At 43.7% G+C, this 56119-nt stretch overlaps 1 protein-coding gene across 8 annotated transcripts; it reads right to left on the bottom strand.

Moving 5' to 3' along the window:
- Positions 1-7152: 7152 nt before the first annotated feature.
- LOC140721833 (uncharacterized) lies at positions 7153-46761 on the bottom strand. 8 transcript variants are annotated; one of them, XM_073036645.1, is made up of 5 exons: positions 46626-46761; positions 40288-40454; positions 15165-18013; positions 8913-9036; positions 7153-7736 (listed from the first exon to the last, which is right to left on the bottom strand). In XM_073036645.1, the coding sequence occupies exon 3, from the start codon at positions 17688-17690 to the stop codon at positions 16095-16097; it is 1596 nt and encodes a 531-aa protein (XP_072892746.1). In that variant the 5' UTR covers positions 17691-18013; positions 40288-40454; positions 46626-46761; the 3' UTR covers positions 7153-7736; positions 8913-9036; positions 15165-16094. The 8 variants fall into 8 exon arrangements, 7 of the variants coding, with proteins under 7 accessions (XP_072892746.1, XP_072892745.1, XP_072892744.1 ...); XM_073036644.1 differs by lacking the exon at positions 7153-7736 and adding an exon at positions 7874-8567; XM_073036643.1 differs by lacking the exon at positions 7153-7736 and having other exon boundaries at positions 7874-9036; positions 15155-18013.
- Positions 46762-56119: the final 9358 nt, after the last annotated feature.

Raw genomic sequence — 56119 nt, 5'->3', positions numbered from 1 at the left:
CGAACGGTCCTTGCACATGAGGCAACTCTTCAACATCGTGCCTGTTGGGGTCATCCACTGTTTCCAGTTTTCCAGTTGTGGCCTCCTCGACATCAGTGAGACCCGATGTAGTCTCTGCATTCTGCACTCTGTCCCGATGAGATTCTGCAGGTGTTGGAGATGCAGAGTAACATACACAAAATGTTGGAGGAAGTCAGGAGGTCAGGTAGCTTCTATAGAGGGGATAAAGCAAAACTGAGATTTCCTGCCGAGACCCTTCATTGGGACTGGAAGTGGGGAGAAGCCGGAATAAGATGGTGCAGGGAGTGGAAAGAGTCCAAGCTGGTAGACGATCGGTGAAGGCAGATAAGAGTGAAGGTGAGTGGGTGGGGGGAGATGGGAGATGAAGTGAAACGTTGAGAGGTGGGAGGTGGAAAATCAAAGGGCTGAAAAGAAGGAATCTGATGGGATAGGAGAGCGGACCATGGGAAAAAAATTGAAGTAAAAGAGGAACCAGAGGGAGACGATCCGCAGTGGAGAAGAGGGAACTGGGGAGACAGAATGGAGGAGACGGGCGTGTGGGCTGATGAAAAGAAAAGGTGGAGGTAGAAGTTAAAGATATCGATGTTCATGCCATCGGGTGTAAACTACCCGGATGTAATATGAGGTGTTGCTTCTCCAACCTGAGGGTGCACACATCGAGTTAGTTAAAAGATGAACCGGAAGAGAGAGTGGATTAATAATTTCCCCTGGGATCCCTATTAAATCAACATTCTCTCACCTTAAACCGGTGTCCTCTGGTTGTTGATTCCAGAAAAGTGGGGAAAAGGACTGCGCACATTCCCCATTTCTGTACACTCATATTTTGGAACACCTGAATAATGTCAGCCTCAATCTCCTGCACTTGAAGGTGTTGATGGACCATCAATAACTCTCGGAGACGTGAGGCGAGATATAGGCTTATATTAGCTGGAACAAGCAACAAATGACCACCACACTACATCCTGGAGACTGAGGCCGGGGCTGTGTCTCCAATCGCCTTTAGACCGGGGTCCGTGGGAGGAGCCCCAGGAGCAGTCAGCAGTGGGGGCGTGTCCAGACAGGTATATGTAGTTCACCACAGGTGTGAAATTCCAACTGCCCAACCTCTCTCCAGAACTCAGCCCCTCGAGTAAATCGACACTGTACTCACTGCTTGACGTCCTCTCTCCGAAAGCAGCACGACCAACAATAACCTTACCCTAATGCAACCTTACTAGCCTCTTCTCTTCTTCAGACCATGAGATATGAGACAGAGGCTGCTCAGCCATTCCTTTGGGTCCAATTGATCATCTCTCTCAATCCCAATCTCCCGTCTTCTCCACATAATCTTTGCACATCCATTTAAAATACACTCAATGACTTGGCCTCTACTCCGTCCGTGGCAATGAATTCCAAATATTTACCAGTCCCTAACTGAAGAAATTCCTCCTCATCTCTGCTCTCAGTGGATGCCCTGTATATTGAGGCCGTGGCCTCTGGCCCCAGACTCACACAGTATAGGAAACATCTTCTTCATAGCCACTCTGTCGAGGCCTTTGAATATTAAATAGGTTTCAATGAGATCCCCTCTCTTTCTTCTAGACCAGAGAGTACAGGGTCAAAGCCATCTAACGCTGCTCTTACGTTAACCCTTTCATTCCTGGAATCATTCTCGTGAACTTTCTCTGGACCCGCTCCAATGCAAGCACATCTTTTTCTCAGATAGAAGGTCGGAAACTGCTCACAATACACTAAGAGCGATCTGACCAATACGTTATAAAGCTACAGTATCACATTCTTGCTCTTACATGCTGATATTACAGTTGTCATCCTTAATCGACTCAATCTTCAAGCAAACCTTTAGGAACTCCTGCTCAAGGACTCCGAAGTCTCTATACACGTCTGATTTTTGAATTTTCTCAATTTTCTTTCCCTACGCCCTTATTCCTTCTACCAGATGTACATGACCGTACACTTGCATACACTGTATGTCATCTGCTACTTCGTTGCCTGTTCTCCAAACCTATCGAAGACCTGCTGCAGACACTCACTTTGCTCTAAACTACCTGTCCCGTACTTAACTTTGCATCAACTGCCAAGTTCGTCACCAAGGTATCAATTCCGTCATAAATATCATTCATAATTAGCATGAAAAGATGCGGTCTCAATACTGACCCCTACGGAACATCATTAGTTACCAGCAGCAAAACAGAATTCTCCACATTATTCTGACTCTTTCTCCCTTGTCAGTCAGCCGACGTTCGATCCATACAAGTATCTTCCCCGTAATTCCATGAGCTGTGATCTTGTTAAGCAGTCTCACGTGCAGCACCTTAGAAACATAGAAAACCTGCAAAAAAATGCAGGCCCTTCGGCCCACAAAGCTGTGCTGAACATGTCCTTACCCTAGAACTAGCTAGGCTTACCTATAGTCCTCTATTTTTTTTTTTAGCTTCATGTGCATATCCGGGAGACACTTAAAAGACCCTATCGTTTCTACCTCAACCACCGTCGCTGGCAGCCCATTCCACTCACTCACTACTCTCTGCATAAAAAACTTACCCCTGATATCTCCTCTGTACCTACTTCCAAGCACTTTAAAACTGTGCCCTCTTGTGTTAACCAATTCAGCCCTGGGACAAACCCTCTTTCTGTCCACACGATCAATGCCTCTCATCATCTTATACAACTCTATCAGGTCACTTCTCATCCTCCGTCACTCCAAGGAGAAAAGGCCGACTCTACTCAAACTATTCTCATAAGGCATGCTCCCCAATCCGGGCAACACGACTTGTATATCCCCTCTGCACCCTTTCTATGGTTTCCATATCCTTCTTGTAATGAAGCGACCGGAATTTAGCAAATAACTCCAAGTGGGGTCTGACCAGAGTCCTGTATACCTGCAGCATTACCAATCTGCTCTTAAACTCAATCCCACGGAAGGCCAATGCACCGTATGCCTTCTTAACCACAGGGTCAACCTGCGTAACAGCTTTGAGTGTCCTATAGACTCGGACCCCAAGATCCCTCTGATCCTCCACCCTGCCATTAATGCTATATTCTGCCATCATATTTGACCTAATAAAATGAATAACCTCACACTTATCTGGGTTGAACTCTATTTGCCACTTCTCAGCACAGTTTGGCATCCTCGCAAAAACCCGCTGTAACCTCTGACAGCCCCCCACACTATCCACAACACCCCGAACTTTGCATCATCAGCAAAATTACTGTCCCATCCCTCCACTTCCTCATCCAGGTCATTTATAAAAACCACAAAGCGTAGGGGTCTGAGAGCAGATCCCTGAGGCACACCACAGCTCGCCGACCTCCATGCAGAATATGACCCGTCTACAATCACTCTTTGCCTTCTGTGGCCAAGCCAGTTCTGGATGCACAAAGCAATGCCCCCTTGGATCCCATGCCTCCTTACATTCTCAATAAGCCTTGCATAGGGTATCTTGTTAAAGATGATCTGAAAATCGGAGCAAACAACAGCCTCTGCCTCTGCTTTATCTATCCCGCCTGTTATTTCCTCAAAGTATTCCAAGAGATTTGTCCGACACGATTTCCTGTAAAAGCATCGTGCTGACTTTGTCCTACTTCAACATGCATCTGCAATTACAGTTTCCAAAAAACTCACCCTTAATACACTCGAACATATTCCTGACCACTGAGGTCAGACTAACTGTCCTATAATTTTCATTCTTCTGCCTCCCTCTCTTCTTAAAGAGTGGAGTGATATTTGCAACTTCTTAGTCCGCCAGAACCGTTCCAAAACCTAGCGATTCTTCATAGATCATTACTCACTACTTTAAGAGAAAACTTAGTGATGTCCAGTAGGAAGTTGTTGGAACTCGGCAGATTAATGCTTTGGCACTGACTAGATTGGCCAAGTGGCGTTTCCCTGTGTTGTAGTGTTCTATGACTCTAATGCCTTCACAACCTCTTCAGCTACCTCTTTCTGAACCCTGGGGTGTTCACCTTCTGGTCCAGGAGTCTTATCTGCCTTCAGGCCTTTCAGCTTCAAAACATGTAAAAGCATGTATCCTCACTTCTGCCCCAGATACTCCTAAATGTTTGGCATGTATGTAATAAATTCAATGACACAATTGTAGTAAGTGATTTCAATCTGCAGGAGAATAGGGAAAGTCAGATCTCAAGAGAGGGAATGTATTGAATGCTTTAAAAATGGCTTTTTAGAGCAGCTGATGGTTGAGGCTATTCGAGGAACTGCTATCTTACATAGGGTTTTGTGTAATAACACAGATATTATTAGGGAGGTTAATGTAAAGGAAACTAGAAGGCAGTGATCATAATATGGTTGAATTCCTACTGCAATTTGTGAGGGAGAAGCATAGGTCACTTGTGTTGTATCGCAATGGAATAAAGGGAATTATAGAGGCATGAGAGAGGTGATTCCCCAAGTGGATTGGAGAAGGATACTGGTGGGGATGATACCAAAGCAGAAATGGCTGACATTACTGGGAATAGTTCATAATGTACCTGATAGATATGTCCCGCAGAAGTAGTTCTCAAACAGTGGGGCTAGGCTACGGTGGCTGACAATATAAGTTAAGGACTGTATAAGACCCAAGGAAAGTGCATATAAGGTAGCAAAAGTGAATAGGAAGTTCGATATTTGGATAGCTTTTAAAATCCAACAACAAGCAACTAAAGGAAAAACTATATGAAGGGAAAAGGTGAAATTATGACAGAAACTAGACAATAATATAAACTATTATAAAAATACAAAAGTGAGGCGAGAGTTGATATTGGACCACTGGAAAATGATGCTCATGGGGTACAAATGGGAAAGAGATGGTAGATGAACTTGACAGGTACTTTGCATCCGACTTCTCTGTGGAAGACACCGCCAGTGTGCCAGAGATCCGTGAGTGTCAGGGAGGAAGAGTGAGTGCCATTGCGATTACAAAGGAAAACGTGCTAGGCAAACTCAGGTTCTTAAAGTGGATAAGTCACCTGGACCAGACGAACTACATCCCAGAGTCCTGAGACAGGTTGCTGAAGAGCTAACAGATTCATTGGTCATGACCTGTCAAGAATCATTTGTTTCTGGTGAGGTCCCGGAGGAAAGGAAGATTGCAAATGTCAATCCTCTCTTTGAGAAGGGATGAAGGCAAAAGAAAGCTAGTTATCGTCCAGTTAGCCTAACTTCAGTGGCTGGGAAAGCGTTTGAGTCTATTACAACAGATGATGTTTCGGGGTACTCGGAGACTAATGATAAAATAAGTCAAAGCCAGCACAGCTTCTGTACAGGGAAATCTTGCTGAAAAATCTGTTAGAGTTCTTGGAGGAAGTCATAATCAGGATGGACAAACAAGAGGCAGTGGATGTAATTTACTTGGATTTTCAGAAGGCATCTGATAATGTGTCACATATGAGACTGCTTAAAGGATAAAAATCAGAAGAAATGCTGGTGTGGATAGAGGAATGGTTGACAGCCAAGAGGTGGCAAGTCGGAAGAAAAGTTGCCTTTTCTGGATGGCTAACAGTGACTAGCGGTCTTTAGGGGTCTGTAATCGGTCAGCTACTTTTCCCATTGTTTGTCAGTGATTTGGATAATGGAACTGATGGCTTTGTGGCAAGGTTTGCGGATGATACAGAGATAGGTGGAGGTGTTGGTAGTGCTGGGGAAGCAATTCGATTTGCGCAGGACACAGACAAATTTGAAGAATGGGCAAAAAAGTGGAAGATGGAATACAATTTTGGGAAAAGTACGATAATGCATTTTGGCAAAAGGAACAATAGTGAACTATTATCTGATCAGGGAGAAGGTTCAAACTACAGAAGTACAGCGGGAAATATGAGTCCTCGGGCGAGACTCCCAGAAGGTTAATTCACAGGTTGAGCCTGTGGTAAAGAAGGCAAATGCAATGCTGGCATTTATTTAAGGTGAAGTAGAATCTATAAGCAAGAAGATAATGCTGGTATTTTATAAGACACTACTTAGGCTGCACTGAGAGAATTTGGGACCCATATCTCAGAAAATGCGTGTTGTTATTGGAGAGAGTCCAGAGGATGCTCAAGAAGATGATTCCGGGAATGAAGGGGTTAAGATATCAGGAGCGTTTGCCAGCCTTGGGCCTGTACTCCTGCACTGACCTATGTTTAATAAATGCGGGTGGTGGGGAGAGGGGTGTTAAATCTCACAGAAATTCACCGAATTTGGAAAGGTGTAGATAGTGTGGTTGAGGAGAGGACTTCTCGTATGGTGGGGGTAGCCATAACAGAAGGCACAGCCTCAAAACTCAGGAGCAACCTTTTCGAGTAGTTAAGGAGGGTTTTATTTAGTCAGAGAGTAGTGAATCTGTGGAATTCTCTGAAATAGACAGCGGCGGGAGCCAAACTGTGGGTACATTTAAGGCAGAAGCTAATAGTTTGCTGATCAGTCAGGGCATTACAGGACATGCCGAGGAGGAAGGTGCATGGGGTTGAGTGAGAACCGGGATCAGCCATGATAGAATGATGGAGCAGACTCGATGGGGCTGAATGGCCTAATTCTGCTCCAATGTCTTATGGTCTTATACTGCTAGTGTCTTACACAGTGAAGATTGACACAAAATACCTGTTACGTTTGGCCGCTATTTCTTTGCTCTATTACTAAATCACCAGCATCACCTTCCAGCGGTACAATATCAACTCTTGCCTCTCTTTCACTCTTTTTATATCTGAACAACTTTTGATACTTGATATTATGGTTCACTTACCTTAATTTTTCATCTTGTCTCTCCCGTGTGTGTTTTTTTTAAGTTGTCTCCTGTTGGTTATGTAAAAGCTTTAAAATCGTCGAACTTCCCACTATTTTCTTGCAGTATTATACGACCCCACTTTTTCTTTTATTTCTTTCAAATTCTGTGGATGCTGGAAATTCAAGCGACACATACACAAAATGCTGCAGGAACCTCGGAGGCCAGGCAGAATTTATGGGAAATGGTAAACAGTCGATGTTTCGCACCGAGACCCTTCATCAGGTCGGGGGGGGGGGGGGTGTGGGGAGATGAGACGTCAGAGGAAGCAGAGTGGGGGGAGAAAGGGGTGGAAGAAGTAGTAGGCGATGAAACTGGGAGAGGAGGATTAGTGAAGTAAAAAAAAACTTCTTAGGATATAATTTCCTTAACGATTCTCGAAAGTTCATTGCTAATGCCTCCATATCTCTTCAGCCACAACTTTCAGTTCTCTGGGGTGTACATCATCCAGTCCAGTGACCTATTTACCTTCAGACAATCTCTGTTTCCCAAGAACCTTCTCCCGAGAACTTTACAATTCTGACTACTGACAACTGTGACTTCCATATTCCTGCCAGTGTCTTCGATAGGAGTGATTTATAATACTTATTCGGTTCACCTGCCATCACTTTGTACCCCCACCCCATTACTACCTCTCCAGCATTATTTTTCAGAGGTCTGATATCCACTTCCGCCTTTCTTTTACACTATATGTACCTGAAGAAAAATGTGGAAACCTTTTTCTATATTACTGGCTAGCTCACCTATGTATTCCATCTTTTCCTTCTTTAATTATTTTAGTTGCATTCTGTTTGTTTTTAAAAGCTTCCCAATCCTCTAACTGCCAAGTAATTTTTGCTCTAAGCCCTCTGGTTGGGTTTTATGTTGTCTTTGACATCTGTTATGAGCCATGGTTTTCACACCTTACCTTTAGAATACCACTTCTTTTACCAAGATCCTTCTTTGGGACCGTTGATACCCACATATCTGGAGAATTAACAAGCAAAGACAATAGAAAGTAGTGCAAAATCGGGAAAACCTTTGCCAAAATTTAGTTCAAGGCTGAAACCTGTCAAACAGAGCTCAATAATTAACAAATACAACAAAGGCAATAAACACTTCCATCAATACCAACATTGACTTTTTTAATGAAAATATCGGTCCCATTTCATCAGTAAAATTTACAAAGATAAATAAGAAATGACAACATTAGAGAACTCTATTTACACTCAGACCCACATAAGATTAAACTACCTTGGACAAAAGGAGGAAGAGGAAAAACAAACGGAAAAAAAATCACACAACAGTCAGATAAAACTTCTGTAGCCTTCTGGTAAGCCTCAGGCTCGCTCAGCTCACTTTCTTCTAGGGGGAGCAGTCTTTGCCACTGCCAAGGTGTGTAATCGAGTGTGTGTGGATGCTGTGTGATGTACCCCACACTGCAAAATAACAGACAGTACACCATATGCAATTAAATAATTACACTTTATAAGTACTTCTTGGTGATGGGTTAGTAGAAATAAATGCAATAAAGGCACCAAGACAGTAACTCTATCAGTTCTGTGCACAAATAATTCGTTGCTCATGAATCAGGTATCTTTTCCTCCAGACGATGTCGTCCAAACTCCACCGACCCTCGAATGGGACCACCCTCGGATGTCGACCAAAATGCTCCACACAAGTCTGTCCTTGTCCCCTCTCCTCACTAAAGACCCTGGGCCTCGGACTGCCACTTGGGGTGGGTTCAGTCAGCCAGCTTACAGAATTTCTCGGGTCGTGTCTCCTCCCTCTGTCCCCTCTGTGCCTTCTGACCAAAGCCTGCGAAAAACAATAGCTTTCACACGCAAGAAAGAATTACATCTATTCAGTTGCTTAGGAATGGCAATCCAAAGTCAAGTAATCTATGGTTAAAACCCAAATATGCTGCTATAGAGAACCCTTTACATCAGCACTTAATATTACAAAGAAGCCATTTTATTAGCCATAGCAGTTAACATGAAAAAGAAACCCCTTACACTTCTAACTATATACTTTCATCAGAAATGAACAGGATTCAACGCTCCATGTGTGTATATGCAATCGCAATCAGAAATACAGACCAGAAAACTTAAATGAGAGTCTGACTCAGAAAAATAAATTATCAATATGGAAGAAAACATTAACCAGTGGAATGAGTTTGACCCTCCATGGGAGACATCTCAACGATCTGAGCAGATGAGGTGGTGACAAGGAAGCATCAAGCACCTGACTGAGATTTGGAGACCTCTTCCCAGAAACAGAGGGATTCCTTGCAGAAATACAGGACAAGGTGGTTAACAAAAAGAATTTAAAAAAATTAGAAATACATACAATACAAACAAACAGTAAGTGCAGAAAATGCCAAGAGAAACCAGACACAATCCAACACATTCCAGGATCCTGCAGCAGTTTAACTCAATCTGATTTCTTATGCAGGTACAATGAAGTTCTAAATATCATTCACCAAAACCTTGCTTTAAAATACAAACTCATGAATGACAATCATAACTTCATTAAGGCACCATAAATTCAAGCCTGATCCAGTTAGGGACAGAATCTCACAATTTATATAATCATCAATAAATTATTACAGATAGGATAATCTACAATAACCACCCGGATATAAAATTAAAGGATAAACAAGCAGGAACAACTCCCTCAATGGATATAACCATTCTGAATACATACATCTGCCTCGACCAATGGGGCATCTCACCACAGACATTGTTTGTGTCGTTAGTCTGACAACTGAATTATTTTCCCTGTCAATCAGCTTCCAAATGTTGCTACTCTGTTACTTGTTGCCACACCCCGCTGCTGAATCCCTTCTGCTCATCATACGTTCTTACCCCGACCATCATCCAGAGCCCCAAACTCAGCCCTGAGTGGACCCGCCTGTGGTTTCTCATCCAGCTCAATTGAACATCCAACTAATGGTTTCCTATTCTGCTTTCAGTCTCTAGAGGACAGTGGTGTTTTCTAACAACCCTTTAGAAGCAGGGAAAATGACCCATAATGTTGAAATGAACCCTGATTAAGGAGGTTAACTCCCAATGTCATTTTTCCTCAGCCCAGAGATTTGAGGAGCAAAGAACATCTCAGACAGAACTGCAGTCAGCTCGACCTCTTCAGTCTGCAGGAAATTCAAGGGAAACCTCTTCACCCACAGAGTGGTGACTGTTTGGAACCCATCACCACAGGGAGAGCAAGAGGGGAACAACAGGGGAGTATTTAAGAGGACTGTCATGGAACAGAATCACTGGCTGGGTCCAGCAGGCCTGAGTGCACTAGTTGTGCTATAAATTCACTAAGTACCAAAGACAGAGTTTAAAATAGAACTGATTTATTTGTCACAGATACAGAACCATAGAACACTACCTCACAGTACAGGCCCTTCAGCCCTGCGATGTTGTACCCACCCATATAATCCCCTAAAAAAAGTACTAAACCCACACTACCCGGTAACCCTCTATTTTTCTTTCATCCATGTGGCTGTCCAAGAGGCTCTGAAAAACCCCTAATATTTTATCCTCCACCAGCATCCCCGGCAAGTCATTCCTAGCACCCACAACCCTCTGTGTAAAAAAACTTACCCCTGATGTCTCCCCTAAGCTTCCCTCCCTTAACTTTGTACATATGCCCTCTGGTGTTTGCTATTCAGATCCTGGCTATCCACCGTATCTATGCCTCTTATAATCTTGTAGACCTCTATCAAGTCCCCTCTCATTCTTCTACGCTTCAAAGAGAAAAGTCCCAGCTCTGATAATCTCACCTCATAAAACTTGTTTTCCAATCCAGGCAACATCCTGGTAAATCTCCTCTGCACCCTCTGCATAGCTTCCACATTCTTCCTATAATAAGGTTACCAGAATTGATCACAACACTCTAAGTGTGGTCTCACCAGAGATTTGTAGAGTTGCAACATGACCTCTCTACTCTTGAACTCAATCCCGTTATTAATGAAGCCTAGCATCCCATAGGCCTTTGTAATCTCCATATCAACCTGTGCAGCGACCTTGAGGGATGTATGGATTTGAAACCCAAGGCCCCTTTTTCCATCCACACTCTTAAGTAACCGACCACTAACCCTGTACTCAGCCTTCTAGTTTGTCCTTCCAAAATGCATCATCTCACACTGATCCGGATTGAAGTCCATCTGCCACTTTTCTGCCCACCTCTATATCCTGCCTATATCCTCTTGTAACCTTCAACAACCTACAGCTCCATACACAACTCCTCCAATCTTAATGTCATCTGCAAACTTGCTCACCCATCCTTCCACCTCTTCATCCATGTCATTTATAAAAATCACAAAAGCAAGGGTCCCAGGACAGATAACTGCAGTACTCCACTAGTCACCAACCTCCAGGCAGAATACTTTCCTTTTACTACTACCCTCTACTTTCTCCCTTTAAGCCAATTTTTATTCAAACAAATAAGTTTCCATTGATCCCATGCCTCTTGACTTTCTGGATGAGTCTCTTGTGAGGCTCCTGTCAAATGCCTTACTAAAATCCATGTAGACCACAACTTCCATGCTACTCTCATCAATTTCTTTTGTTCCCCCTTCAAAAAACTCAATTAGGCTCATGGGGCAAGATCTTCCCTTCACAAAGCCATGTTGACTATCCTTGAGTAGACTGTACTTCTCCAAATACTCGTAGATCCTACCCTTAAGAATCCTTTCCAATAGTTTGCAGACCACCAACATAAGATTCACTGATCTATAGTTCCAGGATTCTCCCTATTACCTTTTTCAAACAAGGGTACTACATTTGCCATTCTCCAATCCTCCAGCACCTCCCCTGCAGCCAAAGAGGATTCAAAGAGCAAAGCTACTGCTCCAGCAATCTCTTCTCTCACTTCCCACAGCAACCTGGGGTATATCATGTCCGCAGCCCTGGGGATTTATCAATCTTGATGTTCTTAAGAAGATCCAACACTTCTTCTTCCTTAATGTCCACATTGTCCAGCACACAGGCTTGTTCTATTTCAACCTCAGCCTGACCAACATCATTTTCACTTGTGAATACTGAAGCAAAGTATTCACTTAGGACCTCCCCAACCTCCTCCGCCTCCAGGCACATGTTGACATCTTTATCCTTTATTGACCCCACCTTCATTCTTGTCATCTTTCTGTTCTTGATATATGGATAGAACACATTGGGGTTCTCCTTAATCCTACATGTCAAGGTCTTCTCATGCCCCCTTTGAGCTCTCCTAAGTCCTTTCTTACTCTCCTTCCTGGCTACCCTAAATTTCTCATGAGCCCCTCCTGCTTCCTGCTCCATATTTCTAACATATGCTTAAGGCACAAACTAACGGAGATGGGAGTAGACTCTCACATGGTGGATTGGATAGTGGACTACTTGACAGATAGACCTCAGTATGTGCAGTTGGGAGACTGTAGGTCTGACACGGTGGTCAGCAGCACAGGAGCACCGCAGGGGACCGTGCTCTCTCCGATGCTGTTCACCCTGTACACATCAGACTTCCAATACAACTCGGAGTCCTGCCATGTGCAGAAGTTCGCTGATGACACGGCCATAGTGGGGTGTGTCAGGAATGGTCAGGAGGAAGAGTATAGGAAACTGATACAGGACTTTGTGATATGGTGCAACTCATAATATCTGCGTCTCACTATCACCAAGACCAAGGAGATGGTGGAGGACTTTAGGAGATCTAGGCCTCATATGGAGCCAGTGATCATTAATGGAGAATGTGTGGAGCAGGTTAAGACCTACAAGTATCTGGGAGTACAGTTAGACGAGAAGCTAGACTGGACTGCCAACACAGATGCCTTGTGCAGGAAGGCACAGAGTCGACTGTACTTCCTAAGAAGGTTGGCGTCATTCAATGTTTGTAGTGAGATGCTGAAGATGTTCTATAGGTCAGTTGTGGAGAGCGCCCTCTTCTTTGTGGTGGCGTGTTGGGGAGGCAGCATTAAGAAGAGGGACGCCTCACGTCTTAATAAGCTGGTAAGGAAGGCGGGCTCTGTCGTGGGCAAAGTACTGGAGAGTATAACATCGGTAGCAGAGCGAAGGGCGCTGAGTAGGCTACGGTCAATTATGGAAAACCCTGAACATCTTCTACATAGCACCATCCAGAGACAGAGAAGCAGTTTCAGCGACAGGTTGCTATCGATGCAATGCTCCTCAGACAGGATGAAGAGATCAATACTCCCCAATGCCATTCGGCTTTACAATTCAACCGCCAGGAGTAAGATATGTTAAAGTGCCGGGGTTAGGACTCAATGTATTAAGTAAACTACTTAAGAACTTTTTAAAAGCTATTATTAATGCTTTTTGAGAGAGTGATTTAGATGCATATCATATTTTTACTGAGTTAAGTATTGTATGTAATTAGTTTTGCTATAACAAGTGTATGGGACATTGGAAAAAATGTTGAATTTCCCCATGGGGATGAATAAAGTATCTATCTATCTATCTATCTATCTTCCTCGATGTGTTGCCTCATGTGTTTCATCATCCACAGTTCCCCTTTCCTACCATTTTTTCTTACCTCAGTGGGACATACCTATCCTGACCCAGCACAAGTGTTCCCTAAACTTCCTTCACATTACTTCTGTGTTTTCACCTTTGAACATCTGTTTCCAATTTACTCTCGCTAGTTCCTGCTTCATCCCTTCATAGTTAGCCCTTCCCCAGTTAAGCACTTTCCCATTTTGTCTGTTTTCACCCTTTTCCATACCTATGCTAAAGCTAAGGGAGTTGCAGTCACTCTCATCAAAATATTTCCCCACCAAGAGGTCTGTCACCTGACCAGGTTCATTACCCAGAACTAGATCCAGTATAGCCTCTCCTCTCATCGGCCAGTCCACATACTGTGTCAGGAATCCTTCTTGATCACACCTGACAAATTCAGCCCCATCTATCCCCCTTGCATTCAGGAGGTGCCAGTCAATATGAGGGAAGTTGAAATCACCCATAACTACCACCCTGTCTTTCCTGTACCATTCTAAAATCTGCCTTCTTATCTGCTCCTCGCTGTCCCAAGGGCAATTTGGGAGCCTACAGACTGCTCCCAGCACACGTGATTGATCCTTTCCTATTTCTGACTTCCACCCAGACCGACACAGTGGATACTTCCTCTCCATTTCTATAGCCATGATACTATCCCTGACCCCTGATAGTAGCCATGATACCAGCAATGCTACTCACCTCCCCCTTTGCTACCTCCTATCCTATTCCTTTTAAAACACCTAAACCCCGGTACCTGCATCAGCCAAGTTTCAGCAACAGCCACAACGTCGTAGATCCACGTACTGATCCATGCTCTAAGTTCATTCCATTTATTCCTAATACTCCTAGCATTGAAATACACAAATTTCAACCCCTCTGTGGCTACATTTATGTTTTATCGCCTGCCTGTCCTTCCTCACCAACTCAGAACACACAGCATCATGCCCTTGTCCTTCTACTCTAAACTCTACACTCACATTCTGATCCCCCCCCCCCCCCCGCCAAACTAGTTTAAACCCTCCCCAACAGCTCTAACAAACTTGGCCGCCAGGTCCCTTTCCAGTTCATGTGCAGCCCGTCCTTTTTGTACAGGTCAGACCTTTCCCAGAAGAGATCCCAAAGTTCCAGAAATCTGAACTCCTGCCTAAAGCATCTACTCTTCAGTCACACATTCATCTGCCGTGACTTCCTGTTCCTACCCTCTCTGTCTCATGGCACAAGTAGCAATCCTGAGATTACCACCCCTGAGGTCCTGCTTTGTAACTTTTTTCCTAACTCCTAAATATGTCATTGGTCCCCACATGGACCACGACATCTGGCTGCTCACCCCCTTTCCTGAGAATGCTGAGAACTCGATCCAAGATATCGCAGACCCTGCCACCAAGGAGGCAACAGACCATCCGGGATTCTCAATCTTTCCCACAGGACCTCTTATCTGTCCCGCAAACTATCGAATCCCCGATCACTACTGCTCTCCACTTTTCACTCCTTCCTTTCTGAGCTGAGGGTCCAGTTGCGGTGCCAGAGACGCGACCACTACAACTTGTCCCTGGTAGGTCACTCCCAACTGTATCCAAAATGGTATACTTATTATTGATGGGTACGGCCACAGGGGTGCTCTGCTCTTTCTGTCTATCCTCCTTCCCTCTCCTGACAGTTAACCAGTTACCTGCCTCCTGACTTTTAGGGATGATTGCCTCCCTGAAACTCTGATCTGCTCCAGCTCCAGTTCCCTAACTCGGTTTGACAAGAGCCACAGCTGGATGCACTTCTCTCAGGTGTAGTCATCAGAGACAATTGTACTGTCCCTGACTTCCCACATTCTACAATCGGAGCACTGGACTGCCTTATCTACTGCCTCCATTACCAACTCCAAAGATAATGAAATTAATTAAAGAAACCTACCCGGCCTTACCTTACTGGGAGCAAACTCGTCCTCCCCCTCTGCTCGCCAAAACCTCTCGAGCCAAAGCCTCATAGCTCCACTCCTTCACTGGCCGCTCTCCACTCCAGTCCATATTAAACTCAAGTCCCATTAAAGGTGAATATGCAGCAGAAATTCCTCCCATGCACAGTGACCAGGGTGATAACTGGGTGTGGTGAGCAGCAGCAATAATTACAGAGTTCAGCACCGACAGTTACTCTCAAAATAGTGTTCAGCAACAGTGATGGATAAATATCCAGCGAACAGCTTATTGAAATCTTCTCCATGGTATTGTGTCACAAGTGTAACATGTTGCAAGGTTTCACTGCTCTTGTAATGGCCTCTCTGCAATGTTTCACTGCTGAGGTAATGATTTCTCTGCAGCAGCAATGTTAAGGTTATGACCAGAGATAACAGGGTTTTGGAGTTCGGGGCTATCTGATGAGAGAAATGTTGTTCTTTCTTGTCAGTCTGGAAGATAGGTTTCCGTGCTCTTTTGCCAGGGAGAGATGAGAAGACACGAATGGAGAGAATGGGCCCTTTTTCTTTTTTTTTAGTTTACTTCACTAACCATATAGTCAAAGTAAGAATTATAAAACTTAATCATTTAATCACATTTTGTGTACTGTTTGTAATTTCATGTTACTGATTTGTAAAATCAAGCAGCATCCACCCAAATGAGATTTCTTAAGTTTGGGCGGGCTGGGAGGCTATCACCCCCTATATTAAGCTGCTAGCTGAAGCAAGAGTTACACAGGGGTTCGATGACTGAGTGAATCCCTTCCACAATCACAGCAGGTGAACGGCCTCTCCCCACTGTGAACACAATGATGCACATTTGGTTGAATTGGCTGAGAGAATCTCTTCCCGCAGTCGGAGCACGTGAATGGCTGCTCCCCACAGTACCTCGCTGGTGTGCCATTAGGGTGGATGTCTGAGTAAATCACTTCCCGCAGTCTGATCAGTGAATGGCCTCACTCCAGTGTGAAATTTCTGATGTACCTTCAGTTGGGATGACTGAGTGAATCCCTTCCCGCAGTTTGAGCAGGTGAACGGCCGCTCCCCAGTGTGAACTCGTCTATGTACCTTCAGTTTGGATGACTGAGTGAATCCCTTCCCACAGTCTGGGCAGGTGAATGGCCTCTCCCCAGTGTGAATTCGCTGGTGTACCTTCAGTTCGGATGACTGAGTGTATCGCTTCCCACAGTTTGAGCATGTGAACGGCCTTTCTCCAGTGTGAACACGCTGATGTAGCTTCAGTTCGGATGAGCAAGTGAATCCCTTCCCACAGTCTGAGCAGGTGAATGGCCGCTCGCCAGTGTGAACTGACTGGTGTCTCAGTAGGTGAGATGATTTAGTGAAACCCTTCCCACAGTCCGAGCAGGTGAACGGCCTCTCTCCAGTGTGAACTCGCTGATGTACCTTCAGTTCAGATGACTGAGTGAATCCCTTCCCACAGTCTGAGCAGGTGAACGGCCGCTCCCCAGTGTGAACTCGCCTATGTATCTTCAATTTGGATGAGCAAGTGAATCCCTTCCCACAGTCTGAGCAGGTGAAAGGCCTCTCCCCAGTATGAACTCGCTGGTGTACCTTCAGTTCTGATGACTGAGTGAATCCCATCCCGCAGTTTGAGCAGGTGAACGGCCTTTCTCCAGTGTGAACTCGCTGATGAACTTTCAGTTCAGATGAGCAAGTGAATCCCTTCCCACAGTCTGAGCAGGTGAACGGCCTCTCCCCAGTGTGAACTCGCTGGTGTACTTTCAGTCTAGAAGAGCAAGTGAATCCCTTCCCACAGTCTGAGCAGGTGAATGGCCTCTCCCCAGTGTGAACTGACTGGTGTCTCAGTAGGTAAGATGATTTGGTGAATCCCTTCCCACAATCTGAGCAGACGAACGGCCTCTCTCCAGTGTGAACTCGCTGGTGCACTTTCAGTTTAGATGAGCAAGTGAATCCCTTCCCACAGTCTGAGCAGGTGAACGGCCGCTCACCAGTGTGAACTAACTGGTGTCTCAGTAGGTGAAATGATTTGATGAATCCCTTCCCACAGTCTGAGCAGATGAACGGCCTCTCTCCAGTGTGAACTCGCTGGTGCACTTTCAGTTTCGATGAGCAAGTGAATCCCTTCCCACAGTCTGAGCAGGTGAACGGCCTCTCTCCAGTGTGAATTCGCTGGTGCACCTTCAGTTTAGATGAGCAAATGAATCTCTTCCCACACACTGAGCAGGTGAATGGCCTCTCTCCAGTGTGAACTCGCTGATGTACCTTCAGTGTGGATGACTGAGTGAATCCCTTTCCACAGTCTGTGCAGTTGAATGGCCTCTCCCCAGTGTGAACTCGCTGGTGTACCTTCAGTTCAGATGACTGAGTAAATCCCATCCCACATTTTGAGCAGGTGAACGGCCTCTCTCCAGTGTGAACCCGCTGATGGACCTTCAGGTTAGATGAGCAGGTGAATCCCTTCCCACATTCTGAGCAGGTGAATGGCCGTTCCCCAATGAGAACTCGCTGGTGAGCCATTAGGCCAAGTAACCGAGTGAATCCTTCCCCACAAGTTCAGCAGATGAGCAGGCTCTGCCCAGTGTGAACTGACTGGTGTGTCCACAGGTGGGATGACCAACTGAATGCCTTCTCAGCCACAGAACAGATGAATGGCCTTGCCCAGCGTGAACTTTCTGATGTAAATTCAGTTGAAATGACAGAGTGAATCCCTCCCCACAGTCTGAGCAGGAAGGTTGATCCAGTGAATCCCTTCCTCCTCTTCTTAAGTATCTGGACAGAGACCGCAAAACTGGCATGCTAGGTTCAAACTTCCCATAGACAAATTCCTTGTCATTTTTAACCTGTAATCATATTTACAAAATCCATCAGTGGGTGTAGGACAACATTTCAGATGAGATCACTAGAGTTGTGAAGGTGTGATCTTGCATCACACTGTTAACAGTGAAGTTCAATCCAAATTGGAGAGAGAAATCATTTTTAACTCGGCACAGTGCTGGTATCTGGAACGACCAACAAATTCTCTGATGCTCTTCCTGTCTCTATAAGAATGGGGCATTTCTGTCATCTCCAATCTGTGACCTGGCTCAGTTTGACTCTCTCTATTTGTATTATTCCTTGTTCCCACTGAGCTGCCTGGGTGCCTGGCCCCACAATAACTGAAACACTCTCACACAAATAGCCGGTAGTGCATTTCACGCACCCACCACTCTCTCAGTAAAAAACTTGCCCTTGACATCCCTTCGGTATCTATTTCCAAGCACCTTAAAACTATGGTCCCTTGAGTTCGCCATTTCAGTGCTGGGAAGAAACCTCTGGCTATCCACATGATCAATGCCCCTCATCATATACATCTAAAAAAAAAGGCTCTAAACATAAATAAGGAAATTATACATTGCTTTGAGGATTTGTTTGAAGTCTACAAAATTATGGGCGTATAGATAGGGTAAATGCAAGCAGCTTTTTCCACTGAGGTTGGGTGGCATGACAACCAGAGGTCATGGGTAAATGGGGAAGGTGAAAATTTAAAGGGAACATGTGGAAAAGCTCTTCACTGAAATGGTTGTGAGAGTGTGGAATGAGATGCCAGCACAAGTGGTGAATATGAGCTCAATTTCACCATTTAAAAGACGTTTGGATGGGAGCCTGGATGGTAGGGGTATGGAGGGCAATGGTCCCGGTGCAGGCAGTTGCATTAGACAGATTATATATTTGTTCCGCATTGCAAGATGGGCTAAATCGCCTATTTCTGTACTGAATTTCTCCATGTTTCTATGACAGAGAATCTGGACAAACTTGTTTGGAAAGCTGTTTTGAAGGGAAAATTGGTAGGAGTGACAATGCAGCAGCAGTGGCTGGAGTTCTGGTAGCAATTCGGGAGATGAGTGATCGATACATCCCAAAGAAATGGAAGCATTGGAGAGGCCGGAGGACACAACCGTGGCTGAAATGAGAAGTCAAAGCAACATAAAGGCCAAAGAGAGGGCAAATAAAAGAGCAAAAACTATTGGGAAGCTTTTAGAAACCAACAGAAGTCGCCTAAATAGAAAGTCAGATGAACTGAGGGCTTGGAATTATGATATTGTAGTCATTAATGAGTCTTGGTAGCACCCAGCAGTCTGAGGCATTTAGAGGAACAAAATATCCGGGGCCTCAATATCTCTTGAAAACCCAGGTTCCCTGCACCAGATACCTTTCAACTTCTATTTTGGCAGGCACATACAAACTCCACACACTCAAAATTTCCACTTCTGAAGGCCTCCCACTTACAAGTACTCCTTTGCCAGGAAACAGCCTGTCCCAAACCACACTTGTCAGATTCTTTCTGTTACCATCAAAATTGTCCTTTCTCCAATTTAGAATCTCAACCTGTGCTCCAGACCTCTCTTTTTCCATAGTTACTTTGAATCTCATGGCAATATGATCACTAATTGCTGTCACCAGCCCTGGATCATTTCCTAACAGCTTATTGCACACTTCTATGTCGGGAAATCAACATACTGGCTAAGGGCACATTTGACAAACTCTACCCCATCGAGTCCTTTTACAGTGTGGGAGTCCCAGTCAATATATGGAAAGTTAAAATCACTTACTGAATCAACCTTTGTTTTTTGGCATGGTCTGCAATCTCTCTAGAAATTTGTTCATCTAAATCCCTCAGACTGTTGGGTGCAACCAAGTCCCAATAATGGCTACAATATAATAATTCCCTGTCCTGAGCTCATCCGGCTTTCCTACGATGCTTCTTGCATTGTGATATACACAGCTCAGCACATTCATCGCACCATGCTCAGCCACTTGATTGCTGACTCTGTCTGAGGTCTGAACAACATCTGACTGGTGTCAAGAAAACAAACTCTCCATCATTGTCACAAAAACAAAGCAGCTGATTGTGGATGACAGGAGGAATGGAGACAGGTTAACCCCTATTGACATCAATTGATCTGGGATTGAGAGGGTGAACAGCTTTAAGTTCCTCGGCATAAACATCACCAAGGATCTCACATTGTCTGTACATACCGACTGTGTTGTGAAAAGAGCACAACAGACCTCTTTCACCTCAGATGGTTGAAGAACTTTGGGATGGGGCCTCAAATCCTAAGAACTATCTACAGGAACAGAATTGAGAGCATCCTGACTGGCTGCATCACTGCCTGGTATGGGAACTGTACTTCTTTTAATCTCAGGACCCTGCAGAGAGTGGTGCAAACAGCCCAGTGCATCTGTAGATGTGAGCTTGCCACTATTCAGGAAATTTACAGAGACAGGTGTGTAAAAGGGGCCCAAAGGATACTGGGGACCCAATTCATCACAACCACAAACTGTTCCTGCTGCAACCATCCAGGAAATGGTACCACAGCAAAAGGATCTACAGGCTCTGGGACATCATCTTCAACCAGGCGATCAGACTGATTAATTCATGCTGATGCGATTGCATTTCTGTGTTATGTTGACTATCCTATGTACAAACTATTTATTATAAATTACTATAAATTATACATTCCACATTTAGAAGGAGATGTAAAGTATCATAAAGATTTCTACTCCTCATGTATATGAAGGATGTATGTGAGAAAGTCAATTCAATTCAATTCAATTCACCCACTCCACTATCTGTTCTGTCATTCTGGCTCCCATTCCCCCTACAACTTATTTTAACCACATCACCCTCCTCCCCTACACTAGCACTAGCAACCTTACCACTGGGATATTAGTCCCCTCTTGTTCTGTTCCTGTAACTAACAAATCCTATATCAACCCTTTGACTTTCCTCTGTCAAGTTATTCCCCTGCAACAGTTTCTAATGTGGTCCACCTGCTGTTGTGTGGGACAGCAACAAGAGTTTTCTGCAATGGCTATTTAACATAATTCGTCTTCCTAACTCTCACCCAGTTTCTTGTGTCCTGCAACTTGGGTGCAACTCACCTCTCTTCCCGTCATATCTGTCATCCCCTCCATCTCCTGGATGATCTGGAATTCATCCATTTCAAGTTCCTACTCCTTAAAGTGCAGGGCTACAAGCTGCAGCTGGATGCACACCTTGTAGGTGAGGGCATCAGGGACACTAGAGATCTCCCACCTTTTCACCAATGACCACACTAATTTTTAATGACCAGTGTGCACATAATTCTTGTACTGTGCATTTTCAACCCAGTGACAACATGTGCACAGTGAATTTTATATAGAGACGTATTCATTTTAACAACTAGCACATAACTGTCGACAAGAACTTTGATCTCCTCTTGGTATGATCAAGTTCATCTGCACTCTCACGAAACCTATGTAGCAGGCCTGTAACAGGTAATGAAGGATTTTCTCACCAGAGCTTCCGCACACTGTCCATATGTGGTTGTCTTGCTAAATAATGCTTTAAAAAGTCAAATTTCCAAATATCACTCCACTTCTTCCCGTTTGTAAAGTTTCCAGCAACCTTTGCATCACCACAATACGCACAAGTAGTACAAGTTTCTATATTGGACATAAGTATTTCTCCTGAAACCTCCTAAGGAATTCAGGATATATTAAAAAAAATCATTTTGAACCTATGTAACCTCTGGCTAAAAGAATAATTGGGACTGAATAGGATTTTTTCAACTGAAATAAACTCCCGACTTCTCTGGCTAGCTAATGCAGGCTCATTACCAGTTCTCTGCGGCTTTCAGAGAGACACACTGAGAGATGATAACATTATACATTGTACCCTCATTTGAGTAAAGGGAGGAGGACAGGAATGAACATCAGTCTGTAATTATGTCAGGGCCTTGCAAAGGTAATAACTGATAAGGACTGGAAAGTACATCCATCTGTAATTAAAACCTTGATTTAGCGAACTCTCTTATCTCAGCAAACATGAGGAAATCTGCAGATGCTGGAATTTCAAGCAACACACACAAAATGCTGGTGGAACGCAACAGGCCAGGCAGCATCTATAGGAAGAAGCAATGTTGATGTTTCCAGCCGAGACCCTTCGTCAGGACTAACTGAAAGAAAAGATAGTAACAGATTTGAAAGTAGTGGGGGGAGGGGGAAATGTGAAATGATGAGAGAAGACTGGACGGGGTGGGATTAAGTTAAGAGCTGGAAACGTGATTGGCGAAAGGGATACAGAGCTGGAGCAGGGAAAGGATCATGGGACAGGAGGCCTCGGGAGAACAAAAGCAGGAAGGGACATGGAGAACAGGCAGAGTGATGGGAAGAGAGAGGAAAAAAAGGGAGGGGGGAAATAAATAAATCAGGGATAAGGTGGAGAGGCATTAACAGAAGTTAGAGGTCAATGTTCATGCCATCAGGTTGGAGGCTACCCAGACGGTATATAAGGTGTTGTTCCTCCAACCTGACTGTGGCTTCATTTTTACAGTAGAGGCCATGGAAATGGGAATATCAGAATGGGAATGGGACAGGGAATTAAAATGTGTGGCCATTGGGAGATCCTGCTTTCTCTGGCTGACAAAGTGTAGGTATTCAGCGAAACTGTCTCCCAGTCTGCGTCGGGTCTCACCAATATATAAAAGGCCGCACCTGGAACACCAGAAGCAATATACCACTCCAGCCGACCCACAGGTGAAGTGTTGCCTCAGCTGGAAGGACTGCTTGTGACCCTGAATGGTGGTGAGGGAGGAAGTATAAGGGCAGGTACAGCACTTGTACCACTTACAAGGATAAGTTCCAGGAGAGAGATTGGTGGGAAGGGTTTGGGGGTGGGGGAACAAGTGGACAAGGGAGTCTCATTGGCAGTGATCCCTGTGGAAAGCAAAAAGAGGCAGAGGGAATGATGTGCTTGATAGTGGGATTCCGTTGGAGGTAGCGGAAGTTACGGAGAATTATACAGTGGGAATTTCCATTTTGTAGCATATGAAGTAAGTCGCCTTCCTAGCAGCTCTCTCTTTTAATATATTTTATATCCCACTAACAGATCCCTTTTAGCTTTGATAATTTATTACTTCTACTGAAGGATCTATTACTTCTATTGAAGGATTTACGACTGAATTACAATGGCCGAAAAAAATTGTTCTGGTATTGAACTGAGATGCGGCAAAACTTCTCCTGAAATGGAGCAAACGGAACAAACCAAGAAAACGGAGGAATCTGTTACATTAGCAGGAATATTTTCTTCAATACAAGACATGAAATCATAATTCAGATTGCTTAATATTAAAATTGATCATCTGGCCAGTTCAAATGAGAAGCTTGAAAAAGCTATTTCTACGATTCAAGAATCTGAAAAATTTGGACTCTCAGCTTCTAACACTTCAGCAGACTACAACACGAATTGAGAACGAGCATGATTTATTTAAGCAAACTATTAAAGAACAAGGAGTGGTGATATCTTCGATGGAAAAGAAAATCAATGAAGTTACCTCTGAACTATCCAAAACAAAGAAAAGAATGGTTGATTTAGATAGTAGAGGGCATCAAGGTAATTTGCAAATTCTGGGACTGCCTGAAAATACTGAAGCAGGTGATCTGTTAAAATTTTTCTCAGATATGTTGTACTCACTTTTTAATGTGATCCTCAAAGCTAGCCCCTTAATAGACATCCCCTTAATGGTGGATATGTTGTATGCTCTGCCCCAGAAGGCAGTGGAGGCTAAGTCTCTGGATGCATTCAAGTTAGAGTTAGATAGAGCTCCTATAGATAGAGGGGTCAAGGGATATGGGGAGACAGCAGGAATGGGGTACTGATTGTGCATGATCAGCCATGATCACAGTGAATGGGGGTGCTAGCTAGAAGGGCCGAATGGCCTACTCCTGCACCTACTCTCTATTGTCTATTGACAGAGCCCACAGATTTCCATTTTCTCGGCGTTCATCCAAATTACGTCCTCAACCAGTTGTACTTTCTTTGCATTATTATACGACTAAAGAAGCTATTCTTCAAGAAGCCAGAAAGAAGCAGAAATTAATCTTTAATTCAACACAGATTCATATAGTCGAAGTCTATCCTCCTGAAATCTTTGCTGAAAGAAGGAAATATCGAGAAGTTATGAGTGAAATGTATAGATTTATACCGATCCCTTCGCTTTCCAGCAAAGCTGCTAATTTTTCCTGAAAAATCTCAGTCACTGAGAATCTACTCTCCTCAGGAGGGATGGGAGTACATTAAAAATCTTAAAGTTAAGCCTACTGAATAAAATATTAAAGTCATTCCAATTATTCAATATGCAATTTTGAAGTATTTGCTGTATGTTGTTTATGGATCTTCTGAGTTAAGTACATTCTATACCTTTTCAGTCTTTGGTATGGGACATGGCTGATCTACTTTTTTTTACCTTATTAGTAATTAGTACATATGTAACTGTTTTGTAGGGTACCTTTATAGTATTGTACACTAATGGTTTCTGTAGGACCTGTTGTGTATTATTTTTTTAATTTATTTTATTTGTGTCAATACTTATAGCTTTAGGTCTGTTATATATATACTCATTTACTTTACTTTTTCGAAAGAAAGAATAATGTTTGTAATATTATTTGATCAAATTTATTCTCTTTTTTTGAATATGTGTTTAAGCTACTTTAGCTGATTCTAAGATGGCCGTTGTTGATTATGTTTTTATTACTATTAGACATAACATTATAGTAGTTGAATTCTGCTTGTGCCTTTTATTATGACTATTTCCTGTGGGATCCTTGCTTTATTTTAATATACAGAGCTGCAAGATGGAGAACAGGGTCAAGGGTTATTAGTTAGCAGGGGACCAACCTGTCGGTCTCTTAGTTCTTATCTTTTGGAAGGCGGGTGTGGGCGGGGTCTATTAGAGTAGGATTTTTTTCCTTAATTGGGCAGTTCTTTTGATGGATTTCTCTTTTGAAAATGCATCATTCCTTCTGGTTATACCCGCGCATTCTGGTTTAATCTGCACTTGTGTAACATTTCTTTTATATATTAAATTCAATTTTAAACATGGATGTTAATAAAATCAATATAATATCTTGGAATTGGAACGGTGTCAATCACCCCATTAAGCGTAAAAAGAATAAGAAATTAAAAACTCTTAATGCAGATATTATTTTTGCGCAAGAAAATCATATACGAAAACAGGATGAGGACAGCTTTTTCCGCTTTTGGAAAGCGCCTTTGTTCGACTCGCTATCTAATTGTAAAATAACAGGCGTTTCTATATTTCTTAGCCCCAAAATCCCTTTTGTACACCTCAATACTACTACTGATTTGATTGCAAGATATTTAATTGTTACTGGTTTATTATGCGAGCAAAAGGTAGCTCTGGTGCGTGTATATGCACCTAATGTACAAAGTGTAGATAATTCTGATTTTTTAAAGAAACTTTTTTCTGAGTTACCGAATCTCAATGAATATAAATAGATCATGGGTGGTGACTTTAATTGTTGTTTAAATCCAGCGACTGACAGGTCATCAACCAATCCGTTGCTTCCTAATAAAGCGGCAGCTTGTATTAACTCTTTTTTATTAGAATATGCCCTCGTCGATATTTGGAGATATAAACACCCCAATGATAAAGATTTCTCTATTTCTCACACATTCGGATAGATAGATAGATAGATAGATAGATAGATAGATAGATAGATAGATAGATAGATAGATAGATAGATAGATAGATAGATACTTTATTCATCCCCATGGGGAAATTCAACTTTTTTTCCAATGTCCCATACACTTGTTGTAGCAAAACTAATTACATACAATACTTAACTCAGTAAAAAATATGATATGCATCTAAATCACTATCTCAAAAAGCATTAATAATAGCTTTTAAAAAGTTCTTAAGTCCTGGCGGTAGAATTGTAAAGCCTAATGGCATTGGGGAGTATTGACCTCTTCATCCTGTCTGAGGAGCATTGCATCGATAGTAACCTGTCGCTGAAACTGCTTCTCTGTCTCTGGATGGTGCTATGTAGAGGATGTTCAGAGTTATCCATAATTGACCGTAGCCTACTCAGCGCCCTTCGCTCAGCTACCGATGTTAAACCCTCCAGTACTTTGCCCACGACAGAGCCCGCCTTCCTTACCAGCTTATTAAGACGTGAGGCGTCCCTCTTCTTAATGCTTCCTCCCCAACACGCCACCACAAAGAAGAGGGCGCTCTCCACAACTGACCTATAGAACATCTTCAGCATCTCACTACAGACATTGAATGACGCCAACCTTCTTAGGAAGTACAGTTGACTCTGTGCCTTCCTGCACAAGGCATCTGTGTTGGCAGTCCAGTCTAGCTTCTCGTCTAACTGTACTCCCAGGTACTTGTAGGTCTTAACCTGCTCCACACATTCTCCATTAATGATCACTGGCTCCATATGAGGTATTCATCACAAGTATTCTTGAATTCATTACTTTTTCTTCGCTACAAGTCTGTTAAATTCCGTTGTTGAATGTGCGTATGACATCATTGTGCTCTCAGATCATGCGCCTTTAATGTTAACCCTTAAGCTTTCCGATAGATTCTTGAAAATCTCACAGTGGAGATTGAATCCCGAATTGGTTCAGGATCCAGCTTTTGTTAATTTTATTAAGGAGCAAATTTCAATATTTTCTGAATTTAATACAACTGAAGGAATGTCAACTCTGGTTCTATGGGACATGCTGAAATCTTTTCCTAGGGGACAGATAATCTCATATTCAGCAGCCTTGAGAAAGAAAACCAAAGCGGAATTGTCAGAGTTTGTTAATAAAATTAAACAGACAGATAAAGCGTGTTCAGTTAAACCTACTGAAGACCTATATAAAGAAAGGGTCGAACTTCAATCACAGTATGATTTGCTTCTGACTTTTTACATTGAACAGCAAATTTTTAAATCTAAAAATTTATTTCATATACATGGGGAAAAATCTGTTTTAGCGGGTCAGTTAAAGGCCGAGATGGTCAGAAGACAGATTCTAAAAATTCATCGTCCAGATAGAACAGAAACTTTAGATCCTTATGAAATTAACAAGTTATTTATGGACTTCTATTCTAATCTTTATAAATCTGAATTCTCCGATAGCACTATTATTATGAATAGATTGTTGCAAAGGTTAAACATACCTCAAATTTTGATTCAAGATGTTGATATGTTAGATGCACCTTTTTAACAAGAGGAGATAGCCAAGGCTATATCCTTTATGCAATTAGATAAAGCTCTGGGACAAGATGGTTATACGGTAGAATTTTAAAAGACTTTTCATGAAATGCTCATACCACATCTTCATCAAACGTTTACTGATTCTACATCCTCTGGGAACCTTCCTAAAGCTTTCTATGATTTCATTGATTCCAAAAAAAGGAAAAGTCCCAGTGGATTGTGCATCCTATAGACCTATTTTTTTTACTGAATGCAGATTTTAAACTTTTCTCTAAGATTCTAACAAATAGGCTTGAGAATATCCTGCCTAATGTTATCTCAAATGATCAAACAGGATTTATAAAAAATAGGTACTCACATTTTAATATTCGAAGATTGTTCAATATCATTTATTCTCCCTCAGCCAAAGAATCTGAATGTATTGTATCTTTGGATGCAGAGAAAGCCTTTGATAGGGTGGAGTGGCCTTCTCTATTTCATGTTTTGAAGAGGTTTAATTTTGGTCCAGGATTTATTTCCAGAATTAAATTGATTTGACAGGCCCCGGTAGTTGCGGTTATAACTAATAATCAAAAGTCTCCTTATTATAGATTATATAGAGGTACCCGTCAGGGTTATCCCCTCAGTCCTTTATTATTTAATTTGGGTTTAGAACCACTTGCTATTGCTCTTGGGGATTCTAATTCTGTGCAGGGTATTAGGAGAGGGGATAAATTACATAGGGTTTTGTTATACACAGATTATTTATTAGTTTACATTTGAAATCCTAGGAAATCTATTCCTTTTATGTTATCTATATTTACGGAATTTGGTATCTTTTCTGGATATAAACTTAATTTACATAAAAGTGAATTATTTCCCATTAAAAATTATTCTGATTATTATGATCAAATACCTTTAATATTGCCAAAAACCATTTCACTTACCTTGGTATCAAAATTACTAAAAATTTTAAAGACCTATATAAGTATAATTTCTCCCTTTTAGTGGAATATACGCAACAGGTGCTTTCTAAATGGTCGCCTATGTCGATGTCATTGATAAGTTGGATAAATGTTATAAAAATGGTTATTCTACCAACATTTTAATATATATTTCAAGCAGTTCCGTCCTTCATTCCAAAAAACATTTTTTGATAAAATAGATTCTCTGATTTCTTCTTATGTTTGGAATAATAAAAGCTCTAGAGTGAGTAAACTTTTATTGCAAAAACCAAGAAGAGATGGAGGACTGGCCTTAACAAACTTTAGATTTTACAATTGGGCAATTAATATTCATTATATTACTTTTTGGATTTATGATATAGATGACCAAGTTCGCCCTTCATGGTTGCAGTTGGAGGAAAAGTCAGTAACGGGGTTTTCGTTAGCTTGTTTATTAGGAGCTCCCCTTCCGTTTTTGTTCTCCAGAATAGGTAGACAAGCTCTCAACGCTATTGTTAAACATACTCTAAAATTTGGTTTCAGTTTCTTAGATTTTTTGAATTAAATTATTTTATACTTTCTAGTAATATTTATTCTAATTTCTTTTTTAAACCATCAACTTTGGATAAGGATTTTTTAACGGAAAGTTAAGGGAATAAAAACTATTTTAGATTGTTTTTTACAGGACTGTTTAATCTCCTTTTCACAGTTAATGGATAAAGATGATATGTCTAATACACATTTTTTCAGATACTTACAGGTTAGGAATTTTTTACGTGATTTCTTACCGAATTACCCTCTGGCCTGCTCATTAAATTTGGCATGCTATTTTTCAGCTTAAACCTTTTCAAAAACGATTAATAGCTATCATTTATAAACAGTTAATGAGTGCTCGCGTGTCACCTAATGATAGGGTTCAACACATCTGGGAAGTAGAACTTCAACATTCACTTTCAATCAATGGAGTAAAATTTATTATCTATTCAATAATTCATCTATCTGTGCAAGCCGCAGCTTAATTCAGTTTAAGATAGTACACAGGGCCTATTTATGCAAAGGCAAATTGGCGCATATTTTTCCTAATATAAGCCCTATTTGTGACAGATGTAACACAGAAGTGGCTACTCTAACTCGTATGTTTTGGTCATGTGTAAGCTTCAACAATTTTTGGAGGGATGTGTTTGGAATATTATCTAAAGTTATAGATGTGGATGTTCAACCTAATCCACTTACTGTAATTTTTGGGATTATTCCAGAGGAAGCAAGCAAAGTGTTAAAGCCTTTTCAACTTTACTGGCTAGGAGAGCTATCTTGCTATATTGGAAAGAATCTAATCCACCTACTGTTTTTTATTGGCTCTCCTCCATTATGTTGTGCCTAAGCTTGGAGAAAATTAGAAGCCAGACATTTGAAATATCCTTTAATTTTGAACAAGTCTGGCAACCCTTTATTCAATACTTCCACATGATTGATTGTTCGATTTATTTATTTATTTATCTATCTATCTATCTTTGTTCTCTTTTAGGAAAATCCTTATCCTCGAAGCATCGGAGGATGTTTTTTTTCGTTTTCTTTTTTAATTTTTTTTTATCCTCAATTGGACTGCTCAATGTTCCTTTTTCTTTCTCATTTTTTTTGTTTGTTTAGTTAGTGTTTTTTTTCATTTTATTAAATAAAATTTCCAATCTTTTTTTATGATTGCTATGAGGAGTTGTAGTTTTTTTTGGACTATGTTGTTGTTGTTGTTGTTCGACCTTCGGAGTCGAAGAAGACCACGACTTCTGTCAGGTGGAGGGTTTGTGACTGTGGATCCGGAGGTGACTGATGAGGCCAATCCGGGCCCTGAAAGCTCACCCACATGTGGGACACATGAGGGTAGGTGCTGCAGTGGAAGCGGAGGTAGCTCGAGCCTTGCGCGCGGCGCGTTTCCTCTGAGCCTCTGCGGTGCGTCTGATTTCTGCTGCATACACACTTTTAGTGGTCCTGCTCCACCAGGTTGGGCGGTCCACAGCCAGCGATTTCCAGCTACCGAGATTGATTTTGAGGTCTTTGAGCGAGACTTTGTCTTTGAAACGTTTCTTCTGCCTTCCACCTGAGCGCTTGCCCTGGCTTAGCTCACCATACAGCAGCTGTTTTGGTAGCCGACTGTCAGAAATCCTGACGACATGGCCAGCCCATCTGGCTTGGGCTTTCTGTAGGAGGGTGTAGACACTGTGGGTGCTAGCCCGCTCAAGGACCTCCGCGTCTGGGACTTTGTCCTGCGATCGTACGTGGAGAAGTGGTTCTCACCACCCTCCTCTATGCCAGCGAGACCTGGACTATCTACAGCACACAGTTCAACCACTTCCACTTGAGCTGCCTCCGCAGACTTCTCCACGTACGATGGCAGGACAAAAGTTTTTTGACTATATTTTATATCTAAGAGCATAACATTTTACCTATCTGATTTTGACATTATATACTTCCTGGTTTTTTTTATTGTTGTTTATATGTCATTTATATTATCTGTTTGTGAAACTCCTCCTCTGATTTGTATATTCTTTATTTGAAAATCAATAAAAAGATTGAAAATTGAAATGAATTATATGTTGGACCCAGAGGCTGGTGGGGTGGTAGGTGAGGACAAGAGGAACCCTATCTGGAGTGGGGTGGCAGGAGGATGGGTTAAGGGCAGATGTGTGGGAAGCGAGAGAGATGTGTTTGAGAGCAGAGTTGAAGGTGGAAGAAGGGACGCCCCAATGTTTAAAAAAGGAAGACATCTCCTTTGACCTCGAATGAAAAGCCTCATCGGGAGAGCAGATGTGGTGGAGATGGAGGAATTGCAAGAAGGGGATGGCATTTTTGAAAGAGACAGGGTGGGAAGAGGAATAGTCCAGGTAACTGTGAGAGTCAGTGGACTTACTTATATCTTACTTATATCAGTAGATAAGCCGTCTCCAGAGATGGAGACAGAAAGATCAAGAAAGGGTAGGGAGGTGTCGGAAATGGACCAGGTAAATTTGAGGGCAGGGTGAAAGTTGGAGGCAAAGTTAATGAGGTCAATGAGCTCAGCATGCGTGTAGGAGGCAGCACCAATGCAGTCGTCCATGTAGCGAAGGAAAAGAGGGGGATGGATACCCGTATAGACTTGGAACATGGACTGCCTCACAAAGCCAACAAAAAGGCAGGCATAACTGGGACCCATATGGGTGCCCATGGCTACACCCTTGGTTTGGAAGAAGTGGGAGGAGCCAAAGGAGAAATTATTAAGAATAAGAACTAATTCCTCTAGATGGAGGAGAGTGGTGGTAGAGGGTAATTAGCTAGGTCTGGAATCCGAAAAGAAGCGGAGAGCTTTGAGACCTTCCTGGTGGGGGATGGGGGTATATAGGGACTGGACGTCCAGGGTGAAAATAAGGTGGTGGGGGCCAGGGAACATAAAATCATTGAAAAAATTCAAAGTGTTGAGAAGTGTCACGAACATAGGTTGGAAGGGATTGAACAAAGAGGGATAAAACAGTGTCAAGGTATGCAGAACTGTGTTTAGTGGGGCAGGAGCAAGCTGAGACAATGGGTCTACCTGGACAGGTAGGTTTGTGGATCTTGGGTATGAGGTAGAAACGGAAAGTTCGGGGTGTGTGAACTATGAGGTTGGTGGCAGTGAATGGGAGATCCCCAGAGCTGATAATGTTGGTGATTGTGTGGGAGACAGTGGACTGGTGCTCTTTCATAGGGTCATGATTGAGGGGTAAATAAGAGGAGGTATAAGTTTTATTAAGTCGGCAGGAGGCCGTATCGGGCAAATTTATTAATTGAGTAGGTGGTGCCGGCTGAGTAAATTTATTAAGTGGGCAGGAGGTGCCAGCTGGGTGAATTACTTAGAGAACTTGGGTCAATTGCAGTCGATTGATACAAGTGGGCTGGGAGCAGCTCTACACAATATGAGTGAGAGTTTTCCAGACAAGGAAAAAGATTTGCGAATGTTGAGTGCAGCGCTGAATAAGAAATTGGGGAACGAAATGTGGCCACTGGGGGTGGGGGTGGGGGAACCTGGGATATTATCTCCTGAGAACAAGCAGTAAATTTGATAAGGCAAAAGAACTGTGGAAAGAAGTGGAAATTGTTGAAAAGGGAATGGAAGGAAAAGACAGACGTAAAGTGGAACAGTATATTATTAGCAAGTTGGAGGAATAATGCATGTGAAAAAGGGATATAAGTATGTACTGCAGATGAAACACCAAAAGGCTGGGAGGTGGTAAAGGTGGAACGCGAATGGATGGATGGGCGCCGAAAACGAGAGCAGGAAAAACAACATAAGCAATCCAAGGCTGGCCTAGATAGGAGAGAAGTGCAGGAATGTCAGCATAATAAGCTGGTAAGGAAGGCGGGCTCTGTCGTGGGCAAAGTACTGGAGAGTATAACATCGGTAGCTGAGCGAAGGGCGCTGAGTAGGCTACGGTCAATTATGGAAAACCCTGAACATCCTCTACATAGCACCATACAGAGACAGAGAAGCAGTTTCAGCGACAGGTTGCTATCGATGCAATGCTCCTCAGACAGGATGAAGAGGTCAATACTCCCCAATGCCATTAGGCTTTACAATTCAACCGCCAGGAGTAAGATATGTTAAGTGCCGGGGTTGATTGTATTTAATGTATTTAAGTAAACTACTTAAGAACTTTTTAAAAGCTATTATTAATGCTTTTTGAGAGAGTGATTTAGATGCATATCATATTTTTACTGAGTTAAGTATTGTATGTAATTAGTTTTGCTACAACAAGTGTATGGGACATTGGAAAAAATGTTGAATTTCCCCATGGGGATGAATAAAGTATCTATCTATCTATCTATCTATCTATCTATCTATCTAAAGTTCAAAGTGATAGGGAAACAAGGGATCCCGAACCCATGTCTGGCATACCAACCCTGTTTGAGGACAGTGTCAATGATGAGGAGTGGGCACCTACCGTACCCCACCCCCCACCTTACCAGAGGCCAAGTGCACCCAGTGCTCCTGAACCCCAATCCTCCCAATACTCCGATACGGTGGGTGCTCGGGTAAAACACTAGCGGCAGGGAAGGAGAGATCTCGATACTCTGAGATCCAGACAGGGAACACTGAGGATTATTCTGAGACAGGGAGGGAAGAATCCAATAAAACCCCAGATTAATGGCTCCACAAAGACATTTGCCCATCCAAATGCTGCCCAATCCATGAGCAGGAGGAGGGACAGCCCTCAGTGATTCCTGTGTATGCACCCTGGAATCCTCAAGAAATGATAATGATCATGAACCAGGCCCCATAAAGAAAAGAAAAACCAGCACAGTTTGCTCAGTGTGTTCACAGCACTATACAAATGTTTAACACAACCACACAAGATTTATTCGGTCTCTGCTGCATGATTCTCTCAGCTGTTGAGGGGCGGAAATGGAAGGCTGAATTCAGATACCAAACCTATCAGGAGTTACAGGCGGGAAACCATAATGAGAATGAACAGACAGACCAGATCATTCAAGCCTTGGAAAGGGCTTTCTAGCAACCTGGAAACATCACTCAAGTACTTGAATGCAAACCTAAGCATGGGGAATCAGGACCAGACTATTGGGAGAGATTTGTGGCCTGCTAGGGCCCTTTCACAGGAGACCAAGCCTTAAAAAATGGGAATCTGTCCCCCCAGTTTAATGTCTTACTGTTCCAATACTTACCAACTAAGTTAGCCAACATGATTAAAACAAATAATATGGATTGGCCTGACAAAGACTGAAATAGAATGCGACGAGCTTTGACATATTATTGAGACTCGGCTTTCGAAACCTGATCAACCCTGAAGGGAACTAATATTAAAGGTGAATATGTTCAGCGGGAAGAAGGACGCGAGTGGGCTATATCTGGGGATCAGAAATGGGAACAAAAACCTATCAAGGAACAGGTGGGGACAACAACCCGTTTAGAAATTGACAAACAAAAGATGCTTCCTACCTTGAGTACCACCCCTCAGGAGGAGCCCAATGTAATATTGCAAGTTACTGGAATTCCTGTTCCATTTATGATTGATATGCGGGCAACCACAACCACTCTCGATCAGGAAATAGTACTGGAAAAGGGATTTCAGCTATCAGACGCCACAATCACTCTGTTTGGGTTTGAATGAATGGAATGTACGTATTCATGTATCCAGCCACTGCAGGTGGAATTCCAAGGGGAACCAGTGTGAGGTTTCATTTACAGTTACCACCAGTCGGGAGTGTAATCTAACAGGGAGAGGCTTACACTGTCCGTTGGAAGTCGAGATTCTATGCACAGATGAGGGTATCACCCTGGGACTAGTGAACAACCAACAGCTTCCCCTGTTTCCGAGCCCCCCCCCGCCCCCCCCAGTGGTGGGCACTTAATCTGAATTCCACTGTATTTGAACCACTCCTGCCAGCGGCCAACTCTGATGTGACTCTGTGCCATGACACTACGGGGTGCTCCACTGAGGAAAGCCAGTATTATGCACCCCTCGAGGGACAGAAATTCCCAGTCACGGTGATTGGTGAGGTTAAAAGAAGAAAGGGCAGTGCATTACTGGCTGAAGTTCCGGATTTCCTTTGGCGACAGATAGGACCGGTCATTCCCCATACTCCTGTTAGGGTTTGCCCTGGGTTCAAGCCAAAGAGCCTACAGTTCCTTGCCTACACCCTGATGAATCAAGCCTCCAGTACCAAGGGAGACTGGCAACACTCGGCCATGGGCCAACTCTGATACTGAGGTGAAGACGGGACATCTGGCAAGACATTATTTTAATATTGACCGAATCTAGGACGTTGTACCCCATCTCTGGGGAATTTCAGGCCATGAAGTTGGCCGCACCAACTGACCCACTGTCCGGATCACCGTGAAAGAAGGACAGACTCTCCCATCCATTCCACAATACACCCTCAAGCCCGAGGCGACATTTTATGAGGATGGAAGCTCGAAAATAATATTTTGGCTATGCAATAGTGACGAGCAGTGAGATAGTTGAGCCGGTCTCTTTTGAAGCAGCTGTCTCCGCCCAGAAGGCTGAGCTGTTTGCTCTGACTCGTGCCTGTATCCCGGCAACAGACAAAAGTGCCAACATTTACACAGACTCCCGTTATGCATTTGAAGTTTTACATGACTACGGGGCTCTCTGGGAACATGGGTATTCCTGTCTTCCTCTGGCCACCCCATTAGTAATGCCACCTTTGAAACAACTTTCTCACCGCTCTAGGGCTACCTCAAGTTCTGACTATTATTAAATGTGCAGCCCATACCCGCAAGTCCGACCGGGTCAACAAAGGCAATGCTTTAGCAGATAAGACAGCGAAAATTGCAGCACAATCAAGTGAAGTCAAGTCAAGTCACTTTATTGTCATTTTGCCCATAATTGCTGGTACAGTACATAGTAAAAATGAGACAACGTTTTTCATGACTATTGTGTTGCATGACATAGTACAAAAACTAGACTGAACTAAGTAAAAAACAACACAGAGAGAAAAAAAAAACAACTACACTAGACTACAGACTTACCCAGGACTGCATAAAGTGCACAAAACAGAGCAGGCATTACAATAAATATTAAACAGGACAAGGGCAGTAAGGTGTCAGTCCAGGCTCTGGGTATCGAGGAGTCTGATAGCTTGGGGGAAGAAACTATTACATAGTCTAGTCGTGAGAGTCCAAATGCTTCGCTGCCTTTTCCCAGATGGCAGGAGGGAAAAGAGTTCATATGAGGGGTGTGTGGGGTCCTTCATAATGCTGTTTGCTTTGCATTAGAGAGACCCCGATGATCCTCTCAGCTGACCTCACTATCCGCTGCAGGGTCTTGCTATCCGAGATGGTGCAACTTCTGAACCAGGCAGTGATGCAGTTTCTCGGGATGCTCTCCATACAACCCCGGAGAATGTGATGAGGATGAGGGGTGGGAGATGGACTTTCCTCAGCCTTCGCAGAAAGTAGAGACGTTGCTGTGCTTTCTTTGCTATGGAGCTGGTTTTGAGAGACCAGGTGAGATTCTCCTTCAGGTGAACACCAAGAAATTTTGTGCTCTTAACAATCTTTACCGAGGAGCCGTCGATGTTCAGTGGGGAGTGGTCACTCTGTGCTCTCCTGCAGTCAACAACCATCTCTTTTGTTTTGTTCACATTAGGAGACAGGTTGTTGGCTCTGCACCAGTCCGTTAGCTGCTGCACCTCCTCAATGTAAGCTGACTCATCGTTCTTGTTAGTCGTAGTCCCCTCGGGTTCTAGTCAAGAAACCCTCTGTGACTTAAGCAGAATGGGTTTGCCAGACATGCAGGAGGTACGTACTTTTCAGGGGAACGCCTCTGAGGAGCAGCGCAAACTGTGGTCCCAGGCGGGGTGCCAGAAAGACCCTGACCTAGGTTTTTGGATCGCCCCAGCGGTACAGGTTTGTGTTCCAACATAGTTCTTACCAATATTGTTTGATTATATACGTAACTGTATGCATCTGGGAAAGGAGGGACTGAGTGGTAACCTGTACCCTGCACACCGGGTACGATTCCTTTGACAGGTGGACCTTCTTCAGGACTACAACTTGATTTTGTTGTATTGCCTAGACTACATTGCTATAGATACTGCTTAGTTATTATAGATCTGTTCAGTAGATGGATTGAAGCTATTCCAACTCCCAATAATACTGCTATGACTGTTGTGAAGGTATTATTACATGAGATAATTCCCAGGTATGGCCAGCCAGAGATGCTGAGCTCTGACAATGGCCCACACTTTGTGTTGAAAGTGAACAAAGAGGTATGTAAGAAACTAGCTATCAAGCAACAATTCTACTGTGTACACCACCCACGGGCTGCTGGCATAGTGGAAAGAGCCAATGGCACTCTGAAGACCCAACTGGCCAAACTAATGCTGGAGACTGGAGCAACACACACAAAATGCTGGTGGAACACAGCAGTCCAGGCAGCATCTATAAGGAGAAGGACTGTCGATGTTACGGGCCAAGACCCTTCGTCAGGACTTGCAGAGACTGGACGCACTTGGTTGAAGGTCCTACCGTTAGCCCTATTCTACATGAGGGTTACCCCATTGGGGAAAACAGGGATGGCACTAGCTGAAATCATTTATAGACGGCCCATGAGGTCAACCTGGGGACCAAGACCTTGTGTACCATTGCTCCTAGAAAGTCTACCAGTAAAATTGGATATGCAAACGCTAAGGGAAGAGATGGGGAAATATATATGCCAATTAACCAAAATTTTCCAAGCATTACATTCACAGGTACAACAGGCGTATAAGGAAGAGAACTACCCCGCAGAGAGGAGTGACTGTCCCACGACAGAACCTGGGATTTTTGTCCTAATTAAGAAATGGGATTGAGGGAAACTCGGACCTCAGTGAAGAGGACCATCTCAGGTGTTACTGACCACTCCCACGGCTGTGAAATTGAAGGGCAATCTCGGTCGATACAGCAAACAGACTGCAAACGTGTTTCTGAAGGAACTGAGTAGTTGGACTCTCTCGAACTAAAGTAAAATCTATTGGTTGCTAGTGGAGAGTGATGAACCCCTAGTTTACTTGCCGTGGACTGTTACTTTAAGAGAGAGTGCCTGAGTGACGTCAGTCACCGGCTTTCTCGGCTCCTGTTTGATTCTTACAGAGAGAGGGAGGGGCGGAACTATTTGACTATGCAGCGTGTTTACACTTGCTCTACACAGCTCACAGTTTGTTTTATTTAAGCAAACACGGTCATAGACCCACAGTCGGATGGAGAGAAAGATGATAGAAGGTTCGAAACAAAGAACCTAGTGGCCAAAGGTCACTGTTTGGACTCTCCTGTGCCCACAAGGGTCGGTTGATTATTGATCCAGCATATACCGAATGTGTGATTGTCACTTTGTTTGATCCACTGGAGTGGATCTTTAGGTTTGGCAGTGTCCTGTGAAGACCACTTGTGCTAACCCGTGCCTGGGGGTGGTAATTCACTTGAAGAGGGTACTCCTGTGACAAATCACTGTTGGTGATAATTCGTATAATCCATATGCAGATTTTGATGGAGTATCCCGTGGCAACCACTTTTGTTAACCCTTAGCTGGATTCGGGAGTGTTATGTGGTAACCACTTGTGAGAAAGGTATTCTGTGGAAATCACTGTCGGTAATACTTTGTGTGTTGGATCTGGATTGGGAGAACCTTGTGGAATCTCGCTGTATGTTCACCCTTGCCTGGGTGGTAGTTCCCTTTGAAGACGGTACCCCTGTGATAAGCTACTTTTGATGATAATTCATATGTGGATATGGAATGACGATGGATAAGAACTACGACAACTGTTATCCTGTTTTACCACTGTGGAATTTATGGAATTTGATGTAATTACCTCTCTCGACAGTCACCTTGGATTACAAATATCTCTCTCTCATCATTGATTCCGTGGATGAGCTGAACTTTCATACCTTACCATCTTAAGACTCTAAGCTTGGTATCCCCTGAGCTCAATGGTTTGGGAGTTTTATTTACACATATGTATACACATAACACTGTTAATTTTTAATTATTTTGCTTAAGTTGTTATATTATAAGTAGATACTAATAAAGTTAGTGGTTTTAACAACAAAACCAGAATCCGGGTCTGGTCTATTGCTGATAGGTCATTTAAAATGTTACGGGTACATAATAGTGGTGTTCGTGTTTATGTCTTTGAGAGGGCTCACCCCAGCATTCAGGGTCCCCATGTTAACACCTTTCTATCTCTCTGTCACACCTATGCCAAAGAAGTTGATCTAGGGGCTGGGCAGGGTTTATGATGAAATTCTGCAGCATGGTGAAACTATGATTCCAATGTCAGTAATCCCGCTCAACCAGAGGAGGAACTCTCAGACTAGGCTTTCTCAAATAACACCCTGGGAAGTGAGGTGAGGAACTGTGATTCAGTCAGAGATGATTGTGGCTGTCAGTGTTCTGAGGGATGGTATCTCAGGCCCCCACCAAGCGGAACTTCCTAGACTGGGAAACATGCATCCTGACCATACTTGCAGGAATTCATGAGAGATAATCAATTTGGATACAGCACTTGAGGAGCTGGCCACAATACTGCAGAAGCCCTGACAGAAACACAGGCCCAAGTAACTGAAATATCTCCTCAAATGATTGCAATCCAGCAAACAGTCCTACAGAATCATATGGCTTTAGAGTTTATCTTTGCTGAGAAAGGGGGAACCTGTGTTATTATTGACACAGAATGCTGCACCTATATCCCTGATGAGTCTACTAACATTACATCCCTCTCCGAGAACATTGCCAAGGAGACTGGCAACATCAAGAAATTAGTGGCAGATTTACACAGGTCCACCGAAGGGTTGAAATGGTGGTCTTGGAGGCCCTGTTCGGTAATATGTGGGGCATTATATTGCATTATGGCCTAATAGTTGTACATATCATTGTTATAATTACAGATGTTCGCTCTTTTTAGCCACTGATGTCAAAGTTGCTTTCGGTTGCTTTCTCTGTAAAAAGTTACTGCTTAATGATCATGTAATGATCAAAAGGAGGGAATGATAATGTATGTAAAAGGGTTAACACTTGGTTAAACAATAGCAGCCTGGTTTCTGAATGAAACTGCTGATGATCAACCGATGATCTAATACATGTTGAGCCATATTTCTTATTGAGGGCAGCTAGCTAGGGTTTCCAGATACTTATCTCCTTGTGCACTCATGCATAGAGATAGGACAGCTTCAGTCTGTTCTGTGTGTGTAAGCCATTATGACTATTTTGTAATTTGTCTTTAGGGGCAGTCATGTAGTAAATAACTTTGTCTCCATCCTGTTTTGTGTGGAGGGTATCTGGATGGATATATCTGTGGTGTAGGGGAAATTGTAGTCAGTTAGTAGATTGGGTGGGAATAGTCATAGACTGTTCCTGTTAGAGCAACTAACTGAATAAGCCCCGGGTGCTTGGAATAAAGAGTTTGTACTTATACGGTTTCTGAGTGACTTTATCCGGATTCGACTTCCACACAATGGGAGTGGTTTTAAAGGGCTGGGCTGCTGGAAGCACGTTACAAGACCTGGAGAGATTGTAAATGGGTCTGACAGAGGCATAACTGGTTCGTCTGGGCACATTCAGTCTCACTCCAACTATTTCCTACCCGGGAAACAGGTTTGTAATGTCTAAAGTACCAGTGACTGAGTAAATGAGACTCACCAAACTTTCTCCTGACTGAATCAAATGTGACTCCGAGTCAGATGGGTTCTCTCCAGTTGGTACTCTCAGTCCTTGGGCTGGTTCACTTGTTGCTGCTCCCTCGTCTTCAGTCGTGGTTTGCTTCCATTTGGGGTTTTCTTCCAATAAACCGCTCACTAGAGGTCTAACTTTGACCAGAGAGATAATAAAGCAGATTAACAATAAAAAGGAGAAGCAAACATTTCTGCTTAATGTTACTAAGAACAAAACTCACTGAAATTTAAATGTTGAAGACAGATATAATGATCTCAGTAAACAATTTTTTTTATTGTCCCTCACACGTCACTAAACGATATGTGGTAAGAAAGAGCCATCATTCAGTCAGGAGCAGAATTACGTGATTCGATCCACCTGCTCTGCTCCACCATTTAATCATGGCTGATTTTCATTCCAACACCATATTCCTGCCTTCCTCCTGTAACCCTGAAGCTACTTGGGAATCAATATATTAATCTCTGTCATAAACATACCCAAATGGCAGCCTCAACCAACCTCTGTAGCAACAAATTCCACAGATCAAACATCTTTTGGCCAAAAATGTTTTTTCTCATTTCAGTTTTAAAGGGAAGCATCTTTATTCTGAAACTGTGCTGCCAGATTACCGACTCTCAGTCCAATGGAAACATCCTCTCCATGTCCACGGTATCCAGGCTTTTCAGCATTCGGTAGGTTTACTTATCCATACATCCCTCCACCACCCCCACCATCCCTCTGAACTCTATTGAACACAGGTCCAGAACTATCAAATGCTCCTCATACATAAAGCCGAACATTACTGAGATTATTCCTGTAAACCTCGTTAGCAACAAATGTACTGAACACATTTCCAGGAATAAGAGATAAATTGGTACCAGGATAATTTATAGGGAAAGCTGCGGTTTCTCTGCTGTTCTACTATCACAGAATGAGCCATTTCCATTCCCAGGTTAACTTCAGGAAATATAAGCCATTCCAGAGTGAATGTAATAAATAGAAACTGGAATTACCAGAAATGCTCAGCAGGTAAGGAACAGTTGCGGGGAGAGGAACAAATTTTACAATTCAGGCTAATAATGTTTGGTCAGAATGACTTCAAACATTTTCAGTTTTTGTGCAGATTTCTAGCAACTTGAGATTCTGCCTGATTTCCACCGAGTGACAGACAGGTAACAGTGGGGGGGGGGGGGGGGGGGCCTGGTGTGGAATTTACAAACACATTTTGAACACCAAACTCACGGGTCTATTTCTACTATTGCAAACATGGAACAGCCCATTTACTCATAGCCTCTTCCTGTGAGGATGGAATGGGAACTCATCCTCTCCTCAGATTAGCAGTCATTGCTTCCAAAGGAACTCCAGAAAAAAATATCTGATCCTAGACCAGAAATACTCGCTCAACACCTCATCAGCTGAAGCAGCTTGATCCCCGGGTCCATTTTACCTGGATGAAAAGCTGTGATATGCCAGGACCAAAGCACACAGAGTCACGCAGCTTAATTTGCCACTCACCGACCCTGATAGTCTCACACATCATCCACAAATCTCACACTGGGTAGTGCAATCTAGGATTTCCCCATAACCAATATCCAGCTACTCAAAATTTCTGCTTCATTGCAGAAAGATGACAATCCATCCCCATCTGTATAAGCACTAACCAAAGTCAAAACCAAAACACTGACAGTTCCATTTGCCTGGTATGTAGATCACAGGATTATAGCCCAAATACCAACTCTCCCAGTACTCTTTGCTGACAGTAATATGATAAAGTATGTCAGCCAGTCACAGTTCAGAAACTAGCACCACTGCCAACACAGATGCCTTGTGCAGGAAGGCACAGAGGCGACTGTACTTCCTAAGAAGGTTGGCGTCATTCGATGTCTGTGGTGAGATGCTGAAGATGTTCTATAGGTCAGTTGTGGACAGCGCCCTCTTCTTTGTGGTGGCGTGTTGGGGAGGCAGCATTAAGAAGAGGGACGCCTCACGTCTTAATAAGCTGGTAAGGAAGGCGGGCTCTGTCGTGGGCAAAGTACTGGAGAGTTTAACATCGGTAGCTGAGCGAAGGGCGCTGAGTAGGCTACGGTCAATTATGGATAACTCTGAACATCCTCTACATAGCACCATCCAGAGACAGAGAAGCAGTTTCAGCGACAGGTTACTATCGATGCAATGCTCCTCAGACAGGATGAAGAGGTCAATACTCCCCAATGCCATTAGGCTTTACAATTCTACCGCCAGGACTTAAGAACTTTTTAAAAGCTATTATTAATGCTTTTGAGATAGTGATTTAGATGCATATCATATTTTTTTTACTGAGTTAAGTATTGTATGTAATTAGTTTTGCTACAACAAGTGTATGGGACATTGGAAAAAAGTTGGAATTTCGCCATGGGGATGAATAAAGTATCTATCTATCTATCTATCTATCTATCTATCTATCTACCTCCACACCAATGCACAACAGAACTGGTACCTGATGACCCTCCGGCATTCTAGCTAACAAAAACTCATTTTGGAAATAACCCAGCGAGGACACAGGTGTAAAAGAATACTTCACAATGAAGACAAAGGTGAGAAGAAGGATTGCTGATATATAGCTTTGCAGAGGTGTGATACAGGGTGGACCAAGTTGACCCAGATGGTTCATGCACATCACTGAAGCTGGGCGGGGGGGGAGAGAGACCGGACAAGAGGTTGAACAAGATGGCAGGGAATGAGCAGATGGAAGCAGGTAGAGAGGAGATCAAGGACAATCAATGATAGTTCTCCAGCAATACACAGATACTGAATTAATAGTACACGCTACTGTATAAAGCATCCTAAAATGACAAAGTTTCAACAGGCAACAAGAACTTTGGCATTTTCACTTTGACCCTCACCAAATTTTTATCAGCACACCATAGAAAGTTTCCCATCCGGACACTTCACGCTTTGCATGGTAACTGCTCTGCCTGTGACTGTGAGGAACTGCAGAGACCTTTGGATAGAGATCAGCACATCACAGAAACCATTCTCCCCCCCTAGACTTCCCAGTCCCTCGGTAAAGCGGGCAGTGAAATCAAAGATCTCCACACCCGGTGTTGTTCTCCTTTCTCATCCACCCCAATCTGGGAGGAGACAACAGCCATAAAGCGCAAGGACAAATGCAAGGAGCCTCAGGAAGTGAGGCGATTTGGGGGAAGTTAAAGGGACTCAGTGGCCAACATCAGATTCCCCAACACAACAAGGAGGAAGCATCACCACTCATCCAGAGACTGCGCACCCACACCACAAAGCAGATCTGCAGTAAACAGACTCACATGACCTGTTGGCAGGACTCCAATTTCAATTCTGCGGAACTAGACAGCCTGGAATCTGGATCATTCAATGCAGATTAAGTAAAGTCAACACATTTTTGATGAGCCCAGATAATTGGAAAATAAATGAGTAATTGGCCCTCAGTTCGGGACTCACAGCCAACATCAGATCTCCCCGCTCGGGATCTGTCTCAATGCTCACCGATGGGAAAGTGAAACCTTTGGCCCACAAACAGTGCTCCTGACACGGGCTCCCTGACCCAGGAGGCGAGAACACTTTCCCATCCTGCAGATGATCCACTTCAGCACTGAGCAGAATGGAAAATACCACCCATCTGGAGACTGTGAGCATGTACAAAGAGATTGCTGCATCATCCAGAGGGCGGGGCCTCTGAAACAGATGTGCAGATGCTGCCCATCTATGGTTAAATGGGAGGAGCAAATGAGATCACAAGACCGGTGGGGTCTCCCACACCAGGCACTCCAGCTACCCACCACTCTGTGGAAAGAGACAAACTTGCCACTTACATCTCCTCACACCTTAAATGTATTAAACAGTTCAACCCCCAGGAAAAATATATCGTCTATTGACTCAGAAGCAGAATCAGGTTTATTATCACTGGCCTGTGTCATGAAATTTTTTAACTTTGCAGCAGCAGTTCAATACAATACATAATATAGAACAAAAAGAAACAAAATAAAATAAATAACTAAATCAATTACAGTGTACATATATCTGGGACCCTTGCTCATCATGATTTTTATAAATGACCTGGATGAGGAAGTGAAGGGATGGGTTAGTAAATTTGCTGATGACACAAAGGTTGGAGGTGTTGTGGATAGTGTGGAGGGCTGTCAGAGGTTACAGCAGGGCACTGATAGGATGCAAAACTGGGCTGAGAAATGGCAGATGGAGTTGAACTCCGGTAAGTATGAAGTGATTCATTTTGTTAGGTCAAACATGATGGCAGAATATAGCATTAATGGTAAGACACTTGGCAGTATGGAGGATCAGAGGGATCTTGAGGTCTGAGTCCACAGGACATTCAAAGCTGCAATGCAGGTTGACTCAGTGGTTAAGAAGGTGTACGGTGCATTGACCTTCATTAGTCATGGGATTGAGTTTAGGAGCCGAGAGGTAATGTTGCAGCTATATAGGACCCTGGTCACACCCCACTGTGCTCAATTCTGGTCACCTCACTACAGGAAGAATGTGGAACCCTTCGAAATGGGAGATTTATAATGCTGTTGCCTGGATTGGGGAGCATGCCTTATGAGAATAGGTTGAGTGAACTCGGCTTTTTCTCCTTGCAGCGATGAAGGATGAGAGATGACCTGATAGAGGTGTACAAGATGATGACAGGCATTGATCATGTGGATAGTCAGAGGCTTCTTCCCAGGTCTGAAATGGTTGCCACAAGAGGACACAGGTTTAAGGTGCTGGAGAGTAGGTACAGAGGAGACTTACAGTCAGGGGTAAGTTTTTCCCTCAGAGAGTGGTGACTGCATGGAATTGGCTGTCGGTAACGGTGGTGGAGGTGGGTATGATTGAGTATTTAAGAGACTTTTGGATAGGTACCTGGAGACACTACAGATAAACTAGCTTAGAAAACTAGAGGCTATGGGTAACCTTAGTCATTTCTAAGGTCGGGACAAGTCAGCACAACTTTTTGGCCAAAGGGCATGTAATGTGCTGTAGGTTTTCTATGTTTCTATGAATAAATTAAAAATCGTGCAAACAACAGAAATATTATATATTTAAAAACTGAGTCATGTTCAAGGGTTCATTGTCCATTTAGCCATTGGATGGCAGAGGGGAAGAAACTGTTCCTGAATTACTGAGTGTGTGCCTTCAGGCTTCTGTGCCTCCCCATCTGATGGTAACATTGTGAAACAGGCTTGCCCTGGGTGCTGTAGCTCCTTAATAATGGACGCTGCCTTTCTGAGACGCTGCTTCTAATGCTCTGATAATCTTCTAAACGTCTATCTAATCTCACCCCAGCCTGCGCCGCTCTGGAGAAAACAACACAATTTTATCCAACCTCTTGTTACAGCTCATGCCCTCTAGTCCAGGCAATATCCTGGTAAACCTCTTCTGGGCCCTCTCCAAAGCCCCGACATCCTTCCGAGAATGAGGGCGAACAGAATGGAATGAAACACTCCAGATGTGGTCTAACTAGTTTTATAAAGCTGCAACACAACTTCCCGACTTTTGAACTCAATGTATTAACTGATAAAGACAGCCACGCCATTTGCCTTCTTAACCACCCGATCAATCTGTGCAGTCTCTTTCAGGAGCGGAGCGATGAACCTGGAGTCTGAGATCCCTCTGATCATCAGCACTGTTCAGGGTTTTGCATTTAACAGTGTACTGTCTCATACATTCGACCTACCGAGCTGCCAAGATGATCATCGCTAATCAAATCTCACTGAGTTCACTCAGGTCCTACTGAATTTGTTGCCAAGTGCACAAGTACGGGAAGGTATAAACTGAGAGAAACACTGACTTGTAACAGCATCACAGGCAAGTACATTCAGATAACACACGGAACATAAATTATACGATTCTCTGTCAGTAACAATATAGAAATATGTTTTACGTCATCCTGCTAACAGGACCAGAACAACAGGGGCTGAGCGGCGGCTCATCTCAGACGGTTCTGTGTGAAGGACTCACAAACCGGACCGACCCCGGCAGTTTCTATGAAGGAAGCGAGGCGAGGCCGCCAGTTCGGGAAAGTTCATTCCCCACCCCCCCCCCGCCCCCTTCAGGTTTCACCGATCACTTTGCGTTTCTCTCTCCCTTCCCCACCCCCACCTTTTATTCTCCAGTCCTGCCGAAGGGTTTCGGCCCGTAACGCCAACTGTACTCTTTTCCTAGATGCTGCGTGGCCTGCTGATTTCCAGCATTTCATGCGCGTTGCTCTCAATTCCATCATCTGCAGATTTTCTCCTGCTGGAGTTCGGGAGAGTTAACTCACTACCCAACGTCAGACCACTCCGCTCGGGACCGGCATCAATACTCACCGGAGGGAAATTGTTGGTGTTGCCCCGCAGAGAATAATCCGTCCCGGCTCCTCGCCCCAGGAGGGAAGACCCCTCCCGATCCCGATCCCTCCGCCGACCCGCTTCCGCAAAGGACGAAAAAACAACGGGGCCCATCCAGGACTGAGCATGCGCGATCTGTAATAGCGTCATCAGGCAGTGGGCGGGGCTTCGGAAACAAACCCACTGGTGCCGCCGATCCGTGGTAAAAACGGGTTCACATGACGGTGGAGGGTCTCCCACGTGACCCGGAGACTCCGGTTCTCGCCCCTCACATGCTGCCCGACCCACCGCAGCATTTCCCACATCATTTCATTATTTCCCTGTATTATTTTCATATGTACACTTGATACGTATTTAGTTTTTTTTCCCTCCATATCTTCTCCGATCCCTTTCCCTCCACCCCCAGGTCACAGAGTTCTCTGAGCTAAAGTTTCGATTCCCATCCCGGGCAGACACACAATTCAGACCATACAGGAAAAGTGCTGGTTTCATTAAAATCTGTCCATGTTTATAAACACTAATTTCTATTCACATTCCTCCGGCCTCAGTGGACAGGAACACTGAAACATCAAGTGAGAAACAGGTAGGCCATTCAGCCCCTCTAACCATCAACAAGATGGCGGCTGCTCTCCCATCTCTGCCACGTTTCTGCCTGATCCTCATTTCCTCGATCCCTTCAGTCTCGACATAACGCCAGCCTCTGTTTTATGTGAGGACAATCACTGAGTCTTCACCGCCCTCTGTGGTGGGGATTTACAAACATTCACCACCCTCGGAGTGGAGACATTTCCCCTCATCTCAGTCCCGGTCAGTCCACACCCCTTTTTCAGAGACTGGGATCCCTCGTTCAACCGGTAATGATGTTGTGCATTTCAATGTGTTCACCTCTCAGTCCTCGATTCTCTAGTCTAAATGAAAAGGTTATCACATTTGATCTTTCTTCATATGATGACCCCACCACTCCACGGATCAGTCTGGTGAATCTTCATTGCAATCTCTATAACAAATACTCTCTAACCTCTTTGTTAATCCTCTATGGAATTAATTTCCATCTTCTGCATCCCTGTGTTGCCAACTCCCAATCACTCAACTCCCACCCCTGTCACTATTTCCACCTTCCCACCTCCCCCCTGACCTGGATCCACTTCTCACTCCCCAGCTCTTGCCCCATCCCCACCCCTCACCTCTTTTTTCTGACTATTTCCCGTCCACTCGCAGTCCAGAGGGAGGGTCTCGGCCAGAAATGTTGACGGTCCATTTCCTTCCACAGATGCTGCCCGACCCATTGAGTTCCTATGGCAGATTGTTCTTAGGTCTATATAACCCGTGTTAGTATGGGGAGCGGGATTTTACACCATATTCCTGGTAAAAGCTCAACAAATCCCAAATAATTGTGACTTTGCCCAGACCATTGGCCCCACTTGCAGGTCAACGGTCTGCCGGCATTTGCCCCCAATGTGGTGAATCCCTCTGCTCGCCACCACCGTGGGCTCAGACGTTTCCACAGATGAGCCCCTCCTGTCCCCACCGGGACAAACATCCTGTCCGCCCCCTCTCACACCATCTTTATCCTTTCAATAAAATCCCCCCTCTCCCTCCCTCCCAGGGGAACCGGCATCAAACCGACGGACCGAGCGGTCTCCTCCTACCTCTCAGCGATACATCAGACTCCGTCCGCAGGAGACGCTTCACAAACTCCCCAACCTCCCTCGGAGGGAAATGGAAGTAAATCAAAAAGCGGAACATTTACTTGGAGGTTTATTCGGCTCAGATAGACAGTTCGGGGCCGGTGTGGCTGACGGAATCAGCGTGGGTAACGCCCTCTCCGCTGCTCCGGCTCCTCTATTGTGTGTAAACAGTCACTGACATCACTTCGCACCAACCGAAATCGAGTAGCTCCCGAAGCTTCTGCTGAAAGCGGTGGGGGAGGGGCTGGTCGCGTGATTAGTGGTTCAGCTGTTAAACCGATAAAGCTCGAACACGGCAGGGCGCGGGTGACGTAAGACACCGCGCACGTGAGGGCAGATCCCGGTGTGGAGACCCCATCTGTGACGTCAGGCGCGTAGGGGCGAACTGTGTGACGTCACATGTGGGCGAGCGTTCGTATTTAAAAGCACCTTAAAAGCAACCTAATCACCTACTCCTGAGGGTCAGTACCATTGCTGACTCTGAGTTTACCACCGTCAAATGCCAGGAGCGACATAGTAATCAGAAAGTCTCTAGTCGTAGCCGTGTAAGTAAAATGTGATCTCAGTACGTGTGTGGCGCATGCTCAGAATGCGAAGGAGACAGACAAACTGAGCCAAGTCACAGACTGATGAAGGGGAGGAATGATCCATTTTGATACAGAGAGGGAAGCAGAGAGTTTGATCGTGTGCCTGATGCCGGAACTGTAGCCAGTTAGAAGATGAAGTCTTGTTCCTCCAAATTGTTTTGAACTGTGACAGTGTTTTTATCAGAAGGCACCATGGAGACTAAAATTATCTGAGTTGAAATGTTGTACTTCTCCTCCTGACATTCTTTGTAAACATTTAACAGTGTAGAAAAGGCAAAAGATTTGTGTATGGGAATCACAAACACAACAGCACGTTAGTTCCGTTGTACCTGCCTGTTCACCAGCGCTTGAATGCCACCGATCCTTGAATGTGGAGGCGGAGATGCTGGAGAAGACAGCGCTCCACTCGCTACGAGGAGAGCCCAATCACGTGTCCATGTCCGTCATCTGATTGGATACATTGCCATGACGTTCATAGCAGTGTGACGTCATTCACTGGCTCTCATTTTGGAAGGGATTCAGTCGGCCATCGCAATTACACCAGCAGCTTCGCATTGGGAAGCGGCCGTTCACCTGCTCCGGGTGTGCGAAGAGACTCATTCAGTTAACCCACCTTGTGATGCTCCGGTGAGTTTACAATAAATAGAGGTCACGTTTCTGTCCGGAGTGAGCAAAGAGATTTACTCAGTCATCCCAGCTGCGGCAACACCAGCAACTTCACATCAGGGAGGATGTTCTAATCAGCTCCGTGTTAAATGTTTAACCATCACGGTGACTGAAGGCAGCTGCAGGATCATGAGGGACTGTTACTGTCAGATTCTGCAGTTCTTGCGGCTGCTCATCGCACCCAGGCCTGAACCCTGGTCACTGAGCATTGGAGGAGTCTGTTCTGCTGATGTTAGCCTTAAACTAAACTGAGGTTTAATGTTGTGAAAGATAAATTAGTTTTGTATCAAATCCCGTCTCCGCTTCTCACAATGTACACGAGAGAGGCCACTCAGCCCATCTGGTCCCTGCCCATGTTTCTGTTCCATATCAGTATTTTAAAATTTATCTCTGCCGTTTACTTCTCACTCTCCCTGTTGCAAAGAGTCACTACTCCGTGGGAGAAGAGATTTCCCTCGAATTTCATAGAATCATAGAAATCTGCAGCAAATCTGACAATGTTGTGCCGGCCATGTAACCGATTCTAGAAACTTGCCTAGAATTACCCTACCGCAGAGCCCTCTAATTTTCTAAGTTCCATGAACCTATCTCAGATTCTCTTAAAAGACCCTATTGTATCTGCCTCGACCACCGTCGCTGGCAGAGCATCCCACATGCACACCGCTCTCTGTGTAAAAAAAAGATACCTCTGACATCTGCCTTGACCTACTTCCAAGCACCTTAAGCTATGCCCCCTGGAGTTAGCCATCTCAGTCCTGAGAAAAGGCTTCTGACTATTCACACGATCAATCCCTCTCATCATCTTATACACCGTATGAATTTCCTGCATGATTTTCCCTGGGCTAATTAACACGAAGAGCTCACTGAGTATTTTACCTTTCCCAGGGCTCTGGACTAAGGTGGTTAAACTCCTTCTTCCCTGCTCTTTGCAAAGTTTTGGTCATTTTCACTCATTTCAAAGGACTGGACCTCAGACAGCTGGGTTGTTACAATAGAACTCCAAAGTCTGACCGCAAACGAGCGAGTGAATCTTCGATGGAGCAGAGTCAAAAACCAAAGAGTTGCCAGCACCAATCAGGGATTTGTGTCTCTAGAAAGAGATGGGGTCTGGAGGTAAGGAGCAGGAGGAGGAAGAGGAATCAGACCAGCAGGATGTGGCTTTGAATAAAAGATGAGAAACATTTGGAAACTGGTTAATTGAAAAACAAAATGGTTAATTTCTACAAAATATTGCAGGTAATCAGCAGGTCAGGCAGTAAATGTGGAGAGGAATAAATAGGCTGCATTTAAGCCGACCCCCTTCAGCATGCCTAGACTGTGTACTCCTCTGCTTAGTTGCTGCCTGAACTGCAGAGCTCCTCCAGCATTGTGTGTGTGTGCGCCCCTTTTTTCCAGCAACTGCAGAATCTCTTGTATTTCATATCTGCATTTGTAAGCGGGTTGTAGTTTGACATTAGATACACGAAATGCTTGTTGAAATTGAGTGTATTGTTTATGGGAGCCGCTTTGCGTTAAAAAAGCTGCTGAGTTTTCTACACACAAATACATGACTGGGGTATGGACATGGAACTGGAGCTTGCAGAAACTTTTAATGGCAGCATGATTACCCATAAAGCCGTGCGTTTAAAATTTCGCTGATCTTGAAGCACCGATCAAATCCGCAGGCGTCAGGGTTGCCGCTGTCTCCGATAATTACGCATGCGCGCAGTACACAAAAGGCCTCTGGAGGATCGGAGAGGTAAGAAAGGAAGCAGGGTGGGCTCTTTCGACTATAATTGAGTGACAGTTGCTGAAAGCTCCGGACACCGTGGCCCACAAACTCGGGACAGGCCAGGTTTTTTCCCTCTCTCTCAGCCCCACAGTCCCTACACGGGCCCCTGGGAGCATTCGGCTGATGAGGGAATGGGAACCGATGGATCTCTCAGACACAGCTGAGTTCCAGCTATCTAAATGCAAGGATTGGGAACTCGGAGATAGGGCACAACAATCTTTTACATCACCAGTTGAGAAAATCACCTTTGTTCTACTTCCAATCACAAACAAGAGAAAATCTGCAGATGCTGGAAATGCAAGCAACACACACAAGATGCCGGAGGAACTCAGCATTAGTACTCTTTTCCATAGATGCTGCCTGGCCTGCTGAATTCCCCCAGCATTTTGTGTGCGTTGCTTGTTCTACCTCCTCTTGTTCTGGACTTTTCTGCCTGTGAGAACAGGTTTTGACCCATTCTTTCTGGGTACATAATGGTATCAAACATCTTTGTCCTGGGCAACAAGTAGCTTTCACATCACAAATGTGCCAGACTCCAGTGAGACAGACTACTGCCCTTCCCTTCATATTCCTTGGCATTGTCATTAATGAGTTCACCACTGTCAGTCACCTGGGGACGGGCTCACGGGAAATATTTATGTACAATACAGAAACTGGTGTTATCTGTGTGTATTGTGGCGATGCAAAAGTTGCTGGAGAATTTGCAAGTGGGAAGAAGGAGAGCGATATTTGGAAATCTGACTTTGTAAGGCATCATTTAGCAAGAAAATCACATACAGTGACATGCAAAAGTTTGGGCAACTGTGGTCAAAATTTCTGATACCGTGAATAGCTAAGCGAGTAAAAGATTACCTGATTTCCAAAAGGAAGAAAGTTAAAGATCACACATTCTTTAATATCTTAAGCAAGATTACTTTTTTTTAATTTCCAACTTTTACAGTTTCAAAGTAACAGAAAAGGAAAAGGGCCCGAAGCAAATGTTTGGGCACCCTGCATGGTCAGTACTTAGTAACACCCCCTTTGGCAAGTATCACTGCTTGTAAATGCTTTTTGTAGCCAGCTAAGAGTCTTTCAATTCTTGTTCGGGGGATTTTCGCCCATTCTTCAATGTCTCTAGTTCTGTGAGATCCTTGGGCCATCTTGCATGCACTGCTCTTTTGAGGTCTATCCACAGATTTTCAATGATCTGGGGACTGTGAGGGCCATGGCAAAACCTTCAGCTTGCGCCTCTTAAGGTAGTCCATTGTGGATTTTGAGGTGTGTTTAGGATCATTATCCTGTTGCAGAAGCCATCCTGTTTTCATCTTCAGCGTTTTTACAGATGGTGTGATGTTTGCTTCCAGAATTTGCTGTTATTTAATTGAATTCATTCTTCCCTCTACCAGTGAAATGTTCCCTATGCCACTGGCTGCAACACAAGCCTAAAGCATGTTCGATTCACCTCCTTACTTAACAGATGGAGCAGTGTTCTTTTCATGAAATTCGGCACTTTTTGGCTCAAAACATTCCTTCGCTTATTGCGGCCAGAAAGTTCTATTTTAACTTCATTAGTTCATATGACTTGTTTCCAAAATGCATCAGGTTTGTTTAGCTGTTCCTTTGCAAACTTCTGATGCTGAATTTTGTGGTGTGGACGCAGGAAAGCTTTTCTTCTGATGACTCTTCCATGAAGGTCATATTTGTGCAGGTGTCGCTGCACAGTAGAACAGTGCACCACCACTCCAGAGCCTGCTAAATCTTCCCTGAAGGTCTTTTGCCGTCAAACGGGTGTTTTGATTTGCCTTTCTCGCAATCCTACAAACAGTTCGCTCGGAAAGATTTCTTGGTCTTCCAGACTTCAACTTGACCTTCACCCTTCCTGTTAACTGTCATTTCTTAATTACATTACAAACTGAAAACACGTTACTGTCTTCTAATAGCCTTCTCCTGCTTTGTGAGCATTATTTATTTTAATTTTCAGAGTGCTAGGGACATGGTTTGAGGTTTCAGGGTATTTATAAAGCTTTGAAATTTGCATCACCTGGTGTTCCTTCTGCACTACATACCTCTATCCCTTTGTCACATGCATTATACCTCCAACTTGCTAATAATGTGCTGTTCCACTTTGCCTTATCCTTCCGTTCCCTTTCCAACAATTTCCACTTCTTTCCAAAGTTCTTTTTTCCATATCAAATTTACTGCTCGTTCTCATGAGGTAATATCCCAAGCTCCCCCCCAGTGGCCAGATTTTGTTCCCCAATTTCTTATTCAGCGCTGCACTCAACATTCACAAATCTTTTTCCTTGTCTAGAAAACTCTCACATATATTATTTAGGGCTGCTCCCGGACCACTTGTATCAATCGACTGCAATTGACTGATGTTCTCTAAGTAATTACCTGGCACAAAGCCTCCTGCTCAATTAACAATCAGATAAATTTACCTGACTGGCACCTCCTGCCCGCTTAGTAAAATGTACCCGGTACCGCCTCCTGCTCAGTTAATCAAATTTGCCTACCTTATACCGGTCTCCCGACAGTTTTTTCCCCGATCCCGTCAAGGTATGTGATTAGCCTTCGGCGAGGTACTGTTCCTCCAAAGAACTAACAGTGAGCGACAACATGTAAAATATCTATTGGGCACCCGGTCGGTCTCCGCAGTCCCCAGAGTGGTCCAGCCGCTTACTCAGCCCGTCTGCTTGAACTGTCGGGAGACCGGTATAAGGTAGGCAAATTTGATTAACTGAGCAGGAGGCGGTACCGGGTACATTTTACTAAGTGGGCAGGAGGTGCCAGTCAGGTAAATTTATCTGATTGTTAATTGAGCAGGAGGCTTTGTGCCAGGTAATTACTTAGAGAACATCAGTTTTGATTTGGTATCCTGTTCGTGACACCAAATGTTAAAGTTGAATCTGAATAAAACCCGGGAGACCAGCTTCTTATCGTCACCATGGTTTATTGTGCATTCTCCTGTAGGAGTTTGAGACCCAGTTGTCAAAGGGAAGGCACGTAAGCACTGCCACCATATGACAAGTGGACTGACTCAGTCAGGTTACAGCCATGTATTTATACATAGTAAGCCCCATACATTACTATTTCAGGATGTTTTTTGAACTGGTTCACCCAACAGGTATGTTGGTGCAAAATGTAATTACAGTCACCCCTCCTTATCCGCGAACTCGGCATCCGCGAACTCAACCAACTACGAATCGCAAAAACCCAGAAGTCCTCTTCCAGCACTTGTTGCTCGAGTATGTGCAGACTTTTTTTTCTTGTCATTATTCCCAAAACAATGCAGTATAATAATCACTTTACATAGCATTTACGTTGTATTAGGTATGATAAATTATCTACAGATGATTTAAAATATATGGGAGGATGTGCTTAGGTTATCATGGATCAGGATCGAAAATAATCGGAATTTCTCTTACTTAGTAAGTCGGAACAGGTACACCCAGTATTATTTAGTGTCAGTTAGTCAATTTAGACAGTTATTTAGTGTCTTAAAATATGGTATATATTCTACCTTTCTATGCATATAAAAAACACTTAAGAACGTATATTTTAGATCGTGTATAAGAACACTGGGCTCAGGAACAGAAGTTCTTGGGACTCGGGAGAGATGGCTCCTGAATGTGCTCTCCACCGTGTCGGGTTGATGCAGAGGATCAAAAACCCAAAACCCCAAAACCCAATAATTAAACCATTGTGTTGCTTAGTAATGATTGTAGCTTTCATCGGGGTAGTCTTTCTCACCTTATTCTTTAAAATTGTTCCGATCATTGACCGACGTAGCCTAACGCATTTCCAATGACCGATGGTGTTTCACCTCTTTCAGATCGCTTTATTATTTCCACTGTTTGTGATTATTTTTGCGAACAGAAACACTGCCAATTCGGATCACTACCGCCGGGTCCTAATGTCCACCGTACAGACACAGGTTAAATAAGGTCTAGGGTTCCGCTGGGTCCTAAGGTCCACTGCATTGAGACAGGTTGTATAAGGGACTTGAGAATCTGTGAATTTTGGTATCCACGAGGGGTCCTGGAACCAATCCCCTGCGGATTAGGAGGGCCGACTGTACTTAGATAAGAGTTTGCTCAATCAAGGGTCTAATTACAGATGGATGTACTGTCCAGTCCTTATCATTTATTCCCTTTGCAAGGACCTGACTTAACTACAGACATGTTCATTCCTGTCCTTATCAGTGAGTCCTCCCTTTCCCCAGATAAACGAGGGTACGATGTATTATTTATCAATTCTCCCTTTACTCAAACGAGGGTACAATATAAAATGTTATCAACTAATGAGACTACAATGTATAATGTTATCTGCTCTCAGTGTGTCTCTGTAAGCCGCAGATAATTAGTAGTGAGCCTGTCTTAGCTAACTGCTGAAAACAGAGTTTACTTCAGTTCAAACATCCCTGTTCAGTCCCAATTAATCTTTTAGCTAGAGGTTACATAGGTTCAAAATATTTGTTTTTATATATCCTCAATTCCTCAGGAGAGTTGCGGGGAAATATTTATGTCCAATATAGAAACTGGTGATACCTGTGTCTTTTCTGGTGATGCAAAAGTTGCTGGAGAATTTGCAAGTGGGAAGAAGTGGAGTGATATTTGGAAATCTGACTTTTTTTTAAGGGTAATTTAGCAAGCAAACCACATATGGACAATATACAAAAGCTCTGGTGAGAAAATGCTTCAGTACCCATTACAGGCCTGTTACATAGGCTGTGTGAGGATGCAGATGATCTCGATCTAACCCAAAGGAGATCAAAGTTCT

Source organism: Hemitrygon akajei, unplaced genomic scaffold, assembly GCF_048418815.1.
Source record: "Hemitrygon akajei unplaced genomic scaffold, sHemAka1.3 Scf000062, whole genome shotgun sequence".
Classification (NCBI taxonomy): domain Eukaryota; kingdom Metazoa; phylum Chordata; class Chondrichthyes; order Myliobatiformes; family Dasyatidae; genus Hemitrygon; species Hemitrygon akajei.
Note: the sequence above shows the minus strand (reverse complement) of the source record. Positions and strands in the feature narration are given on the sequence as shown.

Excerpts from the sequence above, each read along its gene's own strand:
- LOC140721833 (XM_073036645.1), bottom strand. The coding sequence starts at position 17,690 with ATGGCTCACCAGCGAGTTCTCATTGGGGAACGGCCATTCACCTGCTCA.